Raw genomic sequence first — 55,355 nt, forward strand, 5'->3', positions numbered from 1 at the left:
ACGCAGAGGCGCCGCATGGCCAAGTGGCAGAACTGCTGACCCAACAGCACCAGCTCTCCTCAAGCACCTGCCTCATTGGTTGACCTTGGGAAACTCACATCCCCTCTTCCCACACTTAGTCCCATCCCACTCTGTCCATCCCAGTTGCTTGGACTGAGAGATGTTCAGCTGTGACTATATTCATGTTTTTGTCTTAGAATCTCTTTCTGTGCAAAGTCTGTTATTAGGGGAATATTTTTGTTCTTTGGGAAAATGAAAAATTCTATTTTCCATAGCATTTTGTCAAATAATTGCATTGGGAAAAAAGAATCAAGTGTTTTCTCATGGCCAAAAAACCAGACAATGAAAATTTGGGGCATTTGATAAGAGTTGCCAGTCACTGGAATTTTCTCAGGAAAATACTGTAGAGATTAGTGAAACATCCATTTCTTTTCCTGAAAATAAGTTTGAATCTAAAAATCAAGTTGTTCTGTGAGTAAGGAACAGGTGAAACCTGTTCTTCCTCTGATTTGTATTACAACTGCTTTTTATTTCTTCTTTCCTTGGTGCTCCCAGCTTACTGCAATATCCTCAGGGCACCTGATGCCCTCCAGAACTTCCCAGCAAAATCCTTGGCTGTTCCAGCAGCTTCTTGCATTGCAGGGAAGGGGCAGCATGTGCAGGGACTGGTTTGAAACTGGGCAGGAACTGATTGACCGGTCATATCTAAATGCCATCTAGTCACCTGGCTGCTGCATCCCAAAATAGGCAGGGAGCAAGGGGTGTAATTACCTTTCCTTCAACAGAATATTAACTTAAATGTCTCTCTTCTATCCAGCTGCTGTTTGTTCATGAAAATTGCAGGAATTCTGGGTCTGTGACACCTCTCTCTTCCCATCAAATTGGGTTGAATTTTTGGTTCAGAAGTTATTGGAGCAGGGTAAAGCAGGGGATCAGCTGCAGTTCTAAGAACACAAGGAAGCTCATTGCCATATAAACCCTGGCTCCAAAATGAGGCAGTTTTGGTGAACTTGTGGGTCCCTGAGATCAGGTGAGGTGCTTGCTGTAACAGAGACCAAGCAGTTCCTGTCCTTTGGACATACAGAGGCTGCCAAGCTCCAGGACTGTTTCTAGTGCACTTATCAATCATTTGCTGTACAGAGCTTGTAATCTGGAAATGGAGCTCCACTGTATACAAAGTATTCTTGAGCCCAGACAGTCCTAACCTGAGTCATTGACAGCTGGATGGACAGGCTGAAAGGGAAAAATAATTATCTCACACTTACATGTAGGAAAACAAAAGCCAAGACCAGCAACTTTCTGCAGAATCCTGAGAACAAGTCAGAAGGAGGCTCAGATGTCCCATGTCCCCATCTAGGGCCCTAAGCAAAGTCTACCTCAGCTCCTTCTTGCTCCATTACCCAGGCAGAAATCCCCTTTCCTGTGCATTTCACTGATTCATTACTCTCAGGAGCTGAGTAAGTCTTACTACCATCCATTGGCAGCTGGGACCACATGGAGTGCTGATGAGGAAACACTATTTGTTGTTTTGTTTGGGTTAATTATTCATGGGCACCATGCTGAAAACACTTGGAGCTGCTTTCTGAACAGTCCTTGAGCTGGCATGCAGGGAGGGACTTACCAACACTGGTGGCCAGACTGCCTTCCCGTGGGCAAGCTCTCTTCCATCTGCTTTCCTTCAGCCCTTCTCACACTCCCCGTCTCTCATGGCTTTGGCTGTGCTCTTTGGCATTATCTGAGTAAGAAAGAGGCAAATACTTGGAGCACTATAGACAAGCAAACAAAAATGGCATTTGACCAAGCAGGAACTGACCCTGACATGTGGAGAATGTAAACCTCATCCTCTGACTGGTTTTGTTCTTCAGTCACGCAGGGTTTCAAACCTGTTCATCCATCCACAGATGCCTTCATCCTCCTTCAGATAATCCACAACTGTCTTTTTCTCATAATCAAGGCTCTTCCTCTTTAGTGCCTGCTCCTGGAAATCCATTTTACACCTTAGAACGAGGGCAGTCTATAGCTTTAGGAGCACTTTGAGAATGTTTGCAGTAAGACAGAGCTTGAATTGCTCTCAACACATTCATCCTCAGGCATTAGCAGTAAATGGCGGCTTTCTGGGGTTGTGGGTCCATCATCATTTTCTGACAAGGGTCCAGACCCTCCATAGAAGGCCTAAACTTAGCAAAAGTAGAATTATTTTCTAAGTTACTCTTCTGAAAACCCTTAGAAATCACCCAGTGCTACTATCCCTTGGGGTCTCCAGAACAGAGCCTAAAGCTCTTCCAAGTTTGTAGGGGTAGTAGTTTGTAGCCTCTTTGGTGCTGGAATTTGCTTGGAGAGCTCATTAGCCCACCTTGGACTGCAACTAAGGCTCTCATGGCCCACAGCAACTCTACCAGGCAGTCACCCTACCCAGGTGAGCCAGTAAAAGTAGGACTGAGTCTTTTGACTCCTGCAAATTGCTGTTTGCAATTACGTTTTCAATTGAGAAGAATCAGTCTGTGATGCAAATGTTTTATCAGGTCTTAGAGAAAATTGAAGTCTATGGGGGTGGGAGTTTTTGCTGTGTTCTAGCAAAGGATCCATCTAGTAAGGCTGATATCAGTCATTGGTTGATTTGGTTTCCTGTAAAACCCAGAACAGGATTCATATTTCAGCACTTTCTTCTTCACTTGTAATTTCAGGGAATTCTGATAGCCAAGGGTTTGCTGTGGGCCCACTCTGTAGCGCATCAGTTCCATAAAACACCATGACACAGGAGTGGGGATTTATCCCAACTGGGCAAAATCTTCACCTGATATAAATCAGGACAACTACAGAGAAGTCCAGGAAGCTGGGCTGTATCATACCAGAAAGAAATCTACTTTAGGATATACTTCTCATTCATTAATTCTTTGCCTAGAGCCAAGACAGACCCCCAGGGGACATATTAACTCAGTTTCTTCTACTGCAATCCCATGCAACTGCACAGGGAGGAATTCAAATCCTGTAGACCACATTCTCTATCAATGCAACCCTGTGTTTTTCTTAAATGAGCTTCTTGGGCTGAACAATAAGTAAATGAGCTAAACACAGGTGTGACTGTCTGGCCTGTGTGCTGTGTGGTGTCAGCAGAGGTAACTGCACCAGTGCTTTCAGAACTTAAAAATCACTTAACTGAGTACACCAGCAGAGAGCCTGGCCCATGAATAATACACATAAATACTGCCTTCAACCACTGAGATGTAGTCAGCCCCCCCACCTGGCTGTTGCCTCAGTAACACATCTCCAGGAGGATATTTTTAAGCCAGTATCATTTATCTGGTAGGTGGAAGGGACCTGTTAAGGCCATACCAGGTCAGCATATGTCTAAGCATGTACTGAAGAGCTTAATTAGTTCTCCCTGAGAAGAGAGACTCCCAGTGCTATTTAAAGGATCCTTATCCTACTGTTAGATGCCTCAGAGCCCACTGCTAGGCCTCAGCTTTACAGGGCAGGACTGTGGAAGTTGGATGGGGGTGAAGTCTCCCCTCCATGCTGAGGAGTAATGGCTGAGCAACTGCCGGAGTGGGAGGGTCAGTGCAAAGAGCAGGCATCACAAAACCACACTGAAACTCAGAGTAAAGAACTTACTTCAGGTCTGAGCTTTCAGGGTCAAACTGTGTAGATCCCACTTTTTTGTTGTTGTTTCTAGAGGTCCAACATCACGTGCTGTGCTAGGTGACTGTGTCCCAGGCAATTCCGGTGACAGTGAGCAGGGGTGATAGGATAGTGATGTGAGTGTGGAGTGAGCCACTGCCAAGTGCCTGTCATTGGTCTTTATGTCATCGTGGAGTCAAATGCAGGCAGGAGTTTAGCATCAGCTAAACTGGACCTTGTGCAAGTGGCTCAGTCATAGTTTTCATTCATAGTTTCAAAAAATCAGACACTGTAAACTGAATGTCAAGAAGGGAATGCAGTGGGCTCCCTCAGTGGATGGGTTTGTTGTTCTGGCAGGAGGTAAAATATCCACCCTTGAGTGGATGGACCTTTGGAAAACTAGACTGAGCAGCCTCTGAAGAATAAAACAGGTTCCCAAGCATGTCAAAGCTTATATAAGGCCTGCCAGTCACAAGGGACACTGAGGCTGGATTGCAGGAGAGGGAGGAACCTGGACACGCTCATTTTGACCCGAGAGTGGCTACAATATACAGCATGGGACCTTGATCTGCTCTTGGAGCTGTCAGGAGTTGTTCCTAGATGAGTTGTTATGGTAACTGAGCTAATGCCCTGAGATAGATGCTTCCAGGTGGCTCCAGGCCAAAAAATCAACACCAATAGATTCCAGGTAAAAGACTTCTGCTGGACTCAGTGCTGTTGTCTACTTTTTTTAACCTATTCACCAATGACTTCCTGAACTCCGTTCTCCAGGCAAGCCATATGTGATGGGAAAAGCTGCGTGGCCTCAATGAACCACAGCTTCCAATAGACTGAAGGGGCCCATGTCCTGTGGCTGAGTCTGTGCCAGTAAATCAAATGTGGGACATTCTCCTGCATTTTGAGGACAGCCTGCATAGAATAGACAAGGTTTTCTATTAAATTGTTACTCCCCAAACCTGCATGGGCATATTCAGGCATCCCATAAGGAGCAGTCCCTGGCCCATGCTGGCTCCTGAAATGCACCTGGACTGAGCCAAAAATTGCAGTGTAATACTCCAGCATTGTAACAGAAGGAAGTCCAGGAACTGCTTAATTTATCAGCACAGACTTTGCCTGGGTGGCTGCTAGAGGAGACTGCACAGGAGAGGAGCCTGGAACCAAGAGCAAAGGCTCTGTCAATGTGCTTGCACTTACACCACACACAGATCCAGCTGGAGCTGTACATCCCTAGGAACAGGCAGTGACAGGCATGCTGGGCATGTCTAGGGATTGCTCTGGATCTACCACTGACATCCTCTATTTGAAACAGTTCATGGGTTAAGTAGGGGATTCATCAGTTCAAGGCAATATTCCTCCATCTCCCATTGAACATCGAAACACAGCCAACAAATGATCAGCAAGGAGCAGCTAATTCCATATGCCCACTATCCAGCACTGCTGCTCACTGCCCCACGGGTGGTCTCGTTGACTGGTGCTCCACTGCACACAGGCAGCAAAGAGCTCCCGGGCAGCTCACTGCAGCAGACAAAATTCAGGAAGAGTCGTGCCAGTTTCAGGAACTCCCACGTCACCACCAGAGCAGCTGAGCACCTCCCTGGCTCTGGGGCCCTGTACCGCCTCCAGAGCGAGCCAAACGGGTTCTGCCATGGCGTGGTCCACAGTGCCAGGACTGATCACGCCTTGGGCGTATGGGACAACCTATTGCATGCCCATGGATGCTTTTGCATCCGTGCTGGGTGGCTGTTCTGCTCATGCCAAGACCCATTGCTGGTCTCCTGTTAGGCACTGATGGCTTGAACACCACACGCTGGCTGATGGCCACTGAGCTGGGGCATTTCTCTGCTTGCTCATTCCCTTTTCAACCCTTGTTTTGCTTGTTTTACCCAGTGGCAAACCATGTTATTGTAATATGTCATTCTCTAGGGCAGAAACTGTTTTTCAGCAAGTTCTTTGCTCCTCTACTGCAACAGGATTGCAATTTCAGTCAGCACAGCAGTAATGTGATTAACAGGCTCTGCACAAGGGGGAACTGCATCCTAGGTGGATGAGATATTCACAGTTCTGGCCAGTCCATGTGTTTTGCCAGGGCGAGAGGTCATCTTGACTGATCTCCAAAATGTCTTGTACAAACTTTTAAACATTAAGGTCTAAATAAATTTTTAGCATTAGCTGGTATGGTGATCCCTTTCCTGACAAGCTGCAGCCTTAAGTGAATTTTTATGACTATGTTACAAACTCCAGAAAATATGAACAAGAAGTGGAAATGCTGACTTGGCCTTTGCTAAATGCCAATTATCTACAAAGGCATTAAGTGGGGAGGGGAAGATGAAAAATAGGGTCATTTTCATGTTTTCTCTGGTTCAAAGCAAACTGTCCTGTGAGCCCATTGCAGGAACACACAGCATGCAGAGTGACCATTAATATTTATAGGCACGACACTAAGCTGCAGACCTTGGCAATCACAGCAACTCCACTTTTGGAATTAATAGCACTCTGCCTGGCACCTCAGTACATAACAGTAAGTAGGAGACATTGAGATTTTCAGGGGGAACTGAAGACGTAGATGCTTGCCTTTGATGGGGAGGGTTCATACTTCACTGAGCTAGTGAAACATTAAAACCAACTCTTAAATCCTCAAGATTTAAGATTTTTGCTGGCCAAATGCAGCACTATGTTCTCACTATCCTCTCTGCTCCTGTGGCTCCTCAACAGTCCCAACACTGCATGGGCTACTCTTGTTATAGCCCCCATGGTTATTCACTGTTGCTCAGCTGATACAGGCCAGTGTATTTCCAAAGACACTATCAGTGCAACATGGACTTATAATATGTAAAGAACTGTCTGAGTAATCTTAAGACTCAAACTGGTACTGTAATCTCAGCTACAACACAGCCTTCTCCCTCTGTATTTCCTAAATCCCAGTGGCAGCGAGAGACAGGCATCTAAAATCCTCTAAAACCTCTCTGTGCTGAAGACCTGGCAAGGTGCTGAGTCACACGCCCTGCCCTCAGCCCAAGACTGTCCCACGCAGGGTGGTGACTGCCTAGCCACACACAAGCACAACTCAGAAATATCTAAGGGAACTATCCTACCATAGTTCAGTCAACCCATGAACCTTTAGAGAAATGTATCTGGGCATTTTCATGCTACAGAAAACCCTTTGGGAGTGGGCAAGGTTGGCACAACCCAATAATCCTTTATGTCAAAAAAATCAAGGAGACATGACTTCAGGTAGAGACTGGAGACTCCCCACATTGCACCCAGACCTGGGAAAAGCAATATGAAATTGGCCAAAGGTGCTTGTTAAGGAACCAGGAAGGTTTTCAGAATATCCAAGGGAAAAAATATTAGAATTCCCACTCCCTTTTTAATGTACTCACAAAAACTGAGCTGGGACTTTGAGCAACAGGCTCTAGATTTTCAAAAATGGCCAGTGACTTCAGCTGGGCCCTCAGAACTCAGCACATTGGGGCAGGATCTCCTAGTGAGTTTTCATTGCTGCAGTTACACCCCGCTTCTGCAGCATGTGGGAAGGTGCACAGCACGCTACGGAAACCAAGCATCTACCAAACAAGCATCAACTCCATCAGCTCAGATCCTCCAAATCCTTTTTTACTCTCAAAAATTCACACCGTAAAAATTAGGAAAATAAATACTGGAAACAACAACAAATAGAAGTGTTTCTGCCATTAAAAAACAGGTGAAAAGGAGGAGCTGAACCAAGTTAATCAGAGAACTGAAATTAGATGTCAGAGAATGGGCTGTGGGCGACTTGGGGTTTGCAGTTAGCTGAGTGATGTGAAATCTCTTGTGTCTGCTGAGCTCTGAAAGGAAATGCTTTATTAAATCTTCTTTGTGTGAGATTTCAAGCTGCCTCTGGACTGGAAAATAGGACCATTCCAGTAGGTGGGATATAATCAGGAGCTGAAGTTCTTAGTGCAGGTTTTTCTGCAGATGAAACTGATCAGCATAGACACATAACTCAGAGGGCTCAGGATTTAGAAAGATGAATTAGACACAACATGCCCACAACATACCTCTTCTACCCAGTATCCCTAAAATGCTTCACAGATTTAATCATGCTGGCAGCAACAACCAGGCATTAGGAAAGACAGTGCAGGTGGGCATAAATTCACCACACTGAATCAAAACTGTCCTGTGGGCCAGTGAGTCCAAGGTCCATAATCTCAGCTTTCATCCCCACTAGAACATAGTGCTTACTGTGATTGATCTCCCATGCAATGGCTCTCCTGGGAGTCTCTAGTCTCACTGTACTTTCTACTGTGATTCAGACACATTTTGGGCACCTGCAGCCTCTTGCCATCCCTTTCCAGCACTGCTCATGCTCATGCTTTGCTGTAAGCTGGTGGCTCACAGCTCTTCTCCTGTCACAGCAGGACTGTGCCACCCCCAAATACCTGCAGAAAGTATTTACTACAGAGAAGCAGGGAAACACAGGCACAACAGGTAAGGACAAGTGAGAGATCCCCAGAACACTCTCCCGTGTCACGCAATCTCCCCTGCCCTTTCCCTCTGTGCTTGCCACATATCCAGGAAAACGAGACCTGACCAGAGACAGGACAGGCAGTAGCAACCAGATTTCCTCCTCTGAACTGTTTATTTCATAGCACAGCATGTCTGGATATGAAGAGCCTGTAGTCTCAATCCTGCTGGAAATGGCAGGATTTGAATTCCTGGTCTGCATTCTGCAAACCCTAACAAGAAAGTGTCCCAAGGGCCTGAGACGCAGCGAGCATTCCCCTTCCTTTGCACCGCCCCCACGGCAGACAAGCTCCTTGCCTACCTTTTATTGCTGACAAGGAGGAGGACAGAACCATTCTGAATATTGGCTTCTTTGAGAGTCTCGTGCTCCTCGAGCTGCCTGGAGTTGTAATAAAATGTCTTCTTCCAGGAAGTGATGCCCTCCCGTACCAAGAGAGCCCGTAGGTCCATCACCGTATCCCTGGGCCTGACCGTCAGGGGCATCATCAGGTCCTCATCAGCCAGGTGCACCTTAATGTGGTACCTCTTCCATCGAGAAAGGCTCCTGCGCAGTGTGTCCATCCTCTCCAGCTCAGCAGGGCCAGTGTGGCAGAGCGGAGCATCCAGCTGGGAGATCGGCAAAGCAGGGATGTGGCTCTGAAGAGGCTGTCTGTGCAAACAGCTTAAAGCGTCCTGCCAAACCTGTTTCTCACAGTTGCCATGCTGCATGCTTCACATTCCAGGGAAGAGCTCACCTGGCCTCATGAGCCTGCTGGCTGGGAAACATCTCCATGAATCATTTCCACACACCCCTAAATCCCATAATAATTACAGTGGCTTCAACAAGTGCTCTTCATTCCAGTGGCTCGCAGAGGACTTTTAATGCCGGATCTCCCCAGACCTTAGAAACGTGGGTGCATGTGAGAAATTAATGGGTTTAGCAACCTCATGTCTCCTGCTGTAAAAAGCTTCTAGCTGGGGAGAAGATCAGTTAGCAAAGTAGGCATTTAGCAACCTCACAGCTATTTAACATGGCCATTTTAATGAAGAAAAGTACAGCTGCATAGTGACAAATTCCTCACAGAGGACAGCCACAGCACCCTGATGAGATAGAGCCCGGCTGTGTGAGCACCTCTCATCATTGCAGTGCAGATTCCCTCCTGATCTGCACAATTACTGTTCACAAACAGTCTGGGACCCTCCAGAAGGGGTAGGACTCATTCACTCCTCATCATACTCTCATATATATGATATTGACTCAGTCAAGCTCCTCATGGTTCACTGTCTTGATTTCCTCGTCCTTTCAGATCGCTGTCTAATTGCAGGGCTGATCATTTCCTGTGCAGAACAACACGTGAGTGGCATCAGCAGCACAGGGTTGGAGGCATAGCAGGCAAACAGGTGGCACACAGGCCTTGAAGAGGAACTTGGGGAAATACAATGCCACCTCTGAAAGGAAGGAGTTGATGTCAGCCACAGGTTTTAATTGACTGATCCTGCAAGGCAGACTCTGGCAGTCACAAGATGATACTTCAGAACAAACACCATGAGATAAGGAAGCCTTTTTTTGCTCTTTTTCTCAAAAAGATCAAGTCACCCTCTTATCTTGTAGGTGACTTTTCTGCAGTCCATATTACAGGCATTAATTCCCTCGTTCATTCTTCTCAACATAGACCAGTATTCTGACCAAAGTACTGCAAGAAAGTTGAGTTCAGGGTCTGCTCTTCACAAAAAAGGAGCTGCTCTTGCCTAGCAGATAACAAAACGGTCTGATTTTCAGATAAGGCAGCAGTCAGCTCCCATTGAGAATAAGAGAAGTGTCCACTCTCCCATGGGGGAACAAGGAGGTGTCCACCTTTCTTACACACCTCCCTTTTCCCTCCCCTGCACATTATGTCTCTGCCAAGAACAGCAGCAAATATCTTCACTTACACTACAGGCAGTGGAGATTTCCCTGTGCAACTGAGAAGAACTGAAGCTTCCACTTGGCAACATTTTCTTTTCAGCCTGAGTCACTCCAAAGGTATGATTGTTATGGTGGGTCTGGGATTCTTGGGTCCTTGCTCTGTCACTGAGTTGCTGCAAAGGCTTGAGATGAGTCATGTCATGGCTTCATGTTTCTGTTCACTCACCTTATGACTGCACTATGGTGTAACGCATGTTCATTACGCACCTTGTGGGAAACAGCGTTTAGTACAGTCATGGTTTGGGAGCATTTCAGGATGCCTGGATCTACAAATATGCCAATAACCTTGAAGACAGAACAACACTACCCCTATTAGAGATGGAAAAACTGAGGGATAAAGCTGTTACAACCAAGAAAAGGCAAAAGGTCAGTCTGTGGTACCCACATCCAGGTACGTCAGTGAGGGGTCTCATTTTCAGAGACCTGCAGAAACCCTCAAGCCCAGAGCCTGGTGATTCCATCTCCATTGGGATGACATTGACTTAGGGACCCAAACTTCATCCCTGGTGTAAAGCCAGAGTCTCAGGGGAAAAGCAAGGGTCTGATCCAATTCCCAGAGCCATCCAAGGACAGACTTTCATTGATGGCAGCCAGACCTGGAACAGGCCCCAGGCACACCATGGTCTGATGGCTTTGGCCAACAGAATTTGCCCAGTGAATGCCAAGGGAAGCATAAGGCATCCTCATTTCAGCAGAGCCTGTCTGGTGTCAGTGAGTCCATCAGCTCCATCGTTCTAGCATACGTGACAGCCTGACAGTTGCCAAATACCTCCCTCAGACACCTTTCAGACAGATCCTGTTTATTTTTAGGACAGCTCTTTTCCCATCAAGGCTCAGATGCAAATCATTATAGAGAAAGGGGGGGAATGGTGGCAGGAAGAAAGCAGCCATTATTTTTATTTCTCTGCCGATTATGTGGTTGCAAACTTTCCTCATGTACCCCCATCTGCCCACATTGGGACCCTTCATTTTATGAAAAGGGATGATTATCCTAGCCTATGAAAGCAGGATAAGGAGAAGCAGAGCAGTGAAGTCAGCTTATGAAATATTGAAGCAATGAAATCCTCACTGGAACATGTGAATGTCTAATGCCAGTTTCAATTAATTCCGGATTTTTCATTAAACCACTATTAAAAGCAAGAAGACAGCAGAAATAAGGGAAATTGACTTGAGCAGTATATTAAACAGCTTCGTTTTTCTTGAGGATGCTTTATTATCTGTCCAAAGCAATTATTTCACCAGCTCCTGATGGTTTGTGGGCTAAACAGACGTATGAGGCAAAGTTCTAGATCTCTCCTCAAAATTATTTTAATTTCTGTCCCCTATCCTGCACCTGGCAGCCTGTCTCTGGTGATGTCTCTGGGATGTCATATCTGGAGGATAAGACATGGAGTCGCAGTTCTGGGAATCCCTAATAAAGTGTCACTCTGGCATTATTTACAAATCAAATAAAAACTTGTTGACTTAAGCTTTTCCCCATATTGAGGGCAAACAAAAGAAAACAAAAGACATGCAAATATTCAGAGACATTCATTAGGAAAGCTTGAAAAGTAATTTAAAACCCAGGTGGGCTGTGACTTTTTTAGGGACAGAAGAAATAAAGCAACAGCATTTATAAAATGTCTCCTGTTCTCAGAGCTTCTTTACTCCATCGACTAGAGCAAAAGAGAGACACCTGCCTAAATTAGGTGCTTTGTTAAAATGTCTCAAGATGGTTGAGATGATCTTGGGCCTTATAACTTCTCATAATGACAGAATAGAGACATTCATTTCTTAGGTAGGTGAGCTTTTGGTGGGGTTGTTTGTTTGACAGTGGCTGTTTTGCTGTTACTGTGCTGTTCTCATTGAAAAGGGCAACAAAGAACTGGGATGTTGCTCAATGAAAATATAAAGGTTTTTATAAGGAAATAAATGTTTCAATATGGAAATAAAGGTTTCTTGCTACTAGGAAATAAAGGTTTCTTTATTTTCTAGTAGCAATCATAGGGAAACTGAAACATCTGGGAGAAATCTGATCCCGATTGCCCTGGCAGAACCTGTAAGTCTTTGAGGAAATCACCCAGCCAGCGCTGTTCTTTTGCCAAGGCAGACCTTTTGCTGTTCCCTGAAGCCCTCTGATCCCAGGACTTGAGGCCAGCCATGCTAAACACTAAGGATTTTCCTCTGCTGTTTCTTTGGGGTGACTTTATGTCTGGGAGCAGAGACAGAGCAAGGGACAAAGCATGAGAGGTGACCACCCTGGTCAGGTTGACCAGACTTTGTACCTGCAGCTCTGCAACACTGGGTACTAAGAGGGGATTTTTGTCAGACTCCCAAAAAGACTCAATTCAGCTGCTGGGCACATTCTCAACCCAAACACTGTTCTCCTGCTCCATTAACCAAAGGTTCAGAGGGAAGGCTGCAGCATTGTGAACTCTGACACCCACACTAGTTGCTGGGGAGCAGGAGGCTGGGAAAGTTTCATTCATAGAGTAAATGGCTGTGCAGGCTATACAGTGATAAAACAAGGTTATAAATCTTCAGTCCAATATGCAGCTGTCACTTAATTCATCAGTGCCTCAGATATCTCAGGTGATGGGGCAGCTTAACCCATTGGACTTATATTTCTAAAGAACCAGAGGCCCCAACTAGAGCTGTACCACCACGTGCCAGGATGAGTAAGTCCTTTCCTATCACTCAGTGCTTTACTCCTCCTGAGATGTTCTTGGTTATGAAATGACTGGGCTCTCTTTATATGTCAAGCTACGTCTACAGCAAATGAACAAAGAGCTAATAAATGATTAATAAATGCTTTGAGAAATGAGTTATTAAATGCAACAGCTTTTTAGAGTCCAATGGATAAGCACAAAATATGTAAGCCCAAGTGATAACGCTTTCTCCTGATACAACTTATCTGCAGCACACTGCTCACAATTGCAAAAGGGCTTAGGAACACTATTAACTTCTTGTGCACCAGCAAAAAAAGAGCCTTTCTGTGATAGAGGAGCACTTCTCCTGGGGATTAAGACAAAATCCTCCTTGTTTAGACATTTTAAATCCAGAAAAGCTGGAAGGTGCTTACTTTAATGTATATGGGAGCTATGAGTGTCAAGTGGAGCCCCAACCACCCATCCTTTCCTGGCATTGGGGAAAGTGTCAACATCTTCCTGCCCTGTTCTAAGCCACAGCCAGGAGCTCTCATCTGCTCCACCAGTACAACATATTTTTTTAAAAAGATGATACTGTCATTCCTTCTGCTACAAATGAGGATTTCTGCCACTAGCACAGCTGAAGTCACCAAGTAAAGCAGATCCTGCTGCAAGTATCCAAATCAGACTCCAAAAGGCCCTACAACTGCTCTGGCCAACTGCCCAGCAAAAATACTACACTACTGGGAGTCGGTGGACTATTTGGCATGGAAATGAACTTCAAACTGGCTCCAGGAAAATAAAAAGGTATTTATATTTAGTTTTGAAGGAGCAAACCTTCGAGGTTTTGGAGTTGCAAAAGTTTTCTGAGCAAAAGTTGGATGTGAGTTGGTGACATTTTCTGGTGGAAAAGGTAATGTGAAGGAAAAAAATACTGGTAATGCACATGTTAAATGAACCAGTCAAGTGCAGACAATGGAAAAGCTGAAAAATTGATACGGAGGAAAGCATTTTGTGGTGGTAGCTATTTCTCACTGCAGTATAACTTCCCAGACTGGAGATTCATGACCCTCAGAAGAAGTCTGTATCCTTGGGGTTTGGCCTGAGGCAGCCCATGACTCACTCGCCTGAGAGGGTTGGCTATAAGCTGAGAATAAGCAAGACAACAAAATGGTGGTGGAAACAATAAAACAAAAGATAAATGAGTTAACTGATAGAAGAGCAAAAAAACTGAACCTCTGCACACAAAGGAGGTCCTGGATGGAGATTCTTATGCCACAGCAAATTCTTATGCCACTGAGGACTCAGAGGAGCTGCCATCTTAGGCAGCCAGCTCCATTCCTTTCAGGCGAAACAAATTCAGGTGCCTCAGTCTTCAAAAGTGAGATGGGCGGAAATAGAAGATTTGAGGCTCTATGAGCCACTCCAGCTGCAGCACCATCATTTTCCAGAGGCTCAATGAACAGAGAGAATCTGTGGGTCTGCATTGCCATCTAACGGCAAGGGAGAGCTTGAAGCGTTGGCTGTGGCCCAGCAATGGGCTGGAACAGCAAAAAACAAGGAGTTGGCCCGCAGGGATAGTCCTTTGCTTTAAATGTAAATCCTGCCTCTGCAGCTGAAAGGTCTCACCGATGAAGAGCAGTCCAGAGAAAAGAAGGGTAGCCAAAATCTTCCAGTATAGGCTGCCGATTCCTTATTTTCTAGGATCCTCTCCATTCTGCATTAGCCAGAAATATCAGCATGCATTCAGGGTGGGATTTGCTTTCTTCTGCTGCACCCTATGCTGACAGTGAGGCAGGCTTCCCAACCAGGTGTGTATTTCAGGTATTGAGTGAATTCTGCCATCCTGTTTAAATCAGTCTAAAATTCATTATCGCGGCTGTTCAAAGATCCTGCTGGGAAATGCAGGTAGCCAGGATTATTAAAGAAAAGAGGTAGATTTCCCTTGGATCTAGGCACAGGAAAAGCAGATCTACTATTTTCATCCCACTAAGCCCTATACCTTGGGTTCATCAGTGGTCAGTAGTGGATACTTAATGAGAACATATCAGAGAGAGAGTATTTCAGGTTGGTACTGGCACACACACTGAAGGGTAAAGGGAGAGCACTCTGCAGGGACAGCCCACAGAACAAAAAATTCACTGATATGTGAGGGTTTACAGATCTTGTCATTTAACAGGAAATGCCAGGAAGAGACAAGCTGCATGTTCAGTCTAGTGCCACCCTTTCTACTGATACACCATATTATGTAGTTTCTATAACAGAAAATTTACAAGATAGTGGATTGTTAGGAGATACTTTACTGAAATAAAGGAATTTTGTAAAGGACTATCATCAGCTTCTTTCTTCTGCTTTGAATTGCTTCTAGCTTTGATACATTCAGCTTTGTATATGAGGAGTTGGAGCTCAATCTGTGAAAGAGAGGAAGGAGATCCTTTATGACCAAAGTTTGGAGCAGAGAAGGAGCTGCAGGAGAAACCGGGGGATATAAAGTGTCTGTTTTTTCCAGTTAGTGAAATGAGCCATGCTGTGGGTCTCAGCTAACTGCTGGGCCACAAAATAAGAGTAGGGATAGACAGCAGAGAAAATGTTGAGACCTGCCAGACTTCAGGCCACAAGTTTGACCACCCCCAGTCTGTTCAGATGCCTGCTGTGACAAGCTTCCCATGCAGCCTGCTGCCAAAGGAATGAGCACACTCTCCAAAAATCCAACTTAATTTCCTTCTGGTATCCTCTCATATTTACACACCAACCTTGCCAAGCTTTGCTCAGCCCAAACAATCCCTCAGAAAGAAAAGGAAAAACAAAGGAACTTTTACTGCCTGTAAAGTACCTTCCTGCCTGCCTGTAACGAACAGGAAAAAAAAGAAATGGTTTAGAGTGCTCTTCTTTCTCTCTTGGTTGCTCACTGTTTCCCAAGCTAATGAAAACCAGAGGCTGTGGGACTGATGGGATTATCATCACTGAATTCTTCAGGTGTTTCTCTCCTGAAGCAGGGAAGGGAAGAAGGGCATGTACCTGGTTGAAGGGCTACAGAGGGTGACATGTTTGTTGATGTTCCTTTCTAAATGTCAGTCTGAGTCATGCAACAGAGTTGCTTAGAAAAATTATCTTCCTGCAGTTGAAATAGAAAGGAAAAATAATTTTTTTTGGTGTTTGCTTCCCCAGCCCTGATTCCAAGCCTGCCCGAGCCTGTGGCAGGAAGGGGACTGGTGAACTGACTGGAAAACCACTTCTGCTTCTCTCAAACATAGAAATTATGAAGAGGCTGTGAGAGCAGCCACAGGAACAGCTCAAAATGCACACCTAAGGGTATAAGCAGCTGTTGTCCCAAGGAGCAGCACGCACAGCCTTGTATCAGCCTCCATTCCACAAGTTCCTACATGTGCTGGATCAAACAGGGCTAACACAGCCCTTCCCACTCTGTTGCCTCCCCTTCTGTCTTCAAACTACACCCCAAAACTTGCTCCTCTGAGTCAGAGAGCCTGTGGCACATCCAGCCGCATGGCATGCAGGACCACGAGGTGAAACAGGTCTGAAGGCTGGATGACAGCAGTAGTATGATTGAGGGAAGGAAGCCCTGAAGGAGCCATAAAACACAGCCAGCTGGTTTGAGCAGACAGGAGCAATATGAGCTGGACCACCAGGTTGCAGCCAGCTGAGGAAAGTTATTAAAAGTATGTATTTTCCCAAAAAAATCTGGTGCATATCACCAGGGCTGTGCTGAAGAGGCAGCAGCAGCATCACAGTTGTGGCTGCCATGACCTCGTGTGTCCTGTGATCACCCTGTGGTCACCAGCACTGACCCTCACTCAGCTCCTTGGGTTTTCACCCCCAAACCCCTGCAGAGCCAGAAAACTTCCAGGACAGGAGGGCGAGAAGTGCAAGTGATTGTGATTAACATGGTTTATTGGGCTGTAATGACATTTCTCAAGGTTTGGAAACACTGATAACACAATGCTTCACCCCTATGCCTTAAACCTGCTCCAGGCTGGGGTCCTACGTGATTTTACCTTCCACTGTTCAATTCACAGAACAGCTTAGAAATCATTGGAATTGGACTAAAAAAAACGCCCGGGGCCGCAGAGGTACCTGGGAAAAGTACATTTAATTATGTGAAGTGTTCAGAGGGATACAGGCACACACCAAGTGCCAGTGCCAGCACTAGCTTCCAAGCAAACACTGAACCTAGAGCTGTTAAAAATTCCGAATATTTCTTTAATACTAAAACAAAACCAACCAACCAAAGAAAAAGAAAAAAAGCGGGGGGAAAAGGGCAAAACACATATCCAGAAAAAGCAGCCCCAAGCACCTGCGGCTATCCGCCGCCGTTCGTAAGGGCGCGGCGCGGGCGGGGCCGCGGCCTCGCTGGACGGACCCCACAGCCCGCCGGGAGCCGAAGTCCGCGGTCGCCGCCATCTTGGAGCCACCTCAGCACAGCCCCCGGGGACTCGCGGCAGCCATCTTGGGGTGGGCGGTGGAGACCACGCATCAGGCGGTTTTCGTAAAATTAATTCATTTTGACTTAAACAACTGTAAATCGTTGTCGTGTTTTAACCCCAGCTGGCTACCAAGCACCACGTAGCCACGCACTTGCTCGCCCACAAGCGGGATCAAATCAGAAGGGTAAAAGCTGGAGAACTCGTGGGTTGAAAGGAAGTTTAATAGGGAAAACAAAAGCTGTGCACACAGGCGAAGGAAAACAGGGACTTAATTCCTGTGGGCAGGTGTTGCACACAGGCACAACAGGAGAGAACAGGGCCCCATCCCATGGAATGGTGACATGGGAAGACAAATGCCATCGCTCCAAAAGTTCCCCATTTGCTCCTCCTTCTCCCCATTTATATCCTGAGTGTGATGTCAGATCTGGAATATCCTGGCTGGGTCCCCCCTCCCAATCTCTCAGGCACCCCCAGCCCCTTCCACAGCATGGTTCTGTAAGTGGCAGGAAAGGCCTTGGCTCTGTGCAAGCTCAGCAATAACAGGAACATCACTATATTTTCAATCCTGTGTACAGAACGAATTCAAACCACAGCCTCGTACCAGCCAATGGGAAGGAAATCAACTCTATCCCAGCCACAGGCATTGTGCTGGTGTTGGCTTTGTGTCCACTCTACCATCATGTTTAGCTCAATAAAGGGCAGATTTTTCCTTAAAAGTCTCTCCCAAATACCTTTCAGTGCTGTGCCAGCTCTGCCCCAGAGGATGGGGAAGTTCTGAGTCTTGTGCCAAGTGTCCTGGTGTCCTTATGGCTGGGGATGCTGTAAGCACTTGCACGGAGGGATGGAGGGGTTGTGCAGGAAGTTCAGGCTGTGACATGGGAGGGAGCACAGGGCTGCAGAGAGCAGAGCATGGCAGAACTGAGGAGGGAAGGGGCATTGTATGCTCAACAGGACCTGGACTGGGGAAAGAACTGGGGGAATGTGAAGGCTGGGTATCAGGAAAAGGTTCTTCCCCCAGAGGGTGGCTGGGCACAGGACATACTCCCCAGGGAACAGTCACAGCCCCAAGGCTTCCAGAGCTCCAGGAGTGTTTGGGCAACACTCAGGCACAGGATGGGACTGTTGGGGTATCTGTGCAGAACCAGGAGTTGGACTTGATTATCCCTGTGGGATCCATCTCAGTATATGCCATGGCTTTATGCAGGTGCCAGGGTAGCAAAATCACAAAGTACTGCCAGGTTGCCCTGGAAGGTGCCTTACATCAGAACCTCAGAGCAGTCAGGACAAGGCTGTGAGGTTGGGCTGTGAGGCTCAGTGAGAGCATGTGAAGGGATGGAATGGTTTTGGGGATGCATTTAATAGAGTTGCAAAAGGAAGCAGAGCTCGTTCTGGGGCCATTGTATGTTCTGCTTGGTGGAGCAGCTCCACTCTGTCAGTGGAGCTACTCCTGTTCTCCCTAGAGCCTGCTCTTCCCTGACAGAGTGAAGGTGACTCCTTCATACAGCAGAAGGAATCATTTAGGGTGCTCATCAGACTGTGACTTCAGGTGTTGTTCAGTTCCCCAAGTATTTAGTGAGGGAAATTCCAAGGACAGGCACTCAAACTCACTGAGTTTGCCTTGAGCCTGAACTTGACATCTAAATTTGAGCTCTGTTATGTGTTATATTATCACACATTATAGCTAGTTCCTTAACACCAGTGCTTATTTTTACATCACAAAACCTCTGCTGTCTCATATCCTGCATCTTTTTATAACTTAAATTTAGCCACCTCTTAGGCATAGATGTTTTAAAAATTTTATTTATTTATTTTATGGATGGATTTATTTTGGAGTAACCTGAAGAGATCCTTCCCTTCATTAGCCTCATGCCATTATTGCAGGAAGGTAGGCCATCCCCAAGATGTGCTGGGTTGGTTAATTGCTCTGCGCACACGAAGGGGAGCTAATCAGCTTTTTTTCAAGCATGTGTTCATATGTCAACACTTTTGCTTCTGTCAGAAGCTTAAAAATGGAAACAGTTTTCTCTTTAAGAAAACAGGACCCAAATAAGGAGATGGAGTGGTGAAGATTCCTCTAGTGAGTCTGTTCCAGCTTATTCCTTAGAAAGGCTGTGGATAGAACACCGGAGAAGAGGCCAATAGATCTGGGTTTTGTCCAGGGGGCCTCTGGTTTTAAAGCTCTCTAAAACCACTTGTAGCTCATTTTCCCTGTGACTTGCCTGGGTACAACTTCTTTCTCTGTCTAAGCTGTTAAAAATCTAGAATTTTACTAATCAGATTTTTTTAGTTGTGTGACAGATCCAGCCTGTCCTTGAGCAAAAATGGAAGCTATTAAGAAAAAGATGCAGATGTTGAAGTTAGACAAAGAGAATGCCATTGACAGAGCAGAGCAGGCTGAGACGGATAAGAAGGCAGCTGAGGACAAATGTAAGCAGGTAAGTGGAAATAAAATCACTGGAAATGTGTGTGCTGTGGAAGTATAACAAAATACTGTGTGGCAATGCTCTGATTCAGAAAGCAAAATAATTTGAAGTCAGTTTTCTGTTAATCTTCTTTTGAAGTGTTTTGCCTTTTTGTTATGCTTGTACAACCAGGACTAGGCTGTAACTTCTCAGCCATTTCAGTCTTTCCAAAATTAACATCATGAGCAGATTATTAACAGTACTTTCTCTAAGTTTTCTTGAATCTTACAGAATTGTCCTAATTTTCTCATGCTTTGATTCCATGCAAAAGGCCTTTACATATTTAAAATCAAAGCTGTAAACCCTGACACCTGTAGGACTAGTGCTAATAGAGTCAACTGTGTCTAAACATTAATTAAGCCTCTCCCTGAAGTGAATTAATAAAGTTCACTTCAAGTTCTCGGTGCAGAGAGTTCCCCTTAGAGGTGCCAGCTAAGACTCAACAGGAGATATGTTCTCTTATTATTTTTTTTTGTCAAGAATAATGGACAATATCCTAATTTGAATGTTGTTCTTTTAACTGAATTCTAATGATAACATTTTCATGTTATTTTGCTTTTCAATATCTTTATTCTGGGTGTCTGTCTCGTATTTGAGCTTTAGTATTTCCAGAATGATATTGAAATGTTAGCTGACTACATTCAAGTTTTTACAGCACTTCTCGTAAAAGTACAACATCTTTCCCTTTTATGTTCTCTAAATTGGGCTGCTTCTATGTCTTCCACACTGCTCTAATATGTTATAAGCATTTATCTGACCTAATATTTCTTCTTCTTTAGAAAAATAAATCTTTGATCTTACTCCTCTTTTCTGAATTGTCTTAAATTTTTCAGCTTCTTTTTTAATGTGGGCACAGTACTCAAACAGTTACTTAAATATTCATACACAAAGCCAGCATCTGCTTTATGCTGTTCACTGTCCCTCCGTTAGAATATCCAAGCAAGGTTTGCAGTTCTCTCACACTATCTGGTTACTCTCTGCAACGTAACAACATTCCAGAAGAGCACACTATCAAAAATGTCTTTAAAACTACCAGTGAAACTAAAATGAAGTACACCAAAACACAAATTATTCTGATAGAGTAAATTTCTGTAAAGGTGGAGCTAAATGGATAAATCAGTATCTCAACAGACTGAGTTGCTGTGTGTTGCAAATGAAAGGATGAAGCAGATGGGTTTGCAGGCCCGCCCTTATCAGCAGCAAGCCTTTGATAACGTGAATTCTTCAGGGAGCATGAGACAGTTTCTCACTAAACGGTCTCCCGGCAGGTTATAAATAGCACCATTTCTAGTGAACAATATGGATTTATATGGTATGGAGGAATCTGAGCCTCATTGCACAATGTAGCATATCATGTTGGGCTACAGCTAGAGAATAATCCAGGTTGGAAAGGGACCTCCTAAGGTCACCAAGTCCCACTTATAGCAAGGCCAGCCCTGTTCCCCTCCACATCCAGCGTACCTCATTTGGCTTGAAGTGTCCTGAACCACACACAAAGATCGTTAAGGAAGGACCACTAATTTTTTTCAGCTGTACAGGAATTAAATAGTTCCCCAAAAGATCACCAGGTAAGTGTTTGAATAAACACTGAAAGGACATAATTCAAAAACATCTATCCTTATGCTGCAAAACTGCTGCAGGATGTCCAAAAAAACAAAAATATGAGGTGAAAAAGGGCTTGTACCGAGTTCTGTATTAAACCAGATCCTCTGTGTGTGGTGGCAGGCAATGTTGTTCAAAGTTGACATGTTTTTAATGATCCTTCCCTAGCAACTGCTTCCAGTCATTTTCAGACTGCTGTCAGAAGCAGAACTTTGATCTGGTCTTTTATGGTTTTTTTGTATGCTATATTGGGTTAAAACTAATAATAAAGAGTGGTTTTGTAATATTAAATTGTAACTGATACTACATCAGTCTGCTCACTTTAGGGTTTTTTCTCTTGAAAGGTAGAGGATGAGCTGGTAGCTCTGCAGAAGAAGTTGAAAGGAACTGAAGATGAGCTAGATAAGTACTCAGAGGCTCTCAAAGATGCCCAGGAAAAACTGGAGCAGGCTGAGAAGAAGGCCACCGATGTACGTATCCATGGCTAACGCTTGCCTGTAACTCTGTTCTGTGTATTTTGTATGCACTTCACTGGTTATATGCAGGATATAATATGTGGGGCATAGAAAGGCGGGGTTACGGTGCCCGGTTTTAATCTCCTCCCCCCTGCTGAAAAGGGAGCGGGGCTATGCTGCACCGAGACCGTGGCACACGCAGCTGTCCCCGGGAGCCGGCATCACCTGAGGCTCGATGGGTACCTGGAGGGTACCTGGTGGGCCCCGGTGGACCTTCCCCCACACCCCCCCAGAAAGGATGGAAATTCCCGAGGAAAGGAAAAATCTCCTTTAATAAAAGTAGACAAAATGGTGACTTTTGAGGGAAAATGGGACGACAGTAGAACTACGCCGTAGCACAAGGATGCCCTTTGCCTTCATCCCCGCGGCAGGGTTAAAGGCCAGGCCAAGCTCCCCGGCACAGCCCGCCCCGTTGTGGCAGTGACGAAGTGCGGCCAGGGCCCGGCAGCAGCACCGTGCACACCGGGTGTCTGAGGCGCGGGGAGCGCGGCGGGCAGTGCCCGGCAGCAGCACCGTGCACACCGGGTGTCTGAGGCGCGGGGAGCGCGGCTGCCGGGGCCGCAGCCCGGGCCGGGCAGGAGCGGGGCGGCTCCTCCGAGCGACGTCACCGCCCCGCCTCCCGCCGCGTGACGTCACCGGGCCATTGAAAGGCGCGGGCCCGCCACGTGCAGCATCTCCGCGCCCAGCCCGCCGTCCGCGCCCATGGCCGCGCCGAGCTCCCTGGAAGCCGTCAAGAGGAAGATCCAGTGCCTGCAGCAACAGGCGGATGAGGCGGAGGATCGCGCCCAGGTCCTCCAGCGGGAGCTGGACCTGGAACGGGACCTGCGGGAGAAAGTGAGACCGCCCGGGCTGCCTGCTCGCCTATCTCGGTCGCTCTCTCCCGGGCTGCTCCTTCCTTCCTGTCTCTGGCTCTCTCTCGCTGGGGCGCGCCCGGCTCTTCCCCGCTGCGGGAGGACGGCTTGGCCGCCGGCTGCCTCCATCCCTCGGCTGTCCTCGCGCTGCTCCGCTCCACTCCGCACTCACCGCCCGCGGGAGCCGCCGTTGCTGCCGCAGCGCCGCGCCCGCACCATCCTGGCCCGCCCGCGGGGGAACCGGGCGCGGCGGCGGCTCGGCCCCGGCGCCCGCCGCTTATCGCGCTTTGGGGCCCATTCCCGCGGAAAAGGCGTTTGAGCACCGATCGGCACTGGGGAGCGATCGAGAGTTTAGTAGGAAATGCCTGTTTAATTAGGGAAAAGCGCTGCATGACACAGGAGCGGGGAGTTCCCGCCTCTCGGCACCGCACAGCTGGGAAATGTCCGAACTGCTGAAAAATAACTTTCCGTCCTGGTTTTCACAAAGAAATGCGAATTCTCCGCTAGCGTGCGGCTCTCCCGGGGTTGGACAGCTGGTTTCACTTAGATTTGTGTGCGATCAGCCTTCCCGGCATCTTCCTGCTATTTTATCACATGTCAGCGAGTTAGTTTTACCGTATAAGGACTGCGGGCTGCTGCTGGGAGAGGTGGAGCCAGGCTCACCCCAGATTCCCAGTGGCCCCGGCTCCAGAGCCATGGAATCTTGCTGAATTAAAATGTGACTTAAAAGTACCCTATCTAGTGGAAGAAGTTGCTGCTACAGAACAGATCCCAGTTTTGTACATGATCGATGACTTGTCTGTAAATTGGGAAGTTAAACACTGCACTGGGTAAAAGCAGATGAAATGTTGGATAATTTATGACTAGAGGAATCCTGGGTCAGCTTCCATTTGAAGTCATTGAACTCCTTTCCAAGATGGCTCAGAAGTGAATGGAAACCACTTCCTCTAGCTTAGGAGTGGTCAGTGACCAAATTTGCTAAGCTGCAGCAAAACACAGTGTTTTTTTCCAAAGTGTTTTAACATAAAGCATAAAACAGCTGCCCCTCCAGGACCTATATCTCATAAAAGTGATTGGAAAAAAAAAGCTAATCTTATATATAGCAATCCCCCTCAGATTTGGGGACAATAACAAGCACAAGCTTGGCAGTTACTAAAGCAGGGCTTTATTTTCCTTCAAAACCAAGCAATTAAAGGACCCTTATCTTAATAAACACATGCTTATGGACACCAATTTGTCCATGTTGTCTATATCGAGCCTTTCTCCCAGCAGTCTCTTCCATTTATTAACTAGTCTTTTTCAGACTTTTAATGGTGTTCAGTTACTGTGCAGTTTATTCAATAATACACAAGCAGATCTTACTATTAAGAAATGCATCCCGACTAATTCCTTAAGTACCACAGAAAGGAAAGGAAACTTAAGACTATATCTAATTTTGTCCCAAAAAAGCCTGACTCTGCCATGCTGAGGCCACTGTCTGTGCCCAGCTGACCACATAGAATCTACAGCGTTGCAGGCTAGGGAGCCAGAATGGATCAGGAACTGGCTCAGACTTCACAGTGAGCTGTGACAGGGTGTCACTGAAACCAAGGGCAGAGAAATCAGAGCTGAAGGTTTTGGAACTAAGCCATGATGGATACGGTTCATTCTTTAAGTTTGTATATACGCAGCCCTGTGAAGTGCTTCAGAAATACCCTGATCCATTTGCAGTCCTGTAGAGTTCCTTCTTGTGAGGCAGGAATGGTAAGTGCCATTAAAAAAAAGAAGGGACAAACACTCACTCTATACCTTGACATTCCTGAGATGCCACAGATAAGGCAAACAAAAAAGCAGAGGCAGAAGGGCCTCTGAGCTCCCTTGCATGTCCCAGGGAGATGCTGGTGCAGTTTAAGGAACCTGATTAGTTGGGAGCATTTTCCAGCAGCAAGGGGCTGGTGTAACCCCAGTTCTGGGTGGTTGTTTCTTGCAGGCTGAAGGTGAGGTGGCAGCTCTGAACAGACGCATCCAGCTCGTGGAAGAGGAGTTGGATCGCGCCCAGGAACGACTGGCCACAGCCCTGCAGAAATTGGAGGAGGCTGAGAAAGCAGCAGATGAGAGTGAGAGGTACGTTCTTTTTTTATTTTCTGTCGTAAAAAAAGTGGATATATATGAATTAAATACTCCTGTGTCATTTAGTATCTGCATGTGCTCATGTGGGCTGCAGGTCAGAGACTTGCAACTTTTTTACAGGCTTGATTAAGTAATGCCATGATGAACACGATGGTCATAATGGGCCACTTTTGGGTCATAAATACAAAATTCCACTTTGTGAAGTTGAGATAGAAGTGCCATAATGCTTCTACATTAAACATGCTTTGACTTCTGCAGAGGAATGAAAGTTATTGAGAACAGAGCAATGAAAGATGAAGAGAAAATGGAAATTCAGGAAATGCAGTTGAAGGAGGCCAAGCACATTGCTGAAGAAGCTGATCGCAAGTATGAGGAGGTAAAAGGGAGAAGGAAATGGTAAAACATACAGAAGGGCCATGAACAATAATGCTACTCTTCAGTTTAGCCCCAACAAGTAGGAATTTTAATAGTGATTTGCAGCATGTTAGGTACCTAATGCTAAAAATACTGCAAAATCTAAATAATTGGGGAGGGCTGTTGTAGCTTTATGTATGTGTATTGGTATATCCTTTAACTGAATTCCTTATTCTAGAGGAAGCAAGAATGGAGTACTTCTGACTGCTTTTTGAAATCTGTAAGGAAGGTGTCCCAGCCTGTGGCAGGGGATGGAACTAGAAGATTTTTGAGGTCCCTCCCAACCCAAACTGTGCTGTCATTCTGTGAACTACAGACTGGCCTGACACAGGTGTTGTCTTTTTACAGGTTGCCCGTAAACTGGTTATTTTGGAGGGTGAACTGGAAAGAGCTGAGGAGCGTGCAGAGGTGTCTGAAGTGTGAGTAACTTTTTAGAGTTCAATAAAGATCAACATTCAATTTCATTAAGAAAATCTGGTAGGCAAACATGTAGTTAATACTTGCAGAAGTTTGTTTGTACACTATATACCTGGTTTTCTTCTTTCAGACTTAATTACTTCTTCCTTTGTATTCTTTAGAATCCTCCAATCATAACAGGAACACTAATAATTCATACTTACATTTTCCCCTTATAGTAAATGTAGTGACCTTGAAGAGGAGTTAAAGAACGTCACAAACAACCTGAAATCTTTGGAAGCTCAATCTGAAAAGGTTGGTTCTTTCAGTCAACTACAGGACATGGGCAAAGCCAAAACTTGTGTATAGAAATCATAGAAATAAACTAGAAATACAAAGCAGATGAGAGGTTTTACCTGCCTGCTTGTGGATATCACTCCTTCAGTTCTGCCCAAACAAGCCTGAAGGTCTGGGGGAGAGAAGGAAAGCATGGAAATGGTGTTTGCAGCTGTTGTAAAAGGACGAGTGCTTATGAATAGGTCACAGTTGCATAAACATTTATTCTTTTTGCTACAACTTCCCTTAAAGAGTGTTTATTGTTTTCACAGTACTCAGAAAAAGAAGATAAATATGAAGAAGAAATCAAGATTCTCTCTGACAAGCTGAAAGAAGTGAGTTTGGCCATCCCTAAACTGTCTTTGGGCATAATCTTTCTAGGAGCGTCCAATGATGCTATTTCAACTTTTTTAGGCTGAAACTCGTGCGGAATTTGCAGAGAGAACTGTTGCCAAACTGGAAAAGTCTATTGATGACCTGGAAGGTATGGAATGACTCAAGTTTCGTTAAAAGTGTTCTGTTTCAAATCAGAGAACAAATTCAAGGAGTGGGTGGTTGGTTTTATTGGGAAAGAACAGCAGCACTCATCAGGCATATTGGTAGATGGGTGTGATGTGTCCACTGGACACCTGCCCTGTGTGATGTAAGTTCTCCTGAAAAAGGTTTTCTTTCATAAGGTTGGTAACAAGGACCTGATTATGGCCAATTTTTCCACACCCTACTTAATCAGTTTACTGGAAAATAATTGCGAGATTACAAAAAGACAAAATGTTCACATAGGTGAAACTTCTGACCAGCTTTGTGAGCCTTTTGCTTTCCTTCTGATACTTAACTACACTTCTGTTTTGTTTTTCGCCCCAACTTCTTTGGCTGCTGTTGCCTTTTGCCTGTCTTCGTTCTCCTCCTGTGGCTTCTTCTCTTCCCTGCATTTCTTGCTGGCCTATTCCTGCTGCCCTCATGACTGACAGATGAGCTCTACGCTCAGAAGCTGAAGTACAAAGCCATCAGTGAGGAGCTCGACCATGCCCTCAACGACATGACCTCTTTGTGACCTGCCCTTGTGTGGGGACTCAGGGCACTCACTGTGTTTTCTCAAGCTTTTCTTGCCTGTAATCCCTGTCACTCCTGTGCCACTTCCACAAGCAACCCTTCCACCCCCATGGGAACTGAGCTCAATAAAACATAACCTCTGCCTTTCATCTTTAAGGGTTTACTTCTGTATAAATCACCTCAAATACGCTGGTGATGACACCAAAAACACATTCAGCTCCTCATGTGGGGTTGGGCAAGACATGGTCAGGATGGGGCAGGACCTGGCTCTGGCAAACACTTGAATTTTAGTGTTCCCAGGGATGCAGGTGTCAGCAAAAAGCTTTAAGTGCACTCATTGTCTACTTGTGCTCCACCAGCCTGGTTAAAAACCTCTCAGACCAAGGAGAACACAGCACAACATGTCCTATAAATGACACAATGACACATTAAAACACAGGTCTTTCACATTCCATGAGACATGTCCAAAAACCTCCCGTAAGGACAGCAATTACAAAAAAAATAGCCCTGTTTTGACGATACTGCTATAAAGGTGTCTTAAATATGAAGGTAAGTTGCCCCAGGTTTTATTTAAAGAGAAAAGGCTATAAAATAATGTGATTTAAATCTTGTGGTTTTCTTTATCACCAGAAAAACTTGCTCAAGCCAAAGAGGAGAACTTGGGCTTGCACCAGACACTGGACCAGACGCTAAACGAACTGAACTGTATATGAGAGGCACAGAGCTGACAGCACCCACCAGGAACCAGCCCTGTCCCTGCATCGTTCCTCTGTCCTTTCTCTCTCTGTATCCTGGAAAAGCCAATTAAGTTATGACCAGCAAAGCCACACCATAGGCTCTGGGCATCCCTCGGGGCCAGCTCATCCCGAGAGCCCCCAGGGAGCCCCTGATGCACCGGGGCTGCTGCGAGTCCCGTGCCGTGGCTGTTCTCACGGTTCTTTACTCCTTCCATAGAAACCCCGCTAGAAGCTGCACCCGAGCGGTGGCGCCACGTCCGCGGGCCCCTGTCCCTGTCGTTTCATATTAAACAATTTCTCAGTACCGAGGCCTCTTCGCGGCTTTTTATAGCGCTGCTGCTCGGGGCCGTGGCGTCACGGTGCGGGCTGTCACGGGAGTGACGTCATACGTCACCGCCCGGCCTCGCCTATCCGTAACAGGAAATGACGAACACCAGCGGTGGGGCCGACAGCCAATCGCAGCGCCGCTTACACTCGCGTCAAGGTCGCCCGCCAATGGTGTGCCGGCTCCGTGCGCTCCCCGCCGGGCTCGGCCAATCAGCGTGTGGCGGGCGGGGCGGGTGCCCACCAACATGGCGAAGACCTACGATTACCTGTTCAAGCTGCTGCTGATCGGCGACTCGGGCGTGGGCAAGACCTGTGCCCTGTTCCGCTTTTCCGAGGACGCCTTCAACGCCACCTTCATCTCCACCATCGGTGAGCGCCGGCCGCGGCCGCACCTCGCTGCGCTCCGCACCGGCCCGCCCGGGCGTCCCGCGGGGAGGCGGCGGCTTGTCCCGTTCGGGGCTTTGGCTTCGGCTACCGCAGCTCCGGGCTCGGGCCCCCGTTCCGGAGGGGCGGATTCGCTGCCATGGTGGGGGGCTCCGTACGGGGTCCGTGAGGGGCTGCTCCGTCCGGCCCCGCAGCCCCTGGGAGCCGTCCCGTGCTGGGGAGCAGCGGGGAGGGAGCACTGAGGACGTGAAACTGAGCAGCGTAATTGAAGGGAAAGCCGCTGGATCTGGCCTTTCGGCAGGACCTGTGACTAAAGTAATGGATTCTCCTTTCAGGTATTGACTTTAAAATTAGAACGATAGAGCTCGATGGCAAGAGAATCAAGCTGCAGATCTGGTAAGGCTTTTCTGTTGCAGTGAGCATCTAATAGCTGGGGCTCTGTGGTGTGCGTGGGGCTGTGTTAGGTTTTTACCTAGTTATGCTGTTCAGTAGTTTATGGTATCTTAGAGCCCAAAAGATAGTTCTAGTGCTCTGGAGACTGGTTCAAAATTATTTCAATTTTTTGGTAGTGTAAAATGGAGGTAATGCGGAGGTGCTTTGTGTGAGCCCCATGTTCTGTCTGTTGCAGGGACACAGCTGGGCAGGAGCGATTCCGGACCATCACAACCGCCTACTACAGGGGAGCCATGGTAGGAGCAAATTGGTGATCCTGTGACAGGGGTCGTGATAAACCCACTGGTGGGTCAGGTCACCTGGGTCTGATGTGGAATACTCACAGCTGACCCTCTCCCAGCGTGGTGGTCTGCCAGGCTAGACACTCACAGCTGTGCTCCTGCTCCAAGTGGTGCTGGAGCTGTGCTGGGACGATGTGGGACTTTGGAAAGGCAGCTTCTTCCATGCTTCACTCTATGAATACATGTCCCACACGCCTTATCTCACTGCCATTAAATGGGAACCAGTTATTAAAAATAGCCACTGTTGACTTGCTCCTCTCTGTTATGGATAAACCTTTAACTCCTGCTGAAACAATCTTTCTCTTTACCTTTAGGGCATTATGTTAGTGTATGACATCACCAATGAAAAGTCTTTTGAAAATATTCGGAACTGGGTGAGGAATATTGAAGAGGTAATTTCTCCCTTTACTTATTACTGACTGTTAAATGTGTCATTTCTTCCTCTGAAAGTAATTGAAGCTTAATTGCTTCAGAAGCTTTGCATTTCATCATGTGCTGCGGGGTACGTGGAAGGTAAGTGGGATGAAAATCAGTAATAGTTTCTGGAATGCCTTGGCTGATAGTGATTTGTTGTGAGGGCTGTAGCCCCTGTACTTCTGAGTGCACCTAATGTGATGGTTTCCTGCACAACAATTGATCCAAGAGCTGCCATGGTGCAGTCACCACACATGCTGGGATGAGGGGTTGGGGGAGCCTAGAAATCTGTGTTGGATACTCAGTGGGTGCCTCATCTGTCTGGCAATGTTTATCTACAAAAGCCAAGCCCAAGTCTCTGCTCTGTGTTTGTCTTAGCACGCCTCTCCAGATGTTGAAAAAATGATCCTGGGGAACAAATGTGATGCAAATGACAAAAGACAAGTCTCTAGAGAGCAAGGGGAGAAGGTAAGTGCTGTGGCTTCAATGTATTTTGACTTGGGCTTTTCAGAGTCTAAGAGCTGCGCTGATGAATGCACGCTGCCGTGGTACCACAGTGCTGTTCCTGAGTGGAATGACAGAGCATTCCCCAAACTGTCATAGCAGTGCTTTTCCACACTGTGATCAAAAGCAGAACCTGTGTCAAGGATTCTTTTCAAGTACCTAACAGATGGCAAGGCAAGGAGTGGGACTTCTAGAAGGATGCTAGAGTTGGACATGGAGGAAATATCTGTTTTGGCTGAAAGCTACTGAGACAGAGGTAGATGGGATTGTCTTTTCTGATGTCAGAAGGTTTTTTTGCAGAGGCTTTTTTTGCACTGTGGTTGTTATGAGACTGACAAGCTATCTATGCAAGAAACAAATGAAAAAGTGCAAGTTAAAACGTGTGCAGAGTGTAAAAGAGCAGAGCAAAGCCAGTGATAACAGATGCCAATTGCAGTGAGATTTAGTTTCTAATTTTTGCTAATTGTTCTGTGTGAGTAAATCCCCAACTCCATTGACTGGTGGCAGCAGGGACAGATGCTGTGCCCAGGATTGTGTTTGGAGCTGTTCCTGTAATTGTTCAACTAATGTGCAATCTGCTTTTGTTCAGCTTGCAGCAAGTTTTGGGATTAAATTCATGGAGACCAGTGCAAAAGCAAATATAAACATAGAGAATGTAAGTACTGATGCCTTTCTCTTGTATTTATTGTCCTCTTTGTGCAAACCAGCAGTGTGAACAGTTGCCCATTCTGGTACGATGCAGAACTCCATTGCTGGGTACCACAGATGGGTTGTTAAGCACTTGCTGCAGCACAGACCCTGGCTGGGGGTGCCAGTGTGGCTTTGTGACTCAGGAAGGAAGATTGTGGAGCTAGAGAAGGAACATTAAAACCTGGAGCAGAGGGAAAAATACTGAAAGCCTAGCGTTCTTGTGTAGTATGTCAAAACTTGGGAAGTAGCTTATTGCTAAACAAAACTGTTAGAAAACATTTATTCTGTAACACTAAACTGTTTGACTTGTCACAGGCATTTTTCACTCTTGCAAGAGATATCAAAGCAAAAATGGACAAGAAGTTGGTGAGTTACTTTGATTTTGTCCATGCTGGGTTTAAATAAGAAAAAAAAAAAGCAAACAAAAAACCACATTACAAGAACTGTTTCACAGTGTATAAAAAATGTATCATAGTCTCTTACATGAAAGATCATTTAAAGTTCTAGAAATGTATTCTTAGTTTGTCAGGCTCTGACATTGGTTGTCTTCTGCATTTCAGGAGTTAGCTGCAATGGTTGAGTGGTTCTAAATAAAATTATCTGTTATTTGTTTAATAAAAGTCAGGCGGGGGGTAGAGCAGTTTATGATACTTCTCACTCTTGCAGTCTGAAATTCATATATATTAGAGATAGGGGAGGCACACATTATACTTCAGGGTAGAAGCTTCAAACGGTTTAAGAACAGGTAAAGAATTAATGGTTTTGGATAATCTTTGCACACATATCCTGAGTAACAATTGGGTTGTCTTTTTACAACAAATAAATGCACAGTGATGTTAGATTGTTCCTTTAGGAATATGAAATGAAACTAATGAGGGTTCTTTCTACTCTTACTGGTAACTCCAACTTCATGTGGTGAGATATGAACTGATGCAGTGGGATATTTTGTGTCTTGCTGATGCTTCCTAGGCCTTTCAACAAGAGCCAGACATGCCCTGTAATTTATTTGTTTTTAATCTCAGTTGTCTTTGAGTTGGTGGAAGCTGAGGCATAAGCACAGTGTGAGCTGGTTGAAGCCAAAAGCTGCAGATGCAGTTCTCCAGTTTTCTGTCATGGCTGGTGTAAGACACAGATAAATGAGTGATGTATCTTATTGATTGTGGGAAAAGTTTTTGTGTATGTTAGGCTTGGTTCAGCAGAATGGCCAAATGAAGTATGGATGGGAGAATCTGCTAAGTATAAATAACTGGATATTCTTTCCATCTTCAGGAAGGCAATAGCCCCCAAGGCAGCAACCAGGGAGTCAAAATCACACAAGACCAGCAAAAGAAAAGCAGCTTTTTCCGATGTGTTCTTCTGTGAGGGACACGGCCTTAATCTGAGCTGGACTGTGCCTGTGCTAAGTGAGGTTTCCTCTTTCCATGGACTTAGTGCTCCCAGCGTACCTTGTCACTTTGTGACCATCTGAATAAGAAATGCTTTATTTTGGTAATTGTCTGACTCTTCAGTTTTGGAGATGAAACAAGTTTATTTTTGTCAGATTGCCACTGGGTATGTGTATTGTCTAGCAGAGGAAGAACAGATACACATGTGAGATGCAGCACCATTGCTGACAGACTTCAATCTTCATTCGTATCTGTCGTGTATCCAGTTTAGAAAGATGAAGTTATGATAAAAATAAGAAACTTAAATGCCACTGTTAATGAAGTACAGGTATGATACGTGGTATATGTGCATATCCAGTGTGTAGCTGTACACAGAACAGTGGCGTGAGACCATCCCAGAAATGCACCAAGGTGAGCAGTGCAGGCTGATGCCTTTGCAGGAGAGGTACAAGGGAGCTTTCTGCAGCTCCACCTCTTTACTACTACAGAGAAACTCCTTTATCTCCTTTATCAGTTGTGTTACTCTAGACAATCCACAAGTACAATTGAAGTTTTAAAAAATTCTCCTCAAAAGAATCTCTATTTTTTTTTAAAAAAAGAATGTGTGTTGTAAATAGAATGGGTCCTTACCATTGCTAATTCATCCATATTAGACTTGACTGTGCTTAATTAAGTACTCCAGACATTCAGATGTGTTTAACAGGAGCTGATGGCTACACTGAGTCCTGTACAGATGATCTGTCATCTGTTCTTGGAGAACCAGGGTCAGGCAGGGACACTTACACAAAATCTGTCACCTTAGAATGGGTAGCTGTACCACTCTCCAGCTGGGAATGACTCTACCCCTATCATGACACAGTAGGTAGTTTTAAATCATGACAAGGAAACATATTGCACTGCTCCCAGTTGTGTGTTCCCAAGCACACTTGCTCAGATATGCAAATAAATGTTACACATCAGAACACTTTATGAAAAGAGAGTTTATGTCTTAGACTGAGACTGGCCTTGCTGCTGCATGTTAGTCACTGCAGCTGTCAGGCAGCAACAGCCTGTTCATAGGACATGTCAGTGCACATTCTTCCCCAGAAGCAGTTTGTTACTCATTCCCAGAACCCCAGTCCAGTGTGTTCTGATGTGTGAAATGCAAGAGCCAGGCACAGCTCCTCGGTGGGTGCTTGCTCCCAGGTCGGGGGCTGCGAGCCTGACTCTGGCTTAGACTGACAAAAGGAGGCAGTCAAAAAAGCTCAAAAAGAGCATCAGCTTCCAAGGCTGCTGTCAAGGGATTGCAGTGATGGTGTACCTGCCTCCAGTGAACACACTAGCTGTGTACTGCAGCTCGCTGGAACTGAAACATGCTTTGTTTACATTAACAACTGCACTTAAGGGTAAAATTAAAGTTGATTTTGAAGTTATTGAATTTACTCACCAGCTTTGTTTTCTTTTGTTTGTGGTATTGAACTCTGGGCCTCAGAGTAGCACCTAGTAAGTGCTGCTGTAGTTAGATATCTGTTGGAGTCACAATTAAACTGTATAAATCTTCAGCATGCAATTGGGCCCAACAGGAATGCTGCCTGTTTTAAAATGGAAAAAGATTTCACTGTGTAAGTTTATAAAAATGCATTTTTAGATGCATTTAGATGATCTCTGTCCTGATTAAATCTTTCCTCTAACCAGAACCTTATGATGGTTTGGTTTTTTTGTTTACTTGTGGCTTTTTAGCGTGAGGACTTGATGAACGTGCCCTGTAGTGGATTGACACACTGATGTATTTGTAGGATAAAACCATGTTAAGTTACTGGAGAGGCTTCTAGACAGTATGTACTTCAGAGTGTAGTTAACACAGACCACAGATTGGACAAGCAGCACCCCTATCTTGAGCTAAGGACGTTTTTAAAGAGTTTGTGTGTGCTTCAAGAAATGATTGAGGCACAGCTGGGGTGGTGATAAGACTGGCTAGATTTCCTACATAACTGTAACCATTTGCTTCTGGCTTAGTAATAACTGTGGATTGTCTTGCATCTGTCTTGTGCTTTATACGGCCAGATGTTGAGCCAGATTTATTTTCCAGAGAGACTGGAAAAATTGGTGTTTTATCTGACTTGATAGCATGGGTCTGCCATGATACTGGTTCTTGCCTGTGGACTGTATCAATAACTGATCTCAAGATGGGAAAGCAAACCATATTCATTTACAAGTGGGTAAAACATGAAGGATAGTATTGTGATCATTCACTCACTAAATCTGAGGTTACTCTTGCATTCAGAATTATTTGTATGTGAATACCTTGTGTTTAAACTTACGCTGGTTGTTGCATGTGATTATGTGCCTAATTATAACATTATTTCCTTTGAAATGGTTGGGTTTACGAACAACAACATTATTGCTTGATCTCAGGAAGTCTCATACAGTTACTGTGACTACAGTCATCACTGTACTTCTGGATATGAAGGCTCTACACAGACATGAAATCTGTGTAAGCAACGTGAAACCTAAAATTCAAGTGTAAGAGGAAAAGGTTAAAGACACTGCAGTGCTCATGGGCTATGTGTCACTAAACACAGGCATTAAATCTAGGAGAAGTGCAGTTTGGTTCCATCACATCGTTCAATTACTTTATTGTGTTTATTAAATATGAATGTAAAGAAAAATGCAATTGTCAGAGAGGTACTGTGTAGATACATACAATAATCTACTTGTGGCTTAAGCTTTCTTCAAGTAAGGAAGGAAAAAAAGATCGGAAATTGGGTACAAAATCTGTAAAACTGGGGAATTGAAGGAATTGAAACTAACTGTGCTTACTACTCATTCTCAGTGTCTACATAGCGCTAAAATGTCAGGTAATCGATCAACATCTGTTTTGTAGAGAAACAAACCCATTTTTTAGCATGTTCTCAAATTCCCTTATATTAGTGAGTATCATGGAATTCTGTGGTTGATTTTATTATTGAGGCAGGTTGCAGTACTTTGCATAGTTGTCCACTCCTTGGGGTGGAGACCTGTCAGTCTGTCAGTAAGTGGTGGAGCTGTTGTTCTAACACTTACTTAACACTGATGTTGTCTGTGTCCTGTACTGACAGGCACAGCCCATGTTTCCTGACATCAGAACCTTATGCCAGCATCAGACTTCCAGCCTCAGATTTATAAATCCTATGGATTATTGTAAGTCTCTTTACTGCTGCTGAAAATTATTTGGTCTCTCCTTTCATATGAGATGCTGATATGCACAAGCAGCTGTGTGAGGATGGGCTCCTTTGTACTTGTAGAAGTTGTGGGGCTTGGGGAAGAATGATGACTAACTTGTGTCTTCATTTCTAGCTTAATTAAAGATCTGTTCAAAGGAACGTGAATGGTAACTGCAGTCTGAGTGTTCCAGGCTGCCTTATTACCTGACCCATCCTTCACTGATCCCTGGAGGTTTTGTGGTTAATAAAGGTAACTGGCTGGTTAACTGGTCACTCCAGCCTTTCTGCAGGAATCATCTGCTCTACATTGAGTGTGAGTTGGGACTTACAGCTTTGTTTTGAAGGGAGTTTAATGCATCCCAGGATTTGTAAAAATAACTGTAAATTGTATTTTTTGAATGATCACTTTTGGCTGCCACCCTTTCCACATTACAACTGCTTTCTTAAACACTTCTCATTGATTTTCATGTTTGTATTAAAACAAAACTTGTTTATTACAGTATGTCTGTTTTTACTCTCCTGTACAGGACCCTGAACACTGCATAAATAAACTTCTTTTGAAAAGAGAATTTTGCAAACTTAGTTTTCAGTCCTTTTCATTATTAGTATATAGGCACCCTGGTGGGTGTGGAAAATACGAGATTTCTGAAAATGAAGAAGAGGGACAGGACCTGGGGTAGACTCTTGTCTCTAAACTATGCTGACTTTTTCATTGTTAATCCTGCACTGTGGGAGAATACTTAAGGAATTGATTCACTGGACCAGTTATTAAGACCATAAATAACCATAGGAGTTACTTGCATTTTTGAGACTAAAGGGATTTTTTTGCTGGTTAAGGTGTTTTTAGGTGAATTTTTAGAGGTTATAGCTTGATACAAGTTCCTTTACTACCTGGTGGTGTGTGAACTTTAAAAAAAATACTCCCCTTCTGACTGCCCAGGCCAGGTTTGCTCTACCTGATGATAGGGAATAGACATTTTGCTAAATTACAGGGAAATCCTGATGAAGAGCTTAAAAGGAACAATTCATTAAGGACATAAATGAAAGACAGTTCTCTGACTGGTTCAGGTACCAGAAATTTTCCCCTTTGGCCCTCTCATCTTGTGCTTTCATGGTTGGTGAACCATCTCAGGTGAAGTAAGAGTTGTTGGAAGTCCCAGAAGAGTTCCTGTCCCCATGGTCGACTAGATTTAGATTCGAATATGAAAGGTGCTGTTAAAAAAAGGAAATTGTGACCACTTATGTATCACTCTGTTTGAAGTATTTACTACAGTTAATTGTAGGTCTCTGTGATAAATTGGAAACTTTATTTGTAAAAGCATTTCCCTAGACTGGGTACATTAAATAAATGCAAGATTTGAGTGCTGTTTTGTGTAAGATGTGCATCAGAAACCACATTAACACTGTATTAAGCATTGAGTGAGCAAATCTCATGCATTTGTCAATGCAGCCTGAGTGCTAATACTAAATTTTTAAGTTACAAGTACCTTCTATCATGTAAAAAACACTCCGGAAGTTCAAAAGCAAGTCAAGAAGCCTCCAGGCTTTTTTAAGCACCTGTTTTTGCAGTGGGCAGCTCTACTAGAACCTGCCAGGGAAGAGTGGTGATCTGCAAACGCTGAGGAGATGTAAGCACATACTTCAGAGGCTTCTGACAAGGAAACTAAGAGAATTTTGTGTTGGAAATTAAAAGCAAGTATTACCTGAGGAAATCTGGAGCTCGTGTGATCATATGCTGAAAGTCTGCCAAGGACAGCTTGCCATCGTTGTCCACATCGGCCTCGTAAATCACCTTTTCACACACAAGGCTGACTTCTTCTGGGGTCAGTTCATTTCGGGTTAATTTGTTGACAGTTTTCTCCAGATCTGATTTGCATATGTAATCATCATTGTTGAAGTCTGACAAAGGAGACAAAGTTAATTTAAAGTGACAAAAGTCTGCATTTTGCATGGTTCTTTGCCAAGACCCAGTAGAAGGGTTTGGTTTCCAGGCTGTGATGGATTTTTATCAGTAGAACTCTCAAATCAGAAATGAAGTTACCTCTATCTACTTGTAAAAGAAATGAGTTACAAAATAAAAATCTCATAATTTCTCCTTTTCATACATAAGTGTAACAACTGTAAGTAGTTTAATGGCTAAACATAGCCTAGCCATCATTAAATTATTCCAGCAAGATTGTGTGGGTTTGATATATTGTTTGTCTTTAGCTGATCATAAAGAAAGTAACTGTAAATGGTAGTTTAAAAAAAATACCTTTACATTTGTTCTTGGAGAAAAAAGCCTGCTGTGTGCTTCCCTGCCTACCCCTCCCAATTCACCCTACAGATTTGTGGGCAGCCAAGTCCCCTGTACCGTACTTTTCCAAGCAGCCCCTCAGACAGAAATATTCCTTAATGTTTATCAGCTCTTGACAACTGCAGATAATTTCAAGTTGCAAATTTCGTAGCAAATCTTAATACCAAATAAATTAGAGACAAAAGGATAAAGAAAGCCAGAAGTTTTTAGAAGAGGGAGAACAAACAGTCAAGTGCTATTAAAAGAAATGGTAACTAGAAATCATTATGGTGACAAAGTGAGGATTTTGCAGCCCTACTTGAAGCTGCAGGATTTCCCTGCTTACTTTTTACACATCTTACCATAAATTTTAAAAGCGTAGTAAGCTTTCAAGTCTCTGGGAGCCATTTCACTTAACACAGAAAACATGTCCAAAAAATCATCTAAAGTCATATTGCCGTCTCCGTGCTCTGAGAACACTTCTGCTATCCGCTGGCGGAATGGGTTGTCCTGGGAAACAGAGCACAGGAGCAAGGGAAGGTCATTCTTACTAGCATTTATTTCAGTGCAGGTAAGGCAAGTGGAGTGAGATTACTTTTGTTGAATCACCGTTTCGGCAAATTTTCCCCTTTCTGCCTTTAAGTTCTTATCTAATGCTGTGTCAGAAGCAGACACAGCCACACCCCTGTTCAACCTTTGTGCTGTTTCAGGGTGTTTTCTGGGAATTACTAGAAGCTTCCAGAAAGACTTCTGACTTTGATAGTCCATATTTATTTCTATGTCAGCCTCCCAGCAATTAGTCCTGGATGAATTATTCAAAAAGGGTAGATGAAACTGAAATGTGTCACTCGAGTCGTGTGCTTGGTACCTTGAGCTCTGGCATGCTGCCGATGAGCTCGTAGGGGAGTGTCACGGCTGGTTTGTCGGAGTAGTCAAGGGGAACGAGCTGTGGGGCCAGATCTCGGTACCTGTAAAACAGCCTGAGACAGAGAGAAAGGCTTGTTGGCTGAACAGGCTCTTCAGACTTTTGAGAACAAGGGGTTTTGCTTTTCCACCTAATTTTTCACACTTCGCATGCATTACCAGATGGAGATCAGTCATTAACAGTTTTTACTGGAAAAAAACAACAAGCAACATAAGTGTAACTGGTGAAAAGTATAGAAAACTTCATTATAGAGCTGTTAGGTGAAAATGCTTACACAGGACATGCAGCCAAACCTTTATGAGAGGAGAACATGCTCATGTTTTCGAGTGAGGACTCTCAGTCCCTGAACAGAATCCTGATCCTGCCTGTATCAGATCCTTTGGCCAAAGATTAAATGGGAAGTTCAGTGAGGCACATGAAGACTTGGGGGAAAATGCATCTTGGAGCAGCAGTATAATCATTTACAAGAAAACTTGACACAATCATAGAAGTTTTCCTAAACCACCAAAGTATTCCAGAGAATAACAGTTCACTTTGAATCATCTGTCTGAAAACCATATGAGAGAACTGTGGATGTTCCTGCCACTAAGACATAATTCATTGCACTTATTTCTAATAAATAAAGAGGGATTAGTACATGAATACAAAATTTAGAATTCTGACTCAGTTTAGGATAGGGTTTGTAAATGAAAAAAGCCAACAAAAATGCTCAGATTGCCCCAAGGTATCACTTCGAGTAAATTAATTTAAAAATTATTTTTTAACTACTCTACCCCACCCCACATGTAACTTGCCTTTACAGCAATCTCTGTCCTTTACTCACAACATGCATGCAGAAGACTCACCTCAGAATTTCTTTCCTTGTGAAAAATGTGCAGTCCTATGAAATTAGAAAAGGTATAACAGATAATGACAGTTTTTAGCATACATAGGTCCAAACTTTTCCCATGCAATCACTTAAATGAAGTTACACTTTAGTGTATGTGTAAGCACTAAAGATTTCTTTTTGGCATACAATTAGGAGTATTTTATAATTTTTCCTTCTGATGTAAAAATCAAACTATGTTACTAAAATCCTTGCTGCAATTCAGTACTTCTACTTATTAATTTTTAAAAGGTGTTGTTTTAAAAAACCCAACAATACCTTTGCCATTATTCAATGTCCTGTGCAAACAGCTATTTAGTTTGCTTTATACCTGATATGCATCCAGTTGCTCTTGAGTGAAAATGGTTTGCTTGTTGCCCATTTTGAGCTGGGAAAACTGACTCTTGTCAGTTCTTTCCTCAAAGGCACCTTTATAGGTCGTCTGGATATTCAGTTATTAAAAGCTGCAACAATGAGGCTCAGGTACAGCAGAGGATCAGGTAACCAACTTCTACAGGCTGCAAAGTATCAGAACAGGAGCATTTCATCAAATCTTTAGTCTGGCTGCTTGAGGCTCTTATCCAGCAGCATTCACCCGTCTCTTGTGTGCATCGCAAAGTCTCGGGTTACAGGATTTAGCCAAATAAATAATAGCTGCTTGTTAGTGCCCTTCAGCTTCAGGTAGACCCAGTGGATCCTGCTTTTTCATGCCTTCACCTGATGTGGCGAATTAACTGAAAAGTGTTAGTAGTGTTCTCCTTCTTTAAAATTTAACACCAAACGAAGAAAATTTGGTAGCCACTCCTCCTTTCCTTTTCACTTTTCGTAATAAAGGGTCAGAATTGTAAAAAATTGGGAAAAGCCCTTTTAGATCATGGAGTGCAACCATTAATGCAGCAGTGACAAGGTCACCACTATGCCATGTCCCCAAGTGCCACATACACATGTTTTCTGAACACTTCCAGGGACGGTGACTTCATCACTGTCCTGGCCAGCCTGTGCCAGTATTTTCCCTTAATGCACATTGTTATAATACAGTAATGCTGATGGTAGTTTATACTGGAGATAGTACCCAGAAAGCCTGCTTGCTCCCTTTCTTCAGCATCATCTGCTGATGTATCCTACTACTAACAAATGGTTATTAGCATGACATCCATCCATACTGATACATATATGGCCTTTACATTGAAAAGATGTGTGAGTGTACAGTTCATACATGTGAACAGAAATGTGATGCTACAGGCTGTATAAAAGATGAAAAACAAAAAAAAAAGAAGGAGGCACTAGCTGCACTGTACGTAGCAGGCTGCTTTTTCATTAATCTGTAAAGTCTCTATTTCTGGGTCACCGGGTCCCTCTGGCTGGTGGAAGATCTGTTCCTTGGGCAGGCTTGCTCCTCAGGGCATCTTCACATAGGAAAAGCTATCCGGAATGGTTCTGTTCGGGGTGCAACAAGAAGCGTGGGGAGGGATGTGGCTGATTTCTCCTGGTGTAGCCTGGACCTCTGGGTGTTCTCAAGGCTAATCAGTCCTGTTGTCTTCAAAAGCTGATTTACTATGTGGTGCGCAACAAGCCAATACCTACACACTTGAGAGAGATATTATTTACACAAGCCTGGATGCTTGTTGGGTTTCCACAAATCCCAACACACCCCACTGGATTTGCATGCTATTATTTACAGCAGTTCAGAGTTAGTGTTTTTCCAAGGTCAACCCCTCTATTAAGATTATTTAGTAATTTCCATACAAATTAGCCAATCCCCAGCTAACTTCTCCACATGCAATGGGGAAGGGTCTGCACCCAAGCAGGGCCTTTTCGACCCTTAGACATGATCTTAAGTATTATAATGAAGATAGTTCAGCTGTAGGATATACAGACCTTCAGTCCTTTTCCAAATTATCAATGTATACATACACATAGATCAACATTTTGATTTACTACATCCCTAAAGCTTGTTAGTTCCCGCTGCTGTCTTTCCTCTCGTTAGGTCTCTTTTCTTGCTGATTAGGTTTGAAAGTATACAAAGAGTTTACATCAAAAACATTCTCATTTAAAATAATCTTGATATATTCCACATATTGCAAGTCACGCTTCAGTTCCTCTCACGGAGATACCTCCGGGCTGGGCTCGCTGCCGGTTCCCCTCACGGCGGGGCCGGGCGGGGCTCGAGCGCGGTTCCCGGCCCGGGGCGCCCCGGCCGCGCTGCTGCGGCGCTGCCGGCAGGGGTCGCGGGCGGGGCCGTTCCGCCATGGCGGATTACGAGGCGGTGCAGCGCGGTCCACTGCGGCTCAAGGGCAGCGGGGGAGCCCTGGGGGCCGGCAAGCGGTGAGTGCGGTCGGGGGGAACCGGGGAAGAACGGGGGGCGGTAAGGAGGGGACACAATAGCCCGGGGTTGAGCGCTGACCGGGTGCTCCCGCAGGAAGAAGAAGAAGGCGAAAGACAAGGCCCAGATCCTGGAGCAGATCGTGAGCAGCAAGAAGCAAGAGGAGGAGAAGAAGCGTGGGCTGGACAAGCGGACTCCGGCGCAGGTGGCCTACGAGAAGATGCAGGAGAAGCGGGTAAGGCTTTAAAAAACCCAGTCACCCCTCGGGCGCGGCCGCTGAGGGGGCTGCGAGTGCCGGGAGTAACCGGCCCTTCTGTGTCTCCTGCAGCAAATGGAACGGATCCTGAAGAAAGCGTCGAAAACCCACAAGCAGCGAGTGGAGGTGAGCAAAACTTCAAAACAAACTTCCCGAGTTCCTCAGGCCAGCGTGTGTTTATTGTTGGGTTGAAGAAACTGTTTCACCTTATGAAACACAATCAGAGGCGCAGGAGTCTTATGGTTCAACTTGGTGATGTCAGCACCCCTTTTCTTTCTCTTTCCCTCCCCCAGGACTTCAACAGGCACTTGGATACTCTGACTGAGCATTACGACATTCCCAAAGTCAGCTGGACTAAATGACCGGGCTGCTTTTCACGGCTCTGGAGCGGGAGTTGTTTTGTTTGTATCTAGCACGGTTGCCATGAAAATGTCTTTTCTCCATATTGTCTAATACATCTTCTGAGCTTTTATGACCTTTATTCTGTCTTATTTTATAGTCTTATTTTTCAAAACCGGACATCCAGCAACGTCTCCTCTGCGCTGAGGAGCTCTGGATTACGTCGATGCAGAGGGTTGTTTTTTTTCGTGTTTATAGTGAGATTAATTACTGTGAGCCAGATGGAAAACATTCCTTTATTTCTTTGGTTTTAACAGTTCTCCCATTTTAAAGGGAAGAGTCTGACAGTCTCACATTTAAGTTTCTCTTCTAAGTTATGTGAATTGTACAATTACTTTCTGTCAAATTCTGTCAGAGGCCATGTTGCAAAACGTGAAATATATAAAATTGTCTTGCAAAAGGATGTTCTTTGATATTTGATCTCTGTATACTTTGAATCCTAATGAGAAAGAGGAGAGGTCTAATATATGAAATAGCTTCCAACAAGCTCTATGTCCCAAGTTTTGATAGCTGATGTGCCGGATTTCTGGAATCCCACCAAGCACCCAGGCTTGTGCAACTCTGAAATAAATAATCAGTGTGTCTCTCGAGTGTATAATGACTGTCTTGCTGTGCACCGGGTACTGAATCCGATTTTTGTGGAAAACAGTAGAATTTCTGTCTTGAGCTCTTTCAGAGTGGTCTGCTGCAACTTGTAACTTCGATGTAACTTATTAAAACGCTGCCTTCATCCCTTTTTTGGCGCTAATATACGTATAAAATCGGGACAGTAAGCTGAGCAAAGTTTGTGTGTGGAGTTTTGAAAATGCCAAACCCGCCTTTACGATTCTTAACCCCTCCGAGGGATGACGTGTATTTGATGTTCGAAACCCTAACGCGCCTCTTAAATTGGAAAATTGTTCTTAACCCGAATTAGGTTCCGCCGCGGGCGCCATTGAGCCCTGGGTGCTTAGTCTGTGCCCGGCGCCCCACCTCACCCTGGACGGGCCGTGCCAGCGCTACGGGGACGGTCCTGGGGGGAAAACGCACGGCGGGACTATTTAACTCGACCCTGCTCGCCGTGTCCTTCCGCCGCACCGCGCGTATCGCTGAGCGCAGCCGCCGGTTCCGGCTCGTGACGTCACTTCCCGCGGAAGCGGAAGGCGGGCGGGACGCGGCCCGGCCGCGGCGATGTCGGCCAGCGCTGTCTATGTCCTGGACCTGAAGGGAAAGGTGAGGCCCGGCCGCGGGGGGTCGGCGGGGCGGGCGCGGAGCTGGGGCTTCCTCGCCTCTATGAAGGTTTCGGGGGCCGCGTTACCTTCCCCGGCACCGCCTCGCTGTCAGCCCTGGATTAGCCGAGCGGGGACAGGGGAGTTGTCGCCTGTAGCCCCTCGCCGGTAGAGATGTTAAGTGAAGCGGCATCCCTGGGGTGATTAATCTCTACCCTTTTTGTAGCTGCTTTGCCTCAGGGGAGTTGCGTATATTCCTATCCTAAAATCATTGTTAGAGCGTGAGCAATAACAGGGGAAGGATAGGTCTGGAAAATACTAATACATGACTTTGCAATTAAACACAGTTATTTGCGTTCTAATCGGGAGAGTATTTTGGCATTGGGATTTGCACTTACAAATGCAGAGAGGCTGGAGGAAAGCTTTAAAGGGGCCTTTCAGGCATTTGCATGTCTTGCATGATAACGGCCTCATTAAAGAGAAAAAATAAGTGAAAGAGAAAATACAAGGATTTGGTTGTTTTCCTTATAGGTTCTTATCTGTCGGAATTATCGTGGAGATGTGGACATGTCAGAGGTGGAACATTTTATGCCAATCCTTATGGAAAAGGAAGAAGAGGGGACGCTTTCTCCTATTTTAGCACATGGAGGAGTTCGTTTCATGTGGATTAAACATAACAACCTGTACCGTATCCTTTATGCTACAGATGTGTTGACATGCCAAGGGTTGCAGTTTGTTTGGGTTTTTTTTAATAATGTCAAAATGCAAGTTGGAGCATGGGTGAAATGGCATAAAGAGGACACAATCAGTAAAGCTGATTATATTAAATAATTTTTTTTTTCTGCTTTACATAGTGTAATATGCACCAGCAGCATAAGGTCCAGAGAAGTGTTTTTATGAATTTTACTCTAGTTAAAAGTTAGTGCATGATTCTTCTAGGCAACTCTAATTGCCTAAAATCAGATTTTTTAAAATGCACATAGTAAACTTTGTTTAAATGCACACTCCTGAACATCCTTTATCAGTTGTTGCAACTTCTAAGAAAAATGCTTGTGTATCACTGGTGTTTTCATTTTTATATAAAGTAGTTCAGGTGAGTATATTTCAGAAGCAACCTTTGTGTTCTTTTCTGTTTCAATAGAAGTGCATAGAGCTGTCACATTTTTTAAGAATTTCAATAATAGAATTTTTACTTTATATTTGATTATTTTGTAGAGCTATCTTCTTAAACACTAATAAGGGCACTGATATGTTTTAGCTGTGTAGGCAGAGGATGGGGCACGGTGCTGTAAGGAGCTACACAAGACCTGAGCACCTGGAGGAGATTGTGAATTGGTGTGAATCTATGTGCCGTGCCTCACACAAGTCCTGTGTTTGGTTCATCTGGATCTAGTGTGAAAAATATTTTCTTCAGATTAAATATTTTTCATAATAGTTTTTTCTAGAATTCTCTGTATCTGTTTTAATTGTGGTGGATTTCCTGGGGCTGATCTGAGCAGAATGCCATTTGGGAAGTATGGGGTTTAGGTTGGAACTTTAGAAGATTTAGATGATTTTAGATGCAAGAATACCTTCTGTATGTGCTGTGCTTCCGCAGTTAATGTCCTTCTTTTCCCTCTCCCTCCTGTTGTTGCATTTCAGGTTTTTTCTGAATATTTCAAGGAGTTGGAAGAAGAGAGCATTAGGGATAATTTTGTTATTATTTATGAGTTGTTAGATGAGCTTATGGATTTTGGTTATCCACAAACCACTGATAGCAAAATTTTACAAGAGTAAGTATCACTCTGCATCACTTAAAGCGACAAAGCCCTTGGAATGTTTTGAGCCTTTTTCCATGGGCAAACAAATGCTTTGGTGTGTTCTAATTATCAAAAATATTAATTTTCTTTTTATCCATGCCAATTCTATGGTTGTGAAGGTACATCACTCAGGAAGGCCACAAACTTGAAACTGGAGCCCCACGCCCACCTGCCACTGTTACAAACGCTGTTTCGTGGAGATCAGAAGGGATAAAATACAGGAAAAACGAAGTATTCCTGGATGTCATAGAGTCCGTTAACCTTTTGGTGGGTATCTTGTACTTCTGTGCGAGAATTGTAGTAGGAAGGGTTAAAAAGGGGCTTTTTGTATGAAAACCTGCAATAAAAAAGTCTGACTGTGGATGGTGTGCTGTGGCACTCAAAGCATTTTAATCATTAAGTTCCCCCAAGGAAATCCCATACAAATAACACTTTAAGTGTGTGTATTGCTGATTTTTGGATATGTCCTTTCTTCCTCTGTGTCCCTTCATGTCCCTGATCTAGTTCACTCTACTGGATCAATTCCTCAAAAGCAAGACTCAGGGTGTAGGGATAGGGTGGGAATGTTTCTTGATGTCACAACTCACCACATCAGAGATGTCTTACCTTCCTCTTCATCTTTGTTCAGGTCAGTGCCAATGGAAACGTATTACGGAGTGAGATAGTTGGATCCATTAAAATGAGAGTCTTCCTCTCAGGAATGCCAGAGCTGCGCCTTGGGTTGAATGACAAAGTTCTCTTTGATAATACAGGCCGTGAGTGCTGCAGTATCATGATAATCATGGCAGATGCTGTCTGGAGCCTTGAGTTTTGGGATACTCGGGTAGCATTGTAATCACAGAATCATGAAGGATGGAAAAGCCCTCTAAAATCATGAGGTCTAACTGCTGACCAACACCACTGTGTTCACCACTAACCCATGTCCCCAGGTGCCACATCCACAGTCCTTTTGAACACTTCCAGGTGGTGACCCCACCAGTGCCTAGGGCAACCTGTGCCAGTGCATGACCATCCTTTCAGTGAAGAAATTTTCCCAAAATATAACCGAAACCTCCAGTGGTACAATTTGAGGCCATTTTCTCTTGCCTGACCCTCACCTGGCTCCATCCTCCTGCCAGGGATTTGTGGAGAGTGAGAAGGCTCCCCCTGAGCCCCCTCTTCTCCAGGCTGAGTCCCCACAGCTCCCTCAGCTGCTCCTAGTGCTCCAGCCCCTTCCTCAGCTCCATTTCCTTTTCTGGACACTCTTCAGCCCCTCAATGTTTTCCTTGTTGTGAGGGGCCCAAAACTGATCCCAGGATTCAAGATGTCTCAGCAATGCCCAGCACAGGGGGACAGTTGCTGCCCCAATCCTGGAAAGTTGGCTAAAAGAGGGGAATCTCAGCAGGCAGCAGCTGTGCTGTGGTGAGACTTGTCCACAGTTTGTGTGACCTGTGTGTTTTCTACTAGGTGGGAAAAGTAAATCAGTAGAACTGGAAGATGTGAAGTTTCACCAGTGTGTTCGTCTCTCTCGCTTTGAGAATGACAGGACAATCTCCTTCATTCCACCTGATGGAGAGTTTGAGCTCATGTCTTATCGTCTCAATACCCATGTGAGTCTGGATGTTTACCTTTTTAAAATGAGAATGGTTTAGATTGTAGCCACAATGGCTTTCCCTTCCATTTTTTTTTCTTAAAACATGGGCAACACATGGGTTTTCAAGTCAACTGTTAATAGCAAAATTGGTGCTTGCTCGTGGACAATGAAGAAAGTTTAGACTTAACTTTGCAATAAGTCTCTGTATTGTCAACTGCTAATGAAACTGTTTTTGAAATACTGTGCCTATGTTTTTAATCTAATTACATAATGTCAGTGTAACAATTCATTGTACTTGTTAACAACAGTATTTATGTCACTTAGTTTTATTGGAGTATGCCAACCATGGTGTTAAAGATGGCCTTCATTTCAGAAAAATCAAAAAATTCGGTCTAGAGGAGGTCTATAGCAAAGAAATAGTTCAGTCCCTAGTATGTTAAACTACCAAATATTTTCTAATGCAAGTATTTGTTATTAGGGATTAATCTGAGACATACATTTTTAAGCCTATAATTCTTGTACGTTTGCTCATTGGTATAGCAATGCTTGCTCATTTGAATAATTATTTCTTATAAAACCACAATTCTGTCATTTTGAACACCCCAGACTGCATTTTCTGTGTGGTTTTACTGAGTGTAGTTTTATGGGAAAGCAACATTTTAGTGACTTTGTGAGAGTAAAACTCAGAGCTGTGATGTGATTTTTTTCCCCACCAGGTAAAACCCCTGATCTGGATTGAGTCTGTGATTGAGAAACATTCCCACAGCCGCATTGAGTACATGATCAAGGTCAGGCATCCTTAAATAATTATGGCTAATTTTAGTCTTCTTTTGTTTGTTTTCAAAGCTTGATGAGAAGTATGTGCATTTTTGTAGAAGTATTCAGTATTTCTGTGGGACTTAGACACTTTTGAAGACTTCATTTGTAAGTTAGGATCTCAGTTTCAGTTCTGGTTCTCAAGTTGCAGATTAGGGTGCAGGGGAGCTATGCGTCTCACAGTTCTCTGAGCTTGACAGCATCTTGGAAGTAGTTAGACCCTGATTTTCTGCTTTATTTTTTGTCTTCCTTAGGCAAAGAGTCAGTTTAAGCGTAGATCAACTGCCAACAATGTGGAGATTCACATCCCAGTTCCAAATGATGCAGACTCGCCAAAGTTTAAAACCACTGTTGGAAGTGTCAAATGGGTTCCAGAGAACAGTGAAATTGTCTGGTCCATTAAATCTTTTCCAGTAAGTGTTATTTTTTTACTAGTACCACTCAAGAGGGTAATAATTACTTACTAATATTTCATTCACATTTAGACTCTGCCTAAAGCAAATTCTGTTGCTATCAGACAATTAGCAGTGGACTCTTGTTCTTTTTCCATGGATGAAAGATTGGAACTTGCTAATGGATGTTGTTTATATTTGTTTCACTTGGTTATTTTTTCAGAACCTGGGTAGAGAGCAGATTTTTGAGTGATGTCTCTGGGTGGTGTAATCCTTGGCCTGGCTTTAGCAGCAGCTGTTTGAGTTTTGTCAGGCTCTACTTCTTGGGTGGTTCCATGAGCTCAATCCTATGCTAATGGTGTGATAGTGCAGCTGTGTGTCACTATTTAACCTGAATTTTTGAGTATGATGCTGGAAGAAAATTAATTATGCCTTAGGCTGGATCCACATATTTTTTTTTTTAAAAAAAGGATTTTTGAAATAAAAACATGTCCCTTTGAAGCCCTGGAGAAGAGCTGGAATAAATAGTGGAGTTCAGCAGTTTGACGTTAAGAAAACTACTTGTATCATTGCAATTTTTTATTACTTTTTTGTTTAAGAAAAAAAAAATTCCCTTTTTGGGTAGGGTGGAAAAGAATACCTGATGAGAGCTCACTTTGGACTTCCAAGTGTTGAAGCTGAAGACAAGGAAGGAAAACCTCCCATTAGTGTAAAGTTTGAGATTCCGTATTTCACCACTTCAGGAATCCAGGTTAGTGACTGAAAACAGAAATGCTGATAAATTCACATGCTGGTCTCTAACTTGCGAGGTGTCTCTCATCTTGATGATTCCTGTTAAGTTTTATCCATAAGACAGATTTTTACCCATAAAGGTGCAGGGTTTTCTGCTTTTCTTTTTGCTAAATGCTGCTTGGCCAACATGGGAGACTGTATCTTACAGATCTTTCTTTCCAGGTGCGTTACTTAAAGATAATTGAGAAGAGTGGCTACCAGGCTTTGCCCTGGGTCCGATACATCACCCAGAATGGAGGTGAGAGGAAGGGAATATTTTGTTTCTCCAGAATACACCTACAAATTGAAGCTCTTATTTTTGAGTGTGGAGCTCTCTGGTTTAGATACACATTAGATTAAGCTACACTGTTTCTTTTCTAGTGCCCTTTTTGGTGTCCTAGTTGAAAGACCCAATGGGGTAGAGTGGTAATGCTGTTCAAGTATTTTCTAATTGAGCTGGAATTTGGTAAATTTAAGAACAAACATCATTAGCAGTATGCTCACACATACCATTCTGCCAGCTTTAAAATGTATAAAACACTGTCTAGTACAAAATACTAGTTTTTTAGCAAGCAAAAATGGTGGGGTTTGGTTCCCTTGGGGTTTTTTGTTGCTGTGATGGTGGTGTCATTTTGGGTTTTTTGTGTTCTGTGGGGGTTTTTTGTTTGTTTATTTGTTTCTGTTTTTCTAATTAATTTTTTTCTGGCATTTAAGCATGACTGCCCATAATTGCCTTTATCTCTTTAGAGCTCATTCTCATTGTCGTTCTAAACAAAGATTATTTTATAGAATTGTTGAATCCCAGACTGGTTTGGGTGGGAAGGGACCTTAAAGCTCATCCAGTTCCACCTCTGCCATGGGCAAGGACACCTTCCACTATTTCAGGCTGCTCCCAGCCCCATCCAACCCAGCCTTGGACACTTCTAGGGAAGGAGCATCCATGGCTTCCCTGGGCAACCTGTGCCAGGACCTCACCTCTCTCACAGAAAAGAATTTATTCCTAATATCCCATCTAACCCTTCCCTCCTTCAGTTGAAGGCTATTCCCCCTCTCAGTGTTTTACTGATATTTGCATATTCTTGCTTTAATATATATATTTATATAAGAATGCATTTTATCACTTTATCCCAATATGCTGCTCTGCTTTACTCCTTTTAATGAGACAAATTACTAAAATTGGGTTTTTGTTGTTTTTTTCCCCTTTACAGACTACCAGCTCCGAACACAGTAAAACACCTCACAGGCACCACAGACAACAAACCTTCAGGCCTAGAATGCATTTGCAGAAGCTTCTGTGGTCTGAGAGCTGTGAATGTTGTTGCCAAGGGTCTCGTTTCTGCAGTCTTGGATTGACAGAAGAAAGATCAGAAATTTATTGATTTCAATAATGTGTTTGAGCTTTTGAACCATTAGTATTGATTGTGTGAATATTTATTTCATTGATAGAACATGCTGATCTTGCTGCTAAATGCTAATTACATTAGGAGTAGCAGTTACATTGAGGAGCCAGGAATCCAAAATGAACCTTGGGAATGTCTTGTCAATGCCTTGTCCATTACAGTCGCAGAGTTTCTAGTATATGTATCTTAGGATCCCTAAAGACATTGGCAGCATTGTGCTACAAATTAGGGAGATGATTGTGCAATTAAATGACTGGTAAACACTTCATTGTATTTAGCCCGAGGTATTTTTTTTTTTTTTTTTCTGGGCAGTTGGGTGCCTTAACTCATTCATAGCTCTGTTAACTTAAAAAAATTGCAGAATATGAGTTGAAGTTATCTGAAGTTAAAACATACTGATAGGTTTTTTTGCATGGTTTCAAAGGAATTAATCTGAGAGAACAACTTCAAGTGAAAGGTTTGGAAACAAAAATAGGGGTTTGTTAAAGACTAAGTTAACTGAGAGCAAGAGATGACAGGAGTAAATGTCTGTGGGAGAGTCTCTGGAAGCAGGATTGCTGGCTTCAGTCAGTCAAAGTGCAGATGAAAGCGTTCCAACCTTGTGACACCCCAGGGCCTGGAAACCCTCTGCCAACTGACCAGTATTCGACAGAATTTTTTAAATTTCTGTTCATCAAACAAGTTCTCAATTGTAATATGTAGGCATAAAGCCTTAGGTTAGGTATTAAAAGACCAAAACACTTCTAGAGGTGATGTAATTTGGTAGGAAGATTGGGAGTTTATTATTATTTTTCCAGATAATAGTAATATACTCCAAGCTCTTCCTGGAAGTTACTGTATAATAAGAGGTTGATGAAAATACAGTTGCCATCTTTCTTCCAGCTTGCCTTTTGTGTTAATTTAGGGCAAATACTTCCCCTTCTTGCTATAGTTTGCTAGAATTATTTAACTTCATTTGCCCTAAGGAGAAATGTTTTCTTTCTCAGTCTTTTCTCCTTCTAAGCAGCTATTACTGTATCTTCCTGGCAGAATGAATAACAGTTCACAATGTTATTCTTAAAGGTGTTATTTTTTTTACATGCCATTTCATTTTTTTCTGAGAAGCTACAATTGGCATGGGTGTACATAGGGTTACATAGGCACATAGTTATTTTGCATTTTGGTGAGGGTTTTTTCTGGGAAAATTGTGACGGTTATCAGTATTTTCTTTACACAGTTTTTAGGATGTTTTGGGTTGAATTTAGTACAGTTGAGAGGTGCTAAACTTAAACCATCAAAACCTAAATATCTATGTGATGTGATGTGATAATACACTGTGTGCAAAATTCTCCACTGATGGGAGAGTCCAGGAGTGTCCAGAAAGAGTGAGAAGGTCTTTCATTCACTGTCCTCACTGAATCCTTGTAGACTGTATATAGATACACCTGTGTACAATTAGCCAAAAATCAGCTAAACTCCCCCAAGCCGCAGCTGCTGTGACAGGGCAGAAGATATGCCTCAGGAAATCTAATGTCTGGTGGCGTTCAGCAACAACCAGACACGTTTTAAGCAACCCTGGGTGTGGACAGGTGTATTCTGACGCTGTTTGTCACCCAACGAGCTTGATGTTGAAACAAAAGCATCTTGTTCAAGATTTCAGTTCCACTACTCATTTTTATTTGAACAGTTAAGCTTATGACTGGACTAAAACTTTTGATATTAAAACTGTAACTGGTTGACAAATCACTTTCTGCTGACTTTATTTTTCTAAGTGTTTGCTCTAATTATGCCTGTAAAATGTGAGTCTCCATAGCTTTATTTTCCTCTTGAAGTTTGGATCTTGTGGACCAGAACTATGTTTTCTCCTATTTTGTTGCAGTTTGACTGTTTTGATGATGGAGCATCAGCCATGCTTGTCCAGAAGGTAATAAAAGGCAAAAAGTCCTCTCTGAATCAGTTGTACTTCGCCTGATTCTTTTCAGTTCAATCTACACCAGGTAGTAGGCTCTAATCTCAGAGTATGCTCACCTTTTCGAACGTGAGACGTAGATAAGTGGAACAAAACTTTATAAAAGCAGGAAGTACTGATATTGCTGATTTATTTACCAAATTCTGAACAAATTTTCACTTCTCTATTCTCTGCAGAATCTACCCACGCACCATAAAATTAGTGGTCAGAAAGCAAAATGCCCCCCTCTGCTTTTCATCAGTTCATTGCTACAATGTGGGTGCCAGTGTAGGCACAGGCAGAAAGACAGAAACAAGGGATGGTATTCCAGCACTTACCTTGTACATGGAGTGCAGGTTTAGATGGAACACTGAGAAGAAGCTTCCCTGTGAGTGATGAGGTCCTGGCACAGGGTCCCCAGGGAAGCTGTGGCTTCCCCTGGATCCCTGGAAGTGTCCAAGGCCCAGTCAGACAGGGCTTGAAGCAACCTGGGATAGTGGAAGGTGTCCTGTTTAGACTGAGAGAGGCTGTAATCTCTTCCAACACAAACCAGTTTGTGATCCTATGAGTAATTTTTTTCCCACGAGTTTTGTTCTTAGACCAACAGCTAAATCTTTATCTCACTGGACTCTGTTTTCTGCCTAATGTGGTAAAATGTAAATGTGCTGGTTTGCCACCATGTTATAGGTAAGTGCTTAATACAAAAGATTTTTATAAGGTAATTTGTACGTTTCAGATTGCAGTGAAGTGTCTAATCTGTGTTTTCAGTTTACCGTGGTTTCATAGTTGTGCTGGCAGCTGGCTCAAGGTCCTCGCAGCAGGACACATTCCCTGTCCCTCCCCAGGCGCTCAGACCTGTCACTTCATTACGCACGATTTAATTGCTTCTTGATTAGATAACTGTCTCTCCAGGTGCGTCAGCGGCGCTCCCTGTCCGAGCAGTTTGATTTCCTGTAGTAGTGCGTGTGTGTGACTGCTGTCGGCTCTCTTGGAACGAGAGCAGGCTCCAAGCCCCACGTTGGTGCCGCTGCCCTCCGTGGCCGGCTGTGCCGGTAGATGGCATTCCTGCGCTAGGTACCCGCCGTGCCTTCATTTGGGAGACACAGCTATTTTAGTGACTCTGAGTGCATTAAAAAACTACCCAAAACATGTAATTACATTATTTTTTTAGCCTTATTCAGAGTGATTTTTTGAGTTGAGTAACTTCTCAATTTAGCTGGACAGTTTTAACATTCTTATTTCTTCCTTTTTCTCCCATGTGGCTGATACTGGTACTCCTGCAAAGTGCAGTAAAGGGGTTGGTGCTAAGGGAAGGGATGACCCAGTGCAGCACCACAGGAGCACCTACTCCGGGTGGTACATTGGTGCTGGACATTGCCGGATCACAAACCTCAGCTGGTGGTCTGAAAGCTCCTGTGTGGTCTAATGTAAAAGAAAGAGGACCTTTTCACTCCTAGACACTTGATTAGCTCTAGAGAAAACTGGTTCTGTATCAATAAATTAAGCCAGAACCTACTTCCTAATCAAGGAAACCAGGTGCCTTAGAAAAGCTTCATTCCAGCTCAGTCTTCCATCTGAAGAGAGTCTTTCATTGTGTGTTTTTTAAGGTCTTCCTACTCTTCCTTCTTTCTTGGCATCTTTTTCTGCTGGAATACAGTTTGGACTGCTTATATTTGTGTTCCAATTCTAGTCTGAGCTGGTTTGGTCTATAAAACATCCTTACACATAAGGAGAGATCATGAGATTTTATCTGGACTGTATTTGCTTCTGGTTAGGAGATTGCACCTGTTTATTTCTGACTTTATTCTGTGAAAATAAAAAGGCTAAACCTTGGCACCTCTGTCCTTATCTTGTGCCAAAGGCAGTGTTGCAATATGTTCAGCGCTTATTTTCCCCTCTGTGGTTGACACCCACTGCTGTTTGTAATTTCAGCAGCCCTGGCATGGCAAGGGTTGATGGCCTTGTGGAAAACAGTGTGAGAGAGCAAAGTTAAGGGACAATATGAATAAGCTTAATTGCCTTGGTAATTAACTATGCAACAATGTTATTTATGCTACACAAGTCAAAATGTAAAGAAACAATTGTAAAACTTTTTTCCACAGAAAATGTGTTTTCTAAGTCATGTCCTCCCTACACCCAGACAAAACTTGTTTCTCCTGTAGTTACAGTACATTGTCTTGACTCAGCGTTTGTGAAAGCACAGTTACAGCTCGCTGCAGGCAGATGTAGGAGGTTCCCCTTTGTAACTACTGTACATTAGGGAATGAATGAAAAATCTGGGGTCTTTGGAGGCTCCAGCACAGCAAGGATACGGACCTGTTGGAACAAGTACAGAGAAGGCCACCATGATGATCAGAGGCATAGAACAGCTCTCCTGTGAGTAAAGGCTGAAAGAATTGGGATTGTTCGGCATGGGAAAGAAAATCTTTGGGGTAACCTAACTGTGACCTCCTACTATTTGGAAGGAGCCCAGAAAAAAGATGGGAAAAGACTATTTACAAGAGCCTGGAGTGACAGGACAAGGGGGGATGGCATTATGCTGACAGAGAGAAGGTTTAGATTTGATATTAGGAAAAAGTTTTGGTTTTGAGGGTGGTGAGACCCTGGCACAGGTTGCCAAGAGAATCTATGGCTGCCATATCCCTGGGAATATTCATGACCAGATTTGATGGGGCTTGGAGCAACCTGGTCTAGTAGAAGGTGTCCCTGCCTAGGGCAGGGGATAGAACAAGATGCATTGTGACTGTGCCCTCCTGGGCTTTGGCAGTGCAAGGGCTGTGTGGGGATCATGGTTTTGGGCTCTTCACAGTGTCATCAGTGCTCTGGGCAGCAGCACATCTAGCTCTCTTCCTTCACACCAGCTCCTAAAGAGAAAGATGTAGGCGTTTTTTTTTTTTAGAGATAGGAGCTATAGCTAAGCTTGGATATGTATTTGTTCTCCTGAAAATGGAGTGTTGTTTATCAGGATACATTTGGGACTAAGTTCCCAAGAAATTGGTGCAAACAGCCATCTGAAACTGAGACTTTCCATAGCCCTGCAAAATCCATGGCATTACACCATGGAAGATTAAAGCCACTTTTCTCACTTCAGCTGCTCTGTGATTGTTGACAAACTCATTGAACCCAGAGGATTTGGATAATTTTAACATCAGAAATTACATCCAGCTTATAACCTCTCTCTTCTCTCTTCTCATCTCAT

General features: G+C 44.1%; 5 protein-coding genes and 1 long non-coding RNA gene across 11 annotated transcripts in view; 4 read left to right on the forward strand and 2 right to left on the reverse strand.

The window, feature by feature from the left end:
- LOC107215521 overlaps positions 1–2,825 on the reverse strand; it is a 9,014-nt gene extending 6,189 nt beyond the window's left edge. The window contains exon 1 of the long non-coding RNA XR_004500376.1: positions 1,622–2,825. This is a non-coding gene — a long non-coding RNA (uncharacterized LOC107215521). The remainder of the gene's footprint in view (positions 1–1,621) is intronic.
- Positions 2,826–19,173: 16,348 nt separating this feature from the next.
- On the forward strand, positions 19,174–27,911 carry TPM4 (tropomyosin 4). Of its 4 annotated transcripts, none has more exons than XM_015651694.3 (9): positions 19,174–19,570; positions 21,544–21,669; positions 24,535–24,668; positions 24,933–25,050; positions 25,437–25,507; positions 25,724–25,799; positions 26,093–26,155; positions 26,235–26,304; positions 27,501–27,911. In XM_015651694.3, the coding sequence occupies exons 1-9, from the start codon at positions 19,457–19,459 to the stop codon at positions 27,581–27,583; spliced, it is 855 nt and encodes a 284-aa protein (XP_015507180.1). In that variant the 5' UTR covers positions 19,174–19,456; the 3' UTR covers positions 27,584–27,911. The 4 variants fall into 4 exon arrangements, with proteins under 4 accessions (XP_015507180.1, XP_015507182.1, XP_015507183.1 ...); XM_015651696.3 differs by lacking the exon at positions 27,501–27,911 and adding an exon at positions 26,789–27,019; XM_015651697.3 differs by lacking the exons at positions 19,174–19,570; positions 21,544–21,669 and adding an exon at positions 22,358–22,548.
- A 228-nt stretch (positions 27,912–28,139) lies between these two features.
- RAB8A (RAB8A, member RAS oncogene family) lies at positions 28,140–35,796 on the forward strand. Of its 3 annotated transcripts, none has more exons than XM_033520176.1 (8): positions 28,140–28,303; positions 28,654–28,714; positions 28,947–29,007; positions 29,367–29,444; positions 29,845–29,934; positions 30,560–30,625; positions 30,976–31,026; positions 35,123–35,796. In XM_033520176.1, exons 1-8 carry the CDS (start codon positions 28,180–28,182, stop codon positions 35,225–35,227), a joined length of 636 nt encoding a protein of 211 aa, XP_033376067.1. In that variant the 5' UTR covers positions 28,140–28,179; the 3' UTR covers positions 35,228–35,796. The 3 variants fall into 3 exon arrangements, with proteins under 3 accessions (XP_033376067.1, XP_033376068.1, XP_015507189.1); XM_033520177.1 differs by having other exon boundaries at positions 35,361–35,796; XM_015651703.3 differs by having other exon boundaries at positions 28,141–28,303; positions 31,930–35,791.
- Positions 33,620–41,380, reverse strand: CIB3 (calcium and integrin binding family member 3). The gene is made up of 6 exons (XM_015651708.3): positions 39,624–41,380; positions 39,273–39,307; positions 38,371–38,482; positions 37,865–38,012; positions 36,931–37,126; positions 33,620–36,439 (listed from the first exon to the last, which is right to left on the reverse strand). Exons 1-6 carry the CDS (start codon positions 39,672–39,674, stop codon positions 36,418–36,420), a joined length of 564 nt encoding a protein of 187 aa, XP_015507194.1. The 5' UTR covers positions 39,675–41,380; the 3' UTR covers positions 33,620–36,417.
- A 104-nt stretch (positions 41,381–41,484) lies between these two features.
- Positions 41,485–43,006, forward strand: FAM32A (family with sequence similarity 32 member A). Its single transcript, XM_015651724.3, has 4 exons — positions 41,485–41,617; positions 41,712–41,850; positions 41,944–41,997; positions 42,165–43,006. Exons 1-4 carry the CDS (start codon positions 41,541–41,543, stop codon positions 42,231–42,233), a joined length of 339 nt encoding a protein of 112 aa, XP_015507210.1. The 5' UTR covers positions 41,485–41,540; the 3' UTR covers positions 42,234–43,006.
- Positions 43,007–43,115: 109 nt separating this feature from the next.
- On the forward strand, positions 43,116–52,161 carry AP1M1 (adaptor related protein complex 1 subunit mu 1). The gene is made up of 12 exons (XM_015651659.3): positions 43,116–43,482; positions 44,010–44,166; positions 44,504–44,571; positions 45,120–45,250; positions 45,397–45,544; positions 45,906–46,032; positions 46,724–46,866; positions 47,567–47,638; positions 47,921–48,079; positions 48,684–48,809; positions 49,013–49,088; positions 50,038–52,161. Exons 1-12 carry the CDS (start codon positions 43,441–43,443, stop codon positions 50,058–50,060), a joined length of 1,272 nt encoding a protein of 423 aa, XP_015507145.1. The 5' UTR covers positions 43,116–43,440; the 3' UTR covers positions 50,061–52,161.
- Positions 52,162–55,355: the final 3,194 nt, after the last annotated feature.

This window comes from Parus major, chromosome 28 (assembly GCF_001522545.3).
Source record: "Parus major isolate Abel chromosome 28, Parus_major1.1, whole genome shotgun sequence".
Lineage (NCBI taxonomy): Eukaryota > Metazoa > Chordata > Aves > Passeriformes > Paridae > Parus > Parus major.

Bases quoted from the DNA above. Each gene is read 5' to 3' on its own strand.
- TPM4 (XM_015651694.3), top strand. From the start codon at position 19,457: ATGGAAGCTATTAAGAAAAAGATGCAGATGTTGAAGTTAGACAAAGAG. The intron at 25,051-25,436 runs GTAAAAGGGAGA...GTCTTTTTACAG, and splicing joins CTGATCGCAAGTATGAGGAG to GTTGCCCGTAAACTGGTTAT. The intron at 26,156-26,234 runs GTGAGTTTGGCC...CAACTTTTTTAG, and splicing joins TCTCTGACAAGCTGAAAGAA to GCTGAAACTCGTGCGGAATT.
- RAB8A (XM_033520176.1), top strand. From the start codon at position 28,180: ATGGCGAAGACCTACGATTACCTGTTCAAGCTGCTGCTGATCGGCGAC. The intron at 29,445-29,844 runs GTAATTTCTCCC...TGTTTGTCTTAG, and splicing joins GGGTGAGGAATATTGAAGAG to CACGCCTCTCCAGATGTTGA. The intron at 31,027-35,122 runs GTGAGTTACTTT...CTGTACTGACAG, and splicing joins CAAAAATGGACAAGAAGTTG to GCACAGCCCATGTTTCCTGA.
- CIB3 (XM_015651708.3), bottom strand. From the start codon at position 39,674: ATGGGCAACAAGCAAACCATTTTCACTCAAGAGCAACTGGATGCATAT. The intron at 39,308-39,623 runs GTATAAAGCAAA...CTAATTTCATAG, and splicing joins AGCAACTGGATGCATATCAG to GACTGCACATTTTTCACAAG. The intron at 38,013-38,370 runs GTACCAAGCACA...TCTGTTTCCCAG, and splicing joins GCAGCATGCCAGAGCTCAAG to GACAACCCATTCCGCCAGCG.
- FAM32A (XM_015651724.3), top strand. From the start codon at position 41,541: ATGGCGGATTACGAGGCGGTGCAGCGCGGTCCACTGCGGCTCAAGGGC. The intron at 41,618-41,711 runs GTGAGTGCGGTC...GTGCTCCCGCAG, and splicing joins GCCCTGGGGGCCGGCAAGCG to GAAGAAGAAGAAGGCGAAAG. The intron at 41,998-42,164 runs GTGAGCAAAACT...TCCCTCCCCCAG, and splicing joins CCCACAAGCAGCGAGTGGAG to GACTTCAACAGGCACTTGGA.
- AP1M1 (XM_015651659.3), top strand. From the start codon at position 43,441: ATGTCGGCCAGCGCTGTCTATGTCCTGGACCTGAAGGGAAAG. The intron at 43,483-44,009 runs GTGAGGCCCGGC...TTTTCCTTATAG, and splicing joins TCCTGGACCTGAAGGGAAAG to GTTCTTATCTGTCGGAATTA. The intron at 44,572-45,119 runs GTGAGTATATTT...GTTGCATTTCAG, and splicing joins TTTTATATAAAGTAGTTCAG to GTTTTTTCTGAATATTTCAA.